Source organism: Nomascus leucogenys, chromosome 16, assembly GCF_006542625.1.
Source record: "Nomascus leucogenys isolate Asia chromosome 16, Asia_NLE_v1, whole genome shotgun sequence".
Classification (NCBI taxonomy): Eukaryota; Metazoa; Chordata; class Mammalia; order Primates; family Hylobatidae; genus Nomascus; species Nomascus leucogenys.
In genome coordinates, this window is record NC_044396.1 from 77,989,963 (window position 1) to 78,062,051 (window position 72,089).

At 38.4% G+C, this 72,089-nt stretch overlaps 1 long non-coding RNA gene and 1 pseudogene across 1 annotated transcript; both read right to left on the reverse strand.

Moving 5' to 3' along the window:
• Positions 1-9,259: 9,259 nt before the first annotated feature.
• On the reverse strand, positions 9,260-37,596 carry LOC115830663. Its single transcript, XR_004026212.1, has 4 exons — positions 37,309-37,596; positions 32,396-32,620; positions 22,802-22,896; positions 9,260-9,284 (listed from the first exon to the last, which is right to left on the reverse strand). It is a non-coding gene; the product is annotated as an uncharacterized LOC115830663 (long non-coding RNA).
• A 635-nt stretch (positions 37,597-38,231) lies between these two features.
• LOC100586990 lies at positions 38,232-42,868 on the reverse strand (annotated as a pseudogene).
• Between the last annotated feature and the right edge of the window lie 29,221 nt (positions 42,869-72,089).

The window sequence follows — 72,089 nt, forward strand, 5'->3', positions numbered from 1 at the left end:
CTCCATCTAATCAAAGGCCTTTTCTGCTCCAGTCTTAATGTATATATTCTTTCTATATACTCTCCTTATAACTTTCACCAAAATGGTGATCTCTAAAATTGCTCTGGATGTCTATTTCCGTGAAGAGAAAACTGAAAATATTTAGTTCTATCAGCAGATCTGGTTGTCATCAGCTTCTGTCAATCACAGAGAGCTTTAATGAGGGGAATGAAAGTTAGTCTAAATGTATGTAAAGAAGGCATATAAGTCTCATTTTTCAGAAATCTGCATTCCTTCAGCTAATAGAGTGTTAAGCCAAATGCCATCTGGATTAGGACTGGCACATGAGATAGTTGATCATGAACATGTTTTAAGAATTAACCTTACGGCAGATGTGGAGAGTTGACTCGTGAGGGAGTCAAGTGTGGGTGAATATCTTCCTTGTGTGGAGAACCAAAATGATATGGGCATCCTTTAGGGTCAATAAGCATAGGAAGATATTCCTGGGTAGCTTGTAGGTTTTATGTTCCCATAATAGCAGAGAATCCACTCAGTGGCTGACTTTCAGATGATTCATGGTCTCTCTATTATACAGAAGACTCTTACCAAATATCCCACCATGGCACTGTGGAATTGTCTGTCCTTTCCCTAAATGCTCAGCTTTATTAGGACTGTCAGATTTAGGTGCCATAGCCTAAGAGAAGCACGAATCAGTTGGAATATATCCAGCAGAAAACATTCATATGATGAATGTGAACATCATTTTAAAGAACAATTGAGAAGCTGTGAAGTTTTAAGCTAAAGTAGCAGTGACCCAGAAATGCAAACACAAGCACAATAAATCAAATATGCAAACATCTATTTCTGCAAAAGGGGGTTACTCTTGTTCTGTCCAGCTCCAGAGAGAAGGAAAATGACCAGAGGTGGAAGTGACAAGGGGGAAAATTACAGCTTATCTTGATATGGAAGAACATTAGAATTGAGCAGTAGAAGCAGTTACTTCACAAACCCCCTGTTTTCAGAAGTGTTCAAGAACACTATGTTAAGAGTGTGAAAGTCCAGCAGACAAGCCCCATCAGTAGCAGGAGTCAACAGACCTGGGAATTTGGGAGCAAACTGAGCAATTTTTCTTTGAAAGAGGACCCATGAGTTAGAAGAGAAAGGCCTTGACCTTATGCCAAAGAGAATACTTTGAGGACTCCCATTTTCCCTGTTTTGGGCCCTGAAATCCTTGCATTAGTCATTTTTCTAGTTAGCAAGTCTTTGAAGGCCTCAAAGACAGATGTGATAGTAGTCCTTTATCCAGGGACTGAGACCAATCCCTGCTTAGTCCAACAGTTAGGACTTAGGAGAGGGGACTCTGGTAGATTTGGCCCAAATTAACAAGCATGGCCAGGGCTGATATGAAGCCTGGGGAGGAGGAGATTCTGAAACTAAGAGCTGTGGGTGCCAAGTACCCACAGCTTGGACCTAGTTGTCATTCCTGCCATCTGGAAACTCACCTTTAAGAAGAGGTGCTTATGTCTATTAGACTTTCATCACAGTATGTCTGGAAGTTTAGCTTAAAGAAATGATGACTCAGAAGTGGGAATGGACATATGAGAAAGGCCCATCGGGTAGAAGAAGGGTTAGACTCTCTCCACCCAGCACTAGAGGAAGGAAAATCACCAAGGGTGGATATGTTGAGGGGATGAGGTTTCAGTATAATCAATAGCTGGGGGGACTTTAGAACTACTGAACAGTGGAAATAGCTGCTTTACAATAAGTCCTGTCTGTAGAGATGTTTAGGGACAGATTGTCACTTCAGGGAGGAGGAGCTGTCATTCATTCATCATTTGTCCTTACTGAAGTAAGAATTGAGATTAAATAAACTCTAATGATGTGTAGGAATTTGGATAAAATGTATTTTCCTGAAATTTTGTGAAACTACAAAACACTTTATTCAACATTCCTGGATGCACTAAAAATAATAGTTCTCCTCCACATGTATCTGATAATTCTGATTGAATTGTCTGTGCCAGAAGACACTATTATCTCAGCTGAGGGCAGAGACTATGTATTTATTTTTCTCTGAATCGCTAGCCCATAGGACACTGCCTACTATAGAGTAGGTATACAACAAACATTTGTTGAGTGAATGTCAAATTAATTTTGTTAATTCTATTGCTCGAACATGGACAGAGTCCCCTCTGTGTGTAAGGTATGCCTACTCAAAATATATTGATAGCTAACATTTATGAAATTCTTGTTATTGGCTAGGTGCCAGGATTTCATACACTGTCTCATTCAATCCCTACAACCAATCCTCTTAAAAAGATCAAGTAGATGCTCTCACTACACCCTTTTTACTAATAAGGAAACTGAGGCATGCAGAGGCCAAGTAGCTCCCCCGTGGTTACACAGAGAGTAACTAGATGATACAAGATTTAAATTTAGGTTGTGTGACTACAAAGCCAACACAATTCATTATTACAGTATAGTCTCAGTAAAGGAGTGATCATTAATAGTGTAAAATATTTTTAAAATATAGCTAACAATTATTGCATGCTTTCTATATGCCTGGTCCTAAGCATTTGACCATTTATTCCTCACATTAGCCTCATAAAGTAGGTACTATTATTGTGCCCATTTTACAGATAACAAATACAGTCTAAGATTTTTGGATCTGGGCTTATCAGACTGTCAAACTTATCCTCCGAATGTTATGTGATCTTCTTCCATTTTTAGGGGTACTGAAGGAACAAGTATCCCCCAAAACGGAAGAAGAACAAGACACTGAAGGAGAAAGAACATTTTGGGGGATACTGAAGGAACAAGTCATGACTCCTCTTCTGTGAAGTGTGTATGTTACTTTAAGAAAATTATATTCGGATTTGACCTGGCACTGGATCTCGGCTCATCCAACACTCTATTAGGATAGTACCATTCCAAATGTTCTTTATGCATGCCTTCTGGATATCAATTAGTTATGAGTTCACAGGCAGGTTAGAGGTGACAAGGAAACTCACAAAGAACTAAAACATTAGGATCAAATGGAGATGGGTTCTGGGTGAGGCTCACTATTGTATTAGCTATGGGAATACTAATAAAGTCCCATATTTGGAGGCCACTTAACCTCTGCATAGCCTAGTTTCACCGTCTATAAAATGGAGTAGTGGGAGTAATTATACCTCTTTCTTCTTATCCATTTTCTCATTAAAACTTGTAACTAACTTTTTAAATGGGAAGAATCAGGTGTATTATAAGACAAATGGAATTAGGTGGAGAAAAATTCGTGCAAGCCTCATTTTATGATGTAGCCTTTGCTTTATGAAACTAAGTCTACCTCAAAAGCGCATTGGAGCCTCAGAATCCCACAAAATATGGCCCCTGACTCAGAGCTGGAAGAACTCAACCAGATACACGGGCAGACTTAGGTTGTCTTGGGCCTAGAACTTACACAAATTTTGGACTCTCTTTAGGTAAAAGAATACAAAATTAGACACAAATGAGATTTTGTCATAAATCTTTAATGTGGATTAAATTAAGTCACATAAGAGATAATTCACTTCTTTTAAAATATCTTCACCTAATCAAAATCAATCATACTTCTGAAATAATTCCAGATCTCACACATTAAGTTGAAATCAAAAGCTGTGGATCATGTTATAATATAACAAGCTTGGCTTTGTGGAAAGAGGCATAGCTTCCCTCTCCCCCCATTGGTTTTATATATTTGAGGTCAAAAGCCTTCTTCTGAGAAAAAGAGAAAAGGGTTGATAAGTGCAAGAGTGCATGTGTGCCTGCAACAGCAATTTGGTGTGGGGAGTTCTCGAGGACAGCAAGGATGTGAGCCATAGCAGGAAATCAGGAGGAAGCTAGGTGTTCACCACATTAACCTTATGCATCACCTGGGCAAGTCACTCATTAAGAAAACAGTCTGCCTCTCTTGGCCTGGGAATCCCTCCTGAGTGCTTCTAGGCTGTGAGTGTCAAATTGTTCTTTAGAGATGCTGAGCAGAAGAGGATTTTCCATTTCATCTTTTGGCCTTCCCTTCTCCCTCTCTCAATGAGGACTTGTGCTGCCTCCTGCTGGAGTGTTGTAGGGAAGATTAATTAGCTAATATTGGTTAAGGGCCTTTGATGATGACTGCTAAGTGTTTGCACCGTGTAATTGCCATTTTTTCCAAGGAAATGCCCATATAGTTACTAATTAGGCATTGTTGAAGCACCTCATGTCCCATTATTTTACAGTTGTCTTGTAATTAACTGGCATCAGTTCCATTTCAAATGACATTTATTGTCCATTTCCCTGGTTTAATTTTTGGAAATTTTATGGGAAGCCTGGGCATTGTTTCTTATTCACTGCAACTTGAATAATTAACAAGGTAAATATGGCTTTGGGTGGTGATATTGTCAACAACAAGAGTACTTTAGAGATTTTAATTAAGAATGCTACTGCTGTACTTTATGTGAAAGTTTATTATGGTGCCTAAGCACTCTAAGCGCTCCTTCATTGTGGATTGTGGCTCATGTCTGAGTGTTTGTGCCCGTGTGTGTGTGCGCGCGCTTGTATGAATGTGTAATTTTTATGACAAATGATGCAATATGAGATATGAAAACAAAGTCCTCCTTTGGCTTACCCTTCTCAAAGGCACAAACTGGAGAAGCTGATTAATTACTATTTTGCCATTTTCTTACTATAACCTAGAGACTTGAATTAACTCAAATCAAACATCACTTGTTAAACATCTACTATAGTATCAGTTTTGGACTAGATGTGTTTCACGATTTCTTTAATCTTTACAACAAGCCAATGAGGTCTCTCACAATGACAAGGTGAAGATTCAGAGAGGTTAAGCAAGATGTCCAGAGCCACATGGGTAGTAATAGAAGATAGAGCTCAAATTCAAGTCAGCTACACTCTGAAGGCTGGGCCCTTTCCACGCTATCTCTCAAGCAAAATTACTGAGCTTTCTACTTGGAAGTGAGTCTTGGTCACTCCAAAGGCCAAGTCTTGCCTTCTCCAGGAAGTCTTGAACGATCATTTATGTAAGTCCATCTTCTCACCTGTACTCTGATATTACTTTCTATGGCTTCTCATAGTTTGACTTTTATTTAAGCTGTGTGCCGGTGGCAAGGACAATATAATGTGACACTTAGAAAAGCATGGACTTTGGAGACAACTGGAATGTATTCCTTATTCTACCTTTTCCTGTCTGAGTCATTTTGGACAAAATTCAGCACAGCTTAAGATTCACGTTGTTGATGTGAAGACGAAAGGAGAGCATGTGTGGAAAGTTCTCAGAATGTGTCGTGGTACATGGGAAGCACACAATATATGGTGGCTGGTTAGATGGATAAAAACAACATAAATGGGCCGGGCAATGTGGCTCACGCCTGTAATTCCAGCACTTTGGGAGGCTGAGGTGGGCAGATCATGAGGTCAGGAGATCAAGACCATCCTAGATAACATGGTGAAACCCCATCTCTACTAAAAATACAAAACATTAGCCGGGCATGATGGTGGGCGCCTGTAGTCCAGCTACTCGGGAGGCTGAGGCAGGAGAATGGTGTGAACCCGGGAGGCGGAGCTTGCAGTCAGCTGAGATTGTGCCACTGCACTCCAGCCTGGGCGACAGAACAAGACTACGTCTCAAAGAAAAAAGAAAATTGTAGTGTTGATAAAGAAAACTAATCTCCACTCATTAAATTAATATTTTGGTGCTGTTTTAGAACCTCTGTCTGGGTACATTTTTTCATTTAACTGCACTCCAGCCTTGGCAACAGAGCAAGACTCTGTCTAAAAAAAAACCGTAAATGAAGGAATGAATGGCAGTGAACTTTGTTCATTTATAGGATCACCTCTCCAAAATTGCACTCTGTGTCAGTTCAAAATGTAATTTTAAAAATATAAAAATGAATCTCATAAAGACTTGAGAAAGACAAGTATATCTGACTGAGTTCCAGGCTGCCCCACTGTAGTAGAAAAACCTGACGCAGTCACACTGATTATAATGTTGTATACAACTTCTTAAAAATAATGGCCACTGAGACCAGAATATGTTGATTATTAATGAGCTGAAATATGGGGTCTATTGTGTTGTGAGTTCCTCCAGCCTATTTCATGAATGAAATAGAATGATGGAGACCAACAGGAGACCTGGACTTGAAATCACAGGATTCTTATCAGAATTTCAATTTCAATTCCACCATGTGTAATTATCTATGTGACCTCTATACGCAATAAGCAGTAAATTTCACGGAACTACCAAGACTCCAGGAAGTGGACTCTGAATTGGAAATTTATTTGTGTAAAGTTTATTGGGGTTTTTTTCTGGAGCAGGACCTGTCAGGGGGTCAGAGAAGCAGGATTGGGTCATACTGGTTACAGGTGACTTCCCAGGCATTTCTGGAGGGCTGAATTGAAGAAGGAATGCCAAAACTTTGAAGCCTTGCAGACTGTCCCCAGGAGAAGGATGTAGCATTAGACAGAGCAGCTCTCTTTGGCCAAGAGAGGACATTTCCTGAGAAGAAACTTGGCTGTGAGATGTCAACAACCCATAATTCCAGCAGCCATGGGCATGAGTTTCTCATTTCTGGAATCTGAGTGGAGCACTACAGCATCCACTACAGTGGTGAAAGAAGGATTCGAACTCAGGAAACCTGACCCCTTATGATGTCATTATAATTTCTTTCCTTGCAACTCAAATGACTATTATCATTTTCACTTTACAGTTCAAAATATAGAACCTCAGAGTTAAGTAACTTGCCTGACATGCCAGAAATTGTGGGTCCCAAGATATACAACTAAAGCCCATGCGCATTCCCTAGGACCATATCGGCCTACTTTAATAGCAAATGAAAAGTCACTCAATAGACTGCTAAATTGTTCAACATGTAATCGTTTGCTAAATATCAGAAGATGCAAGGGGATTATGTGTGTATGTACTTGCACGTAATGTTTTAGAACAGGCAGATATTAGGTGTTTCCCCCTGGATGGTGGAAACACTCAGGACTTCAGAGGAGTAGCAGCAGAAAACCGTTACAACACACTTCATATCAAGCAGATTTTGTGAGTCAAGTAATTGCTTGTAAACATAACACCATGCAATAAAACCTGATATATATTATCTGGACTTCACAAAATAATTCCATATTATTTCTGTGAGTTTTTTTTGTGTGTATCTCTTTCTTTTTTAGACGGAGTCTCACTCTGTCACCCAGGCTAGAGTGCAGTGGCGTGATCTCGGCTCACTGCAAGCTCTGCCTCCTGGGTTCAGGCCATTCTCCTGCCTCAGCCTCCCGAGTAGCTGGGACTACAGGTGCCTGCAACCACGCCCGGCTAATTTTTTGTATTTTTAGTAGAGACGGGGTTTCACTGTGTTAGCCAGGACGGTCTTGATCTCCTGACCTCATGATCTGCCCGCCTTGGCCTCCCAAAGTGCTGGGATTACAGGTGTGAGCCACTGCACCCGGCCTTTTGTGTATCTCTAATGTTATGATGTACTCACTAGGAATATGAAGGTAAATGGAGCTTATAGATTGGTGACAGAGTTGTGTTGGATTTGGACTTCAATACTGCAAGAGGTTTCTGCAGATGTGGTCACCCAGAGAATATCATAAACAGACAGAGAATAGTCTTAAAACTCAGCCCACTCCTTCATCCCAAATCTGAGATAAAAGGAAGGGAAGGAGGGAAGGGATTTACTGAAAGCAAAAACTTATTTGCTTCAGCCTGGAAAATGTCCTACAACCTATGGAGCTGTACTAATGTGTGAGTGGAACTCAACGTCAGCGTAAATCCCTGCAGGGTTAGTTGGCATAATCGTCAACCTACCCACTCACAGGATGCCAGCTTCTGGGCCACAGGAGCTCATGGAGGCACAGTAGCACCATGAAACTTGTCTTCATAACAGGACTGGTCCACGCATCCACTTCTTCCTCCTCATAGACCACATCTGCTGTGGGAAGTTAGGGCTTCACCCTGAGGTTCTGTATTTTCAACGTAAAGTGAAAATGATAATAGTCATTGAGTCTAACCATCTCCATTTTCTTAATATTTGCTCTCATCAGCCTGGGCCGCCGCAGGATCTGTGTGTCTACCTAAAGGCACAAACAGTTCTCTCAGGCCTCTCCCAAGTAAAATGTGAGAGCAGAGTCCAGCAGGACACTGGATTTGCAAGTAGAATGACATGGACACGAGTCATGATTCCATCACTTTGTTACCAGTAGGCTACTCAGCTTCTCTGAGGTTTGATTTCTTTATCTGCAAAATGAGTTTGGATGAGGGATAATAATAATCATTCACAATTGTGAGGAGCAAATGAGAATATTTGTGTTTTTTAGAAGGAATTATATAAAAGTTCCATACAAATAATGATGTTGAGCTGGAGTGCTGTGCGGATGCATTTAGCTTGGGAAGAAGAAGATAAGCCTTTACTTGGAGGAAAAGGCAGAATCACAGCAGTTGGATTTGTTCTGAAATGAATACAAGACACCTTTGTAAGCCAGACTGACAAATTAGTCTGCCCTACTCCTCATGTGCTGGCTGTCAACTTGCACCCCACTGCATCCTGTGCCCCATGTTCAAATGCAATCAAGGTCAGAGCAAACAGTCACCCATTGCAATTCTAGAAACCTGTTTTCTCCTATCCATTGCACATCTCAACCCATCACATTAGAATAACAGTCAGATGCAATTAGCCCCAGACTATTTAATTACCCAACGGGTTTCCATATGTCATTAAGCATTGTCCTTGTGAGATCACAAGGGTGCTGCACACACAAAATGGTCATTTCCTCTGCTTTGCACTTTCAGCAAATAAGACTTGAAGTCAGGTTGTCATGATAGTCTTGATTTAACATATCCAATTCCAGTAATTTAGAACTTTCCTTGGATCTGAAAATGCTCAGGACCCATCATTGAGTGTCTATTTTGATTTCCCTGGAGGTTGAGAAGGAGATGCCTTTCCAGGCTTCTGAGAAAACACATCCTTCTTGGATCTTCACTTCCTTGCACAGGCTATTCTTCTTGCTATCAATGTGTTTCCTTCTTATCTTAGTTGGCAAATTCAGAACCCAGGCTTCAAATTAACCTCAGGTGGAACTCACCTGTGAGTAAAGGTTTTCCTGAAGTTTGCAAAAGCAGAGAGAGTCACAGTCATGCCCCTTGTTCAAAACACTTCTAAGCACATCAGCTCCAAATTCCAATTCTGCAGTTATTTGTTTAACTGTGTCCCTTTCCTGTAGACTGTGAAGTCCTTGAAGAATGGCACTGTATTTTGTTCATCTTTTTGATTCGGAACACTTAGTGTGGAATGAGCCTGAAATTATAAATTGAATAGATGAATATACATAAACATAAAATAGATACTGTTTTCAAATGTTTATTTTCAACAGAAATATTGAACTCATTGTCTTTTGGTGAGTTGAGTTTCATTTTTTGAACACCATGCAAAATTATGCTGCCTATTTTTCAAGGAATAAAACAATGGAAAATTATACCAGAAAGATGAGATTTCTTCACTTCCTCCTTTCTCCACTGCGGGTAAGTTTATTTTTATTTTTTTTATTTCCACTTTAGCTATGGGCTGCTATAACATGCATAATTATTTAGTGGACTACTGGATTTAATGATAAGGTCTGTCTGATACACAGGATGATGTCTTGGAACTGTCACAGCTGAGTTGGGAGAAAGATATAGCTCAAGATGAATGGCTGAATTCAGATTAAATCATCACTCTTTGGGCATCTACTAAAGATTGGATATGGTGCTGAAAACATCACCTTCATTATCTTAATAGTCAATTGACATTAGCACTCCCGTAGTGCCAGTGTAGAAAGGGAGGCTCATAGAAGTGATTTAATTTGCTAGAGATGACCCAGCTATTAAGCATATGCTGAGTCCAGATATCTAGTTTCACACAGACTGGAAATGGGCTGGGATTCAGAGAGGACATGGGAGTGCTTAGCTAGTGGATGTGTCTCCAAGATAGCCAAGTCCCTGCCAACCCCGAGGCTCTGTGATTTGCGTGGCTTGGTGAGGACCTCTACTGGCTAAACTTCCTGGGATGATAAAATGCAGTGGGGCTGGACATTGGGGGGAAGAAGGGCAAAGGATCTGAGTTTGAGTATTGGTCTAGTCACTTATTGGATGCATTGGGTGTTTCTTGCTTCATGCCACTGTTTTGCCTATGTCCTTCCATGGCTCCCCAGTGCTCTTTGAACAGAGCTCATGAATCCGTCAGTTGCTGCATGGCCTGCCTCTCCTTCTCACTCCAGCCTCAACTTATTTCATACCCTGCTCCCTGCCTTGGGGCTGGTCATACCCGGAGGCTTCAGAGCCTGCTCTCTCTTGCCTTTGCAAGTGCTGTTTATTCTGCCTAGAATTCTCTTCTCATCTCTCTTGTGCCACTTAAAAAAAAAGGCTTTTCATCTTTCAGCTCTCAACCCAAGCACCTGTTTCTCAAGGCAAGCCCTTCTGCTGCCCCAGGGCCAGCTCAGCTTCCATTATGAGTCCCTGATACTGATCTGTCTTCCTTTCCTTCAGAGCCCCTCACTTGTTTTGCAGGTAACATTCACTAATGGATTAGGTAATTCATACTGGTCTTTCCTTTTAGACCGGAATCTCCATAAAAGCAGGGACAGCGTAGCATGGCTGGCACAGATCATGTTATCTACTCACAGACAGCTACTATCTAAACATTTGCTTGCCCTCTCTGAATCCCAGATAGTCTCCACTCTCTGGGAAACTAGATTATGGTAGCTGGCAAATCAAAATTTGTGATTCAATTTCAAAAAACTGTTTGCCATGTCTTCAGAGTACGAACTCAGTTCGAATCTACAAACTCTAATGGGTCAGATGACTAAGAGTGAATGAATGGAGAAGGAAGGAGTAGACACAACTGGGCTTATCATTGCTTAGCTGTCTGCAAGGCTTGAGCTGCAGAGTGCTTGCTATTTTGTAAGTTTTTGACCTCTGAAGGAGAATTCCAGAGCTGGTCTACTTATCTAATTACGAGCCCATGTTCACAGTAAAATCAATTCTTCATGTAGTATGGGGTTGAGGGATCGGTAAAAGCATTGACTTTGCAACCAGACTGCCTGGATTCTACCACTTATTTGCTCTGTGAATTTAAGTGACTTACTTAACCCGTCTCTGACTTAGTTTTGCCATCTGTAAAGTGGGGGCTATTACAGTATTTATGTTGTATGGTTGCTGTGAAGATTAAATAATTTATATTTATTTTACAAAGTGTTTATAATAGTTCCTGACATATAATGCATGCTATATAAGTAATTTCTATTATTTATTCTTTTGGAGATGGGACATACTATGCCTTTTCAAGTGCCAGCCCCTATAACCACTTCCTTCCCAGGCATCCTCCCATTTCCCCCAGTAGCTGTAGCTGTTTCTGCCTCCCTTCTAATCTGAGTTGCTAAAATTTGAGTGTGTCTTATGTGTTGGCTTATGACAATATTGGTTGTTTCTTCCCTCTGTATTTTCCATTGCAAAGGCTTAGTTCTCCACTAGTAGGAAATAGTCCTGTTGTCTCAATCATACTTGGGCTCTGCCCCAAGAAAATTTGATTCTCCAGATGCAATCAGGCAACAGGAACAATGTTGGGGAGGTGAGAGAGCTTGAGGAAGGTGGCTTTTGCTGGTGGGAGTCAATACAGCTCAGCTCCCCTGCGCTAAGTGGAGCTGCAAGTTCCAATGTGAGTCTGTGTGCTCACTCACTCTCCCCTGGCTCATCTCTCAGTGGGCTCCTTGGCTGGCAAGCTGGCATTACACAAACAGGAATGCTAATGAAATGCCTTTCCAAGATGGGTGCCAGGCAATTTAAACACACAACTAGTTATTAAGGTTCTCTAATGGCATAAGAGAGTTGAGACTAAAGTCTGAGCTGGCCAAGGCAGAGAATGTTGTCTGGTATGGAGGACAGAATCCAGGCTGTACCAAGTAAGACGTTGGTGACCTTAGGGAAAGTCCCTTCCTCTCTGTGGCCCACCCCATGTGTTAAAGGAGAAAGTTCATTCACCCATTCAACACATATTTATTGAGCTTCTACTGTGTTGTAGGCACTGCTGGAGAGATGAACTCTCAGATGTATTATATTGAAGTCATTTTGTGAAATACATGACTGAAAGCTCAAATATGGTGAACTTGGGGACAGGAGCAGATGGACTGCATTATCTTAATCTGTGTAATCAACACATGGCAGAAAGCGTGGTGGATAAGATGAGCTCTGGAAATATTTGGTGTTCTTTTAAAAATTCTGCTTTTGGCTTTCTTACTTTCTAAAATGTTCGTATACTATTTAATCGATGTAGTTTTTCATATTGATTATTTTCTTCCTTCTATTTACTTTGGGTTTACTTTGCATTTCTTTTTCCAACCTTTGAAGGTGGAAACATGAACCGCTCTTAGTCTTTTATTTTTATAAAGTTGTAAAATTTCCTCTAGCACTGCCTTAGTTATGAATAATTTTTTTATTTGCTGGGTTTTTACTATGATTGTTTCAAATACTTTAATGTCCTTTGTGATTTCTTTTTCAACCTATGTGCTGTTTGGAAGTGTGTTGTTTAATTTCTAAATATTTGCATATTTTATGTTTTTAGTTGTTGAATTCTAATGTATTTCCTTTGTACTCAGAAATACAGATGGTAAGCACTGTGGTATTTCCTGTGAGCTCTAGAAGAGACGGGCTCTATGTATGTACAGCCCAGCTTTGGGCCAAGGATCAACTCAGATTTCCCCATACGGCATTCTGAGGACTCTTGTCTGAATAGTACCCTTCTCTTTGTTAATTTGCCCTGCAAATTCCAGTTTGCATTCGCAGCTCTCAACTTTAATCTCTGCCACCCCAGCTCAGCAACACTGCTGTGCTCTCCTTGGGCTCCATCTCCTTGTGACACGCAGATCCCTGAAGGTTCCCTACGGCAGAAAGTTGAGAAAACATTGAGCTCACCACATGTGTTTGCTTTTTTTGATAGCATTATAGTCCTCCTCCAAAAAATGCTTCACTGTTGTGTTCCATTTCATAGTTGTTTACCTTTGTGAAGGGAGGAAGAACAGTCTAGGTAACACCCATACTCTGTTGCAGCCAAACCCAAAATATTACTTTTTAATTTAATCTTATTTAAGTTGCTAATATCGACATAACAAAGTGGGTTCTGAAAGTTTAGGTTTTAAAATGCATATTTTTTAATTTTCAAAATGTGCTTATTTTGTTTTTACCAGGGCCATCTTTTTAGGTTTTTAATTTAACTTTTCTTTGCATTACTAATTGTGATTTATTTCTGTTTACACATTTTGAAGAAAAAAATTATGAAATCATCTTTTTCTCCATTTATGAGCTTCCATCATTTTGAGCAACTAAGTTGTGCCTGCAATTGCTATATAAAACCTCTTTCTAACAATATCTGAACAGTGCTTTTTACTTGATGCTTTTTAAAGATAACATAAAGAACTAGTTACAAATGACTAATTTAATACATAAGATCAACTGTGAATGACTTACTAATTGGTTTGCTTAAGAACAATGTTATCATCTCACAGTAAAATGATATCCTGATAAAGCTGTAACAGGTCAATGCCTCCTATCTCAGCCCACTCAGGTGACAGTGAGTCCTTTAGTAATGTATTCTGGGTAATATTGCTGTCTTGTGCTTGCTTAGATGTTCTTACTAATTCATTTCTGATTTTACACATTTTGCTGAATCTCTTCTGTGGTTCATGCTTGCCCATGCCAGGTGTGCCAAATAATTCTGTTTCAGATAAGTCACTACCTTGTATCTGTGTGGAAAGTGTAACTCCAGAGACTTCTCAAATTCTTTGTTTGTAATTCCTTATAGAACACCAATTACGAACAGCTTTCATTTATTGCACTTTTAAAAAAGCTATTTATGTTTCTATTGCCTATTGCGTTCATCCATACAAATGCTGAAATTTGAAGGATTTTTTTTTCCTCCTTCAAAGTATACTCTGCAAAATTACTTTGCTTAAGCTCTTTGTTATCTGAGAATGGCTTCTCTCTATGGCAAGGAGAGGGGGTTAGGCTGCTTGGGTTTGGATGAAAAAATAATGCAAGTTTATGCTCTCTAAAAAAGCCTGTTTCACTTGGTCAAAAGTTATTGATGCTATGCTTAATTCCTGTGTCATATTGTAAAATAATTCCTAGATGTAATCATCTTAGGTTTTGCCTTTACTTATTTAATACTCATTTAAGATGGCAAACATGATTTAGTAACATTTATATTTTGGTTATTTGAAAGCTTTTTTTCTTACTTATTGATTCTTTCATATATTTCTAATAGATAAGACTGCTAGCTCAGTGAATTCTGGTAGATGAGGTATTATTCTATCTTCTACTCACTTGTATTGATTCATCCAGCAGATAGAATTTAAAATCACAAATGCTACTATTTTAGGGAAAAGAATCATGCTTCATACTCTGGAGGATACAAAATAAATTGCCAGTGCTCAAGTTGCTTAAAACATAGCTAAAGGTCAGGCAAAATTACATGCAAAATTAAATGACAACTCACATTTTCTAACTGGAAAAAATTAATGAAATTTTGTAAAAAATAAGTGGTTGGGCAAATAATGTGGACAGTTCATAGAAGAAACTGAGGATTGGAGTGGCTAAAATAGCTTTTTATAGAGACTGTGTTGTCAATTGTATAACCTTTGTATACTTATTATACAAAGAAAAAAACCCTTGCTGCTTAAACCCTGTGATTGTGTTTCTGCGCAAAGGTTTAGAAGGCTCTTTGTTCTTTGAAATACAACAGGCCATGCTATCTAAGTTACCATCATATCTCCATCCTATTTAATTCATAACATCTCATCCCTCTGCTCTCTTTGTTCCAGTAGAGAGCCTCATGCTTTCTAGAGCCCCAACTTTCCACTTTCATTGTTGCCTCCTCACTCACAAGGCTGTCCAAGGTTCTCTTGAGGCCAACGATGGGTTCAGCTCCATATTCTAATTCCAAACAAGGTTACAGGCCACCATGGACTTCTATGTCCAGGTCATAAGTGCTGGGATAGGCTCCAGCCACCCATGCCCCTGAACTGAAATAATGGGGTAAATCATTATCTTATTTGAAAGACTATATATATGTAAGATTTTTCATATATGTGAAAGATTATATATATGAAATATTTTTCGTATACATTATATATACACAAAATATATATGAGAGAGAGAGAGAGAGAGCACACTCACATTTGTTTCAATGTTTACCATTAGAAGTGCTTTGGTTTTTATTTAGAAGTTTGGTGATGTTTCTGTGACCAAAAATATGCTGTAGGAACTTTGTTTGTATCAATGAACCTATTTTGTTATAAATCCTTTCACTTAAAGTCACAGTTTTCAAGAACCTGTGGATGATATTGAGGACTTGTTGTATTTCCAATTTGTCCTCATTTCATCCACATTATTACCCCATGGAGTAGATACAGTAATTTTTATTTATATTTCATATATAAGACTCGGTTATTGAATAGGGGAAGGTATAACCCAAGACTTCTGACTTGGATTCCAAGGCTCTTTCTTTCACCCTCTACCTCAATTGGAGGTCTAAAAATTGGAAAACAAGACAAAGAGAATATAAAAGATAGTGTAAGACTTTTCTTACATCAAAAAAAGAGTCAGAAACAAAACCTTCATTTTCCAATGTGAAGGAAGTATTTTTGTGTGTGTTTTTGTTTTGTTTCCCCATGGTTTTGAGTTTTCCAACTTTCTCACTTTCCCTCCTGGGCTAAAATCCCATAAATTTCCTTCAACTGATTTCCAGCTCAATTATGCAAACTCAAGAGACTTGTGTAGCTTGAATGCGTTTGAAGATAACCCTTAATTAGTGATGCTTGGGTGAAATCCTCAGGCATTGGTATCTCATTCGTTTTACTGGGGCTCTGGTATTTTACTTAAAGGATCAGCAGTGTGTAATAACAAGGTGAATTATGTGGTCATGACCTGAAACTCATTATGATCATCATATAACTTTTGATTCTTTCCCCTCCCTTTGCCAAAGTCCTTGGAATAGGGGAATAACTTAGAATGTAAAACTACTGTGCCTCCAGATCTTTTTGACACAAATTCACTCCACAAATATTACCTATGCATGATCATGAAGCAATGATACTTCTTTTCTTCTGTCTAGGATGTGGTTATAAGGCACTTTGTCCACTAAAGTAGGACATGGATGACTGGAGGTGTCAGAAACAGGAATGGTACCTGTCCAAGGAAGGAGGGAAAGCTGGGGTGGACAGATGGCTGGTATACCTGGGATCTGATAGGGAAGGGCTAGACAGGTGGCTGGTACAGCTGGGATCGGAGTTCAGTAGAAGTGCACAGGGATCTACTCAGAGGAAATGATTGAAAAGCCTGTGGGTTAACAGCATCAGGGTCAACTGTCCACAAATCATGAAGCCCCAGTTTCTGAGCTGAGTTGAAGAGCAGAGAGGAAAAGAAGTTAGGAAGGGCTAAAAAAAACAGGACAGTTTTAAAGGAGTTACATGACTGAAACAAGAATTTGAAACAAGCTCAAGGAACATGTCAGAGATTCAATTAACTGGAGTAGAGAATGAGATCCTGGCAGAACCAGTAGCAAATATTTCTTTATTCTGTATCCATGTATTAGACAAAACCTGCTTGTATCACATCACACGTAAGAGTAAGTTTATCCATTAAATTCACAAAGGCTTTTTGAGCACTTATCATGTTTGTAGTAGGTGATGGGAATTCAGTAGGTGAAACAGAAAGGCATCCTGCTGTCAGGCAGTTTATATCCTAATGGAGGGTGAGCGACAATAAACATAATAAATAGTTGAAGTTAAATAGAGACGACATTTAGTATGTAAAAGGTATTGTGTAATGTGAAAAATGGGTGTAGGATAAACAGCATTGAGAGTGCTAGGTGTTCAATCAAAATGAATGCAGACTTAGGTAAATGGAAACTTTACTTAAACAGCAGGGAGAATGCCTCCATCTCAGAAATCTCAAGTGTCTCAAAATCGAAAGGCAGAGGACATATCTTTTGGAGAGAGAGAGAGGTAAAACTGACAGGGAAGTTCGTAGGGGCAAAAGGCAAGAGGGCAGGGTAAGAAGGTGGCAAAATCAGTTGCTTCAGCAGAGAAATGTTTTTCTTTGTGGTCGGCTGATTCTCGGAATGAGTGTTGAGAAGGATATTCTGCACCTGAGGTGCTTAGTGCTTATTTAAAATTGAGGGCAAGTCAAAATGTAGGGGCCTGTAGGGAGGGGAGAAGTCTGGCTGAAGTTTGGTCAAGCCAACGTTAATGGGCAATGGTGAGCCCTTGATCACCAAGGAGACTGTTTATGTGCCATATTCAGTAGAGTGGTCCAGGAAGAGCTCATTGAGAAGGTGACATAATAGCAGAGTTGAAGTAAGTGAGAGAGCAAAGTCTAGAAAGCTGCGAGGAAGCAAAACATGCTGATATCAAGAGAAAAGCATTCTAGGCAGAGGGAAAGGCAAGCACTGAGGTGAGAGTGCAGCTGTTGTGTTTGAAGAATAGGATTTTCCAGAGACTTCCCTGATAATATCTTCTATCCCACATGCTCCTTTGCTATGTGACCTTGCCATGTTACCATGAGCAAGTGGAGTTTATTACTCCATGCCCTCAAATCCTGGCAGGCCTGGTAACTGCTTTAACCAGTAGAATATGGTAGAAGTGTTGATGGGCCTCTTCCAAGCATAGTCTTTCTTTAACTGGCTTGACACTTCTACTTCCTGCCTCCTATAGCACTTGCTCTTGGGACTCTGACCCTCAGAACACTGAATGCCATAACTTCTGTGCTATGAGAAGCCCAAGGCATGTGGAAAGGCCATGGCCAGAGGCATGTAGGTGCTCTTGTCCATAATCCCAGCTCAGCTCTCAGCATCACCTGTCAGTCACTGCAGTGAGCAAGCTACCGTGGATGTCAGCCCATGGATCCTTCAGATGACTTCAGACTCAGCTGACATTGGACTGTAACCACACAAGAAGCCTTAAAGCACAAATGCCCAGTTGAAGTCAGTTAATCCACAGACCCAATAGAGAACATAACAAATTGTTTTAAGCCACTTAATTCTGGGTGGCTTGTTATGGAGCAATAGATAACTAAAATAAATAAAAAAGAGAACATGGTAGCTAGAGGAATGTGAGCAAGAGGGAAATTAGCAGGAGATGAAGTCAGAGAGGATTTGGGAAGTTCAATAGGATATTTTCTTGTAACAACTTTGAGTTTTGCTTTGGGTGAAAGAGAGAGATGTTCTGGGGTTGTGAAAGAGGAGTGACATGATCTGACTTCCATTCTAAAAGGAGCCCTCTGGCTGCCATGTGGGGAATAAACTGTGCATACTTTGGTAACAATTCAGGTAAACAACGGTTCTATTTTAGGTTGGATAGGTAGACAGGTGGGAGATGAGAAGGTGTTGCTGTCTGTAAATATTTTGAAAGTAGAGCACAACAGTGTTTCCTCATAGATTGAGATATAAGAGATGAGATTGCCAATAATGTTTGAGATACTAGAAAAGGATGTTTCCATTTTGAACTGAGATGGAGAATACTGCTGGAGGGCAGGCTCAAGGAAGAAGACTAGGGATATATTCGTTAGAAACACTGTTGGCCATCTCAGTGGAAACATCAAGTAGGCAATAGGATACCATAGCTTTGGGGCTGGTGAAGGTGTCAAGGTTGAAGATGTACATATGGGAGTCAGCAACATGTGGGATTTTTAAAGTCGTGAACTAATGAGATCCCCTAGGGAGTGAATGTAGTTAAGAGAAGAGAAGAAGACTGACTGACTACTAACGCATTGCAGATAAAGCAACTGGGAGAAGACAAAAAGTTAGCAAATTAGACTGAGAAGAAACAGTCAGTGACATAGGAGAAAAACCAAGACAAGGAATATGCTGGAAATCTAGCAAAGAGAGCATTTTTTAGTAGGAAGAAGTTATCAGCTGGATCAAAAGCATTTAGGACAAGTAAGAAGAGAACTGAGAACTGACCTCTGTATTCAGCAATGTGTGGTCTTAGCAGAATCACCTAATTTCCTCTTTCTGTTTCTCCTCATACACAACACAATATTTACTGAGCATTTACTATATGTCAGGTACTTCCTAGGCTTTGGGGAGAGTAAACCAAATAAAATCTTCCCTCAAGGAGTTTACAACCATTCAATCGATTAAACAGTATTTACTGCACAATTACTATGTGTAAGACACTGCACTAAATACTATGAGAGATATAAATGTGGGGTAAGACATGTGTTTAACCTAATTGGAAACTTTAGACAGAAACACACAGACTTGTAAATTGCAGTACAAACAAAGCCAACAAGAAATGTCAAAATGAAGTATAAAGTTTCAATAAATGGCAGCATATAAGACTAAATGCCTTGTGATGAAAGGATAAGTAGTCTAAATTGCAAAAATGTAGAAAAGCTTCATGAAAAGGCACACAAATAAAAAAGTGCAGGGTTGGGGAGCCTATGATATAGACATTGGAGGTCAACAAATGAGCAACTCTGAGAAGACCAGAAAATGAATATAAAAAGTTAGTGCAACGACATGGGTGAACCTGAAGGAGGTTTTGCTAAGTGAAATAAACCAGTCACAGAAGGAAAGATACAGTATGATTTGACTTACACAAATATCTAAAATAATCTCATAGAAGTAGAGAGTGGAAAGGTGGCTTCCAGGGACTGGGAGAAGGATGAAATGGGGAGTTACTGTTCGATATGCATAAAGTTTCAATTATGCAAGAAAAACATGTTCTAGAGATCAGCTGTACAACATCGTGCCTATGGTTAACGATATTGTACACTTACAAATTTGTTCAAAGGACAGGTCTTATGGTAAAAGTTCTTACTGCAATAGATAACAAAAATTTAATAATTATTAATTTCTTAAAAAGTAAGTGGAGATACATCAAGAATGGATGGGGCCACTTGTATGACTTTGGAATTTGGCCTTTTCTGTGCTATGGCAAGGGTGGAGTTTGAGGGATGAAGAGGTTTTTAGACCATTGGATATATCATAAGGTTTCTATTTTAGGATAATTCAATCTAGTGGTGGAAGTTAGGATGGTGTGTGGGTGGGGGATGACAGGACTGAGAAATAATACTGCTGACATGGATTGCCACTTAGAATAATATAGGTATTTTAAAGCCTTTTCAGTCTCATGGAGGCTTTCCCTCTCCACTGATGTGTGTGTTCTTGTACATTTAGGGTGGGATGTGTGTGTGTTTAGAAAACATCTCTTTCTGAATGCATTAATTTGTAGGTACTCAGTTTTTGCTGCCAGAAATGGAATCCATTCATTTCACACTCTATCTGTCACTAGTATTTAAGAATTTAACTGCAACGCTTGGGGTTTCCTTAGATTCTACAACAAAAAGGGCTTAATTTGTTTTAGGATTTGCTTGTATCCTATTTTCTGCAGCACTGAATTTCATATTAGCCATATACTCTCGCCCATAGACAAGGTCCACGTGAAGGAATTCTGGAGAGACAACTGCCTGGCAGCAAAATGGACTGTGCCCTAATTTTACAAAAACTTCTTCTTAGAGGTTATAGAGGTGAGGAAAAAGAAAAAAAACTGTATGTGTTGCTAGCATGAGGTTGGTCTAAATGTGAAGTAGCCTTGACATCTGGCAATTTGCAGAGATTTTGTACATTATAGGTCCTGTCGTTCAAGGCTGGTCATAGGACCAGTGGACCAAGAAACAGGGATGTGGTTTGGGGAGCGAGGTAGATTCTCTTTAAGAGCAGTCAACTGTTATCAATTTTATGAAAAGATCAACATCTAAGAGTAAGGCCAGGACAGTGCATCTAAGAGTTAACCATGTCTTTTCTCAGAAAACGTGACAAAAAAACAAGTCTGGGAAAGTACTTTTTTGTTCTCTTTGTGGTTTGGAGCTAAGAAGTATAAATGGGTGGAGGTACGCTTGAGGTTTACATCTTCTTTTGTTTTTGCATAAAGATTTTAGTTCTTTATACTCTTGGGCACCTTTTGCTTACATACATCCCATTGGATGTCAGCTTTGCCCTGCATGGACAGCAAACCACAGCACATAAAAAGTGCCACCAAAACGAAGTGAGACTAATGTCACAGATACCACTAATTCCCCAAAGTCTAAAAGGGATGCTTACATTTTCCTTGTCCTTTAGTCTAAAATGTAGCTTTAGCCCAGAAATTAAAGGGATAAGTTATCTTGTCATGTCTATGAATAACAGAATGAAGTCCACAACAAAGTTTTGAAAAACTGTATAGATACAAAAAAAAATAATAATAATAACCTCAGGACTGTTGGTACAAATGGGCAAACTACTGGTCAGCCAGCAGCTGTATTTCCTAATGTTACACTTTGCCTACAGTTCTAACTTGTAACTACTAAACAGGAAGGTATTTTTTCCTTTCTCTCAGCTCACCCACCTCCTGTAATTTCTCTTACATTGATAGTAAGCAATTACAATCCCTGCAAAAATAAAATGATAGGCCCGTAAAATGTATGTTTCCACAACAGAAGGAAGAATCCCTAGTTTCCCCAAGACCAAATATAATTTTATTCAAAGCTTCTCAAACTACCTGTGGGAAAAGGATAATTTTATTTTTTTAAATTTCTAATGCTGATTCTTTCATAAAATAGAATAAAAATCAATTACTATAAAATTAAAAAGGCATAAAATGCAGCTTTTTTATCATCAGATTCAACAGACATGAAATTTCTTTGCCAAATGTCTATAAAAGTTTCTAAAGACTTATTCTCAATTTCAGTATTCATCTTGTCAGAGATAAACATTTGCAGACCTGCATTAGCCTGTTGATGGCCTTGGAATATCACCTTTCTACAGTTAAATATTCTGAGTGAATATTGTGATTAATCTTTTTTTGAATGCACATTAATTGAAATCTTTCTTTGTATGTATGTATGTATCTATCTATCTGTCTATCTATTCATCCATCCACCTGTTTATCATCTATCTATGATTTACCTATCCATCCATCATCATCTATCTTTACTATGTATATTATTCCTTCCCTAGTTTGAGGTCATATGCTTAAATGCTATTTTATTCTATTTTCTTTTCTAAATTTGTTTAACTTGTGGCTACAAAAACATCTCTCACTAATGGATCCCAAACCAATTGCAAGAAAGCTGGGAAGAATATGTGCGTCGTGTGTGTGTGTGTGTGTGTGTGTGTGTGTGATGTTGGTTATGCCTGTAACAATTTACTGTAACGTGTTGAGAACTTGTGGGAGAGTAGTCACTTGGTCCTGGTTAGTGAATGTTCTTTTTATGTTTTCTGACTGCAGATTTTTAAGTAAATGATAAAAGTCACATTAAAAAGTGAATCTGTTTATATTTTAGGCTTCATTTCCTTTATTTCTTAATATTAATCTTAAGGGTAATGTTTTGATGGCAGAAATGTTTTTGGATATTCTTTGGTTATACCTCAAGGTTTTCACAATGAATAGCTTAACTGACCAATCTTTTTTATTTTTTTTCAGATGCTTTACTGCTCTTGATTTTTTCGTCATAGTGTTCATTTTTTTAAATTATGTTCCGCTTAGTTTGAATCTTAAATTATTTATTCCTTCTCATTTTTAAAGATGAAGGACTTAGTTAGCAATCTTTTTCAGTCCCTATGTCTTAATTCTGTTTTCTATGACCTGCAGAGACCAAAATTAGCATATCTGGGGCTTACCACTCCTTGTAATTGCTTTGTTTATCCTAGATTTGTGCTGATTTTCATCTAAACCTTTGTCTTCTGAAAGTCTAAAAGGCAAAATCTGAAGCCATTCATCTTCTTGTGTCTTTAATATTACTTACCTTCCTCCTGGACTCATGTTAAGATTATCCTTACATTTGGAGGGGAGGGAAAAATATTTTTCCATCTACCCTCTTCTAGATTCTCAGTTGAAGGTCTGCAACGAAAGATAGATTAATGAGCAAAAGACTAACAGAAGTTTACTAATGTGTATATCTCATATGTATATGAGAGAAACTCAGGGATGAGTAACTTAAAGGTTTGGTTAGAACTCGGACTTATATAGCAAAGGAACAATACATTTTTAAAGAAGTGACAAGACAGAGGAAAGGGACCTTTAACCTCTAGAAATAGTAAATTGTGGAAATGCAAATATATGAAAAACTAGTGGTAGACGAAGTCTAGTTGGTAAAGTTTATTATGCAGATCCCTCTGGTACCATCCCATCTCCAGGATGACAAAGATCTAAAGTTGTCTCTGGTGATTAACTTTCATCCTTCCTGGTACAGAGGTGAAGAGGAGCACTTTTGCAAATTTACTTCCTAATTTTAGGAAAATAGGTGGAGGGCAGAGAGCTTTGTATTTTTTTTTTTTGGGGGGGGGTATCTATTTCTTCACATTTTTTTACTCAAAATCCTTATTATGCCAAAGTGGCATTTTTGCTACCCATGAAATTTAAGGTCATAAAACTTGAAAATTAGAGGAAAATTTTTCTCTTCCAATGTTGCTTCTAAGAAAAAATCAATGGCAAATTAAAATTAATGTCCACATGAGATTTCATATCTGGGATTTTAAAAGTAATGTGCAGTGAAAAATCACATCTCTAATTACACAAAAATAAATACAGATCATGGAATAAAAACAAGAGCTAAAGAGTAAAGAGAAAAATGAGATAAAAACACACATGAAAATCTATTCTGAAACAGCACCTGGATTTGAGAAGAAAATTAAGTTGCTTTCTTGTATAGCATGGCAATTAAGAGCATGACTCTGGGGCCAGATACCTATGTTCAAATCTATCTGACACCATTAATGTAATTGTGATTGGGGTCAAATAACCTCCTTAAGTCTGAAATAAGTGGGGATAAAAATAATACCTTTCTCATGGTATCATGAGGAATAAATGATTTAATACGTTTAAAGCATTTAGAAAAGTGGCCAAGGAACTCTAGGTATAAAGATGAATGTGACATACTTTATGTTCTTTGAGAGCTATCAGTAACTCTTATAAGCAAAATGTAAAATAGTGAAAGTTAAATGCGCCAAGATGGATAAATGATGGACAGATAGATGAGCATAGCAGTGTGGACATTAGAGCATCTATTCAATAAATAAAGAAGCTGAGACCCAAAGAGTTTGTGATCTCTCGGCTAACAAGATCACAGGCTGAGAATACAACTTCTTTTGCCATCTCCAAGGAGAGAACCAAGGAGGGAGGCTTTTTTTCCTCTGTGCAGTGTAAGTTCAGTTTCTTTACTTACTAGATATATGGTCTTGGGAAGTTGTTCAGCTGCCCTGAGCCTTAATTTCTGTATCTATGAAACAGAGATGATAATAGTATTTGCCTCTGAAAACTGCTGTGAGTATGAAATGAGATGATATGTATAAAGGGCTGTGCAGAGTGCCTGGCTTACAGCAAGCATTCAATAGATTTTAACCTCTATTAATAGTAACATAAATATTTTATTTCATCTCAATGCCATTTGTGGAGAGTAGATTAGATACCTGGAGATACATAGTCAAGATTAGTACTATTCTTGTATCCAATTTTTGCTTCTGAGGAGAGAATACAAGACAGAAATAATCAGAAATAATAAATACATGAGATAAATACTATAATTACAAGGCAAAGTCTTCCCAGAAGAAGTAATTAATTGCGAAACGAAGTGACATGAGTTTTCCTCCTTTCTCTTTAAGCTCCCACAAGAGGCTATAAAATGCCTCAAAATACTCCAACATATGTGCTTCAGAAAAAAAGAGAAGAAAAAACCTCTGGACAATGCAGTCTATATAAAGTCCCTTGGGCAATTCCTGGCACCCAGAAGGTGTTCAATACAGGTTGAATTGCCTCTTTATGTAAATGTTTCTATGCCTTCTCCACAAATACCCAATGTCCCCAAAGCAGGTTTGTCAACCTTGAGGTCTGAGTAATGCCAAAAAGAAAAAAAAAACCTGTCCTTTGTAGGGGGAAGTTATGGCGTTCATTTGCACACAGTTTGGATGAATAATAAAGCATCTAGAAATATGTGCTCTTAAGGGCTAGTTTTAAAATGTAATATGGTTAAGCCTCTGAAAGCTGTTGGGTTTTTTTTGAAAGATGATTGTGGCCTGAATGATAATGAGTGTCACTGACAACCACATAAGTTAGAGAACTCTTGGAAGCAAGACTTATGATGAGAAAAATCACAATTAGTTCTACTGTGCAGAGATGCTATTCTGTAAGCTGTTCAGTTGCTAATTCAACGTGAGTTCCCTGAAGGCCTGGGGATGCACAGCAACCTGTGTCCAGCACTGGAGGCAGCCCGTGAAGTGTGGAGTAGAACCCTGTTCAGGTGCTCAGGTTCCCATAAAAAGACAACACATACACCCACAGGTCAACCAAATTACATTGTCCAAGGTCAATAAAAATTCTGTAATGAGGAATTGCAATGCAGAATGCGATTCAGGCCAGATGAGAGGCATAAGCAGTAACTTCTTTGAATTATGGGGACAAGAAGGCACTGAGGAATGCAAGGACCAGGGAAGGTTTTATGGAGGAGGTGAGATCTTGAGCTGAAACTCAGTGGATGCTCAGCAGCAGGAGATGCATGAAAGAGCTGAGTTGCCAGGACCATGAGAAGGGGTTGCTGCTATATAAGGGGAGCAGGCCAAATAATGTTCTGCACTTGGGAAACCTACTGGGGCATCTCTTAGAATTATCATGCTATGGCTTGATAAAATGTGGTAACTAGGGGCCTAGACTCCTCAGGGATGATGGTTTCAGTAGCCCCTCCAGGAAGGTCACCTACACTGACAGAGGCACTAGCCAAAGCTTCACGGGAAATCTAAAACAGTGTCAGAGAAGAGGGATGATGACCATCACTTATGGCCTCAGGTCTAAATGCTACAACAGATTACTTTATTCCACTAACTTTTCTGTTTATAAATTTTCTCCTAGAAATTGTGACTAACAAGAAAATGTAAGAATCTGTGACAGATGAGACAAACTTCATGTGCCCACCCAGAGTATTTCAGGGCAATGTTTTCAGTGCCCGATTGTCTATTGGGAATAGAATAACCCAGCTCCTTTAAGTCATGACCACCCTTAGGGTATATTTTATACTTCAGAGCCTTCTGCAGAACAGGCTGCAGTTGGAGCTTCCTGAGAAATCACACATCTGCTTGGCTTCTTCCCTTCCCTCTCCTGCTTCCTGCCTGCCTTCTTATAAGAGAACATCCTTAATACATCATTTATACTGGGATCCCTGCATCAGGATCTGCTTCTGGACCTACAAGAAACATGCATTGGATGTGGATGGAGCGAAAGTTTAAAGGACAGAATCAGCATGTTTAATTCGCTTGAGGTAACTGTTCTTATTTAGGTAGAAAAGGAGTGAATGGACATTCTGAGAACGAGTTTGGAAACCCAGTTATCGGATGGTGTTTTTCAGAAATTTAATGAAGCTAAATAAATTCATAATTTTTTTTTGCCTGCCTGTCAGCCGAGACAGCTTATTACACATGTAACTGCTTAGATTCAGCTGAAATATAATAGAGTCTATGTTCTTTGTACTACAAGAACCCATGACTTTCTACCTAGGGGCTCCCTCTGCCATGATAGTATGCTTGACCTGATGTTAGGTGGGCTGAAATGCAGGGAATTAATATCCTCAGGGCAGCTGTCAACTAATAGCTAATGGAAATTGTTATATTAAATATTTCATATTTCTTACTGCTCAGGTGAGTCATCTCTGAGGCTGTTCTGCTCCATCTCCTGGAGACTGAGACCTTGTTTCCTACAATGACATTCCCCTTTAACTTATTTTTCTTGCCTCCCCCATTCTCCAGCCCCCTACTGATGTTTCTTGGGATCCCATTCCAAATCTATTTGCAATAATCCCGTGTCAGGGTCTTCCTCTGGGGGAATCCAAATTAAACCATGAAGTTTCCACCTCAGACCTTTCCTAGTCCCCTGAGTGCCCTCTACTGAGAAGCAGTGTCTATAAGAGGCAGTTTACCTATATGACACTACCCTGCAGTTTTGGAGTATGCTTCTTCCGAAGTTATTCTTCACTTTGTAACTCATATTTATGAACACGGTTAGTAAGGATACATACTTTTTTTTAAAAATTGTGACAATGATCTTAACAATCTTGAGTGATATTGCAGACAATACGTTTGGGATAAAAAAAAAAACCAAAACTCATATTAAGGAAATCATAACCATCCCAGAAGTAGTGTACAGCTGTTCTGCAAGTCACCAATTCAGGCAGTATCTATCAAGCCTTGGGCATGCATAGGGTACTGTGTGGGAGCCAATATAGTTGTGAGTGTGGATGTGACTTTGAGGAATACATCCCATAGTCATGAAAGCCAAGAGGATGTTCACATTCGTTAATTAAAAAGGAATGAAACTGATTTCAGTATGGGGCTTGCTCAGAAGGTGTCCCAAGAATTAGCTTTTAAGGAGGAATTCTCTCCTGGGTTTGAGTTAAAAAAGTCAATCCTGAAATAAGTGAATATACAAACCCCCAGAGTGGCTGGTTACCATGTTCTAACATTCATTAGGTTTCATGAGATGTAACACAATTGATTAACATAAATCATTCTATTTCATATTCTATCTCTTAGAGTCTTCAGTTTTTGCTAATTGCTTTGTGTGAGTTTGTCTTGTTTCTACAAGATTTGAGATGTGTTCTGTAAATCCAGTGTATTATACAATTTTAAACACATATGGTGACTTCACCTACTTTTTAATTTCACAAGAGTTTATTAAGTACTTAGAGTGCTCCAGGCACTGCCTTCTGAGAACAGATGCCCACTCACTACTGCAACTGTATGTCTCCCCTTGCCATGAAAAAGCATCAGAGAACACATGGTCTGGACCTGCAGGGAGCTCCTGGTCTAGCTGCAGAGACAGAAAAAGAAGAACTTGCTAAACAGTGTGGTAGGTGTTGTGACTGGAAAGGGTAGGGAATAGAGGAATTTCAGCCAGACTCAGCTTCAAGGTGGTGGGGAAGGCTGGGGGCTGAAGTTGGGGCCTGGGATAAATCCAGAAGAGATATCCTCTAAATTCTTATATATATACATTGGGACTTAGCCAGTTGGAGGGAGGGCGTTGGAGGTGGAAGGAAAGGCACAAGCAGAGTCCTAGACATGGAGAAGTGCAGGGGGTGTAGGAAAGCAGCTGGAGGTTCCACACAACTGGAATGTAGAGTTGGCTAAGGGCTGGCAAAAAAAGGGGGTGACCTGGAACATGAAGGATTTGAATGTTGTGCTATGCAGCATAGGCTTTCCTTGAAGGGCAATAGGGAGAGACAGAAAAATTTTGAACACATTGGTAACAAAATCAGATTTTCACTTTTGTTCATTCTGGCTTCTCTGTGGAAACTAAATTGTGAGAAAAAAGAGTGGAAGGAAGGCGGCCATTTTGGAAGGTAGTACACTAGCCTCGGAGGGATGAGGTGACACACTGATTGAGTCAGCATGAGTGCAAATAGAGAGGTGTAGAAATGGGTATTCACAGGGCAAGAAAGGCTATGTGTAAGAAAGGTGGGGTGGGGACAGGCAGGCACGGGAAGGAAGTGCATCACATGCAAGTAAGTGAGCTAGGCTGCAAGGAGGTGTGCCTCAGCCTCTCAGTCTTACTTGGGGTAGGGGTGGGGGCGGGAACAGCCACAGCCTCCTTCCTGTTTCTGGTTTTTCTGTTTGATGTTATCTCTGTGTGAAACTCTTCTAGAAGATCTTTGGTTAAGCGTGACAAGGCCTACCACAAACTATCCCCTTTCATCTGCTGACAAAACCTGCTGACAACGCAAAAAAATCTACATCCTGTTCTTTGTCTCATAGCTGATAAGCTGAGATAATATCTCTGCTCTCTGAAGCTTACTAAGAAGAACCACAACCACTACTGAGAAAAACATTTCCAAATGTTTTGGAAAGTTAACAAACTGTGACATCTGCAGTTTGCAACTGACCACAGTGTTAAACCACATCATTTGCATTTGTTTACCCCTCCCTATAAAAGCCAAACTGCCTAAGAGGCTGAGCCATTCCCATCATCTTCAGATAAGGGTGGTTTTCCTATTGCAATAGACTAAATAAAAGCAATCTTTCAACTTGTCTGTTTCTTTTGACAGGATTGGTGCCATGACTCAAAATGGGACCATGCCTTCAGATCTCCATCTGCTCCACCCAGGTAATAAGGACACTTGGAGCCTTTGTGCTCCATTTGTGACTGGTAATACGGGGACCTAAAGGTGAGCTCTATTCCTAATTCAATGTTCCAGATTCTTGTCTGTTGGTAGCATGGTAGGAATTTAATTTTCATTGAGTATGCAGTTGATCTCTAGTGCTGGATTTGTGTGTATGTGTGTGTGTGTGTGGTCACTTGGTAATCTCTGTAAATGAATTACATGGTTTGCAGATATTGTGTCTCTGTTAGGTCAGAAAGATGCCAGAAAATTGGGTTTGTTATTTTTGTTTGTTTGTCTATTTTTTTTCTCTATTTTGAACTCAATCAAGAATTTCTACCCAGTCGAATGAAAAGAGCCCTTTTTATAGAAACGAGTTATGTATTTCTGGTCTATGGCTGAGATTTTAGAATTAAAATGATAAGTTCTCTAGATCTGTATGTATGTGTCTGTGGGTATGTAATATTTTCCTGCCTCCAGATGGTATTACTAAATTAGATTATCAAAATTTTTAAAGGTACTATTTTCTGATTGACTTAGAACTCACTAAGGTCTTATATAAAAATACTCAACAATTTCTGGAAATTAAGATAATTGCATTTCTACTTTTAATAGGCTTGTAGATACTAGCTCAAATATTCTAAGAATTTAAGTTACATAATTTAGGTAAATTTTGGCAAATGAGAGTAGCTTTATTTTGTTGGTTTAATTAAAACAGTTATGTCTTCTGAGTTCTCAGTATTAGGTATTACACAAGCATACATTTTAATCTACTTAGGCACATTCTTCCTCAGTTTATACAGGATTCTTGGTTTAATAATCTATCATCATTTTAGTTACTATATGTTTATAATTATAAAAATATAAGTTTGCAGTTAGTTAAATTGAATCACTGTTTTGACAAATGTTAATTACATTTTATAGTGTGTCATCCTGGCTCAAGACCAAGATCTTTTGATAACATAAAACTTTAGACTGATGCTAAATTTGGTTAATTAATGGGCATTCATTAGATACCTAGATTAACTGTCATAAAATACTGAAGCATTAATTACTAAGTATAATTTTCTGCTTATAGACTTTTTGCTTATTTTTATATAATACGGAGAGTCTATATATTTGGGTGTGTTAATGAGCATGTTTTTTTTTTTTTTTGCTACAGTGAGTTGTATTATAGGGATGTTTATTACTGCAAAAATTATGAGATGTATATTCATAAGATCTGTTAGTCTGCTACGAAACAGTGTGTATGAAAATAGTTCACAATTACCCACTGAAAAAGACTCTTCCCTTGACCAAACTTGAGTTAGGCTCCTTGGAGCATTCTTCCTAAGTAGACTTTGACCTTGGCCTGCCCAGCCCAGTTTTAGCAAAGATTCCTGCTTAGAGAATTTATCAAGAATTTACTAATTCTTGATATTAGACTACTGGATATTTGATCAAGTTTCTCACTCTCCACTCTGGATATCTTAGTTTTAGAAAGTAGTTTTATTATTAATAGCTTTATTAACAGTTTTATTATTAAAAATAATTTTATTAAGCCAGTTTAGCAAGAATCCCTCTACCTTTGATATCTAGTTAAGTTCTTAGTAAATTTCTATCTTCTTACCACCTTGCTCTACTCCTTGGCTATAAATCCACAACTGTCTTTGCTGTATTAGAAGTTGAGCTCAGTTCCATACAGAAACCTCTCTCCCCTACTGCAGCAGTTTGAATAAAATCTAACTGGCAGTTTTAATACATATCCAGTAACTTTTATACTACCTCCAAGGTTTGTCTATGCAATAGGAGTTACTGTAGTTAAAAATAATCAAGGCCGGGCACGGTGGCTCACGCCTGTAATCCCAGCACTTTGGGAGGCTGAGGTGGGCGGATCACAAGGTCAGGAGTTTGAGACCAGCCTGACCAACATGGTGAAACCCCGTCTCTACTAAAAATACAAAAATTAACCAAGCATGGTGGTGCACACCTGTAATCCCAGCTACTCAGGAGACTGAGGCAGGAGAACTGCTTGAACCTGGGAGGCGGAGGTTGCAGTGAGCCGAAATTACGCCACTGCACTCAGCCTGGGCGATAGAGCAAGACTCTGTCTCAAAAAAAAAAAAAAAAAAAGTTATAATCAATATATGTCAATGAGATGAATGAGATTCTAGTAGACAGTGACTGTGGCAGAAAGGAACATTTTGAGTGCAAGGTATGCAGGATATTTTTTTGTTAAGGAAAACAGGAGTAATTTTTTTTCTGAAGTAAAATGAGTAGTTATTCCAGGATGAGAAAGGGGAAAGTGTAGGGCAAAACCCTACAAAACCCTAACTAGGTAGAGAAAGCTGTAGAAGGTTCATGGACAGGAAGTTTTATTTCTTGTAGTCACAGCTGGCTAAAGTTTAATGGGTTTATTTACAAAATGTTTAATATAAGCATTAGTATCAAATATGCAGATGCAAAACTAGAATTTGTTTTATGCTCTATTAAAATAATTTCTTTGGATTAGCATATTATCTTAATAAGAGCTCGTATAATTTTCTTTACCTTCTGAGTAATCTGCTTAGAAGATAAACATTCAGAATCTCATCAGAATAAATTTCTGTGCTTTGTGCTGACTTTTTTTGAGTCCTTGATTATTTAAGAGAACAGTCTTCATATAAAAGAGATGAAGTTCTTTGCAATTACGTTACCTCCTATATCTATTCTAAAATTATTTTTCATCATTTGATTAAATAGATAACCAAGTACTATTTCTCAGTAATCTATTATCCTACTTAATTAAGTATCCAAATTTCCTGACAATGTTTTATATTTTACCTTCTGAAAATCAAATCCTAAATGGTATCTTTTGCACTGTCAAGGAAAAAAACATGTACAAATCTGAAGTTAAGTGAGGAAATCTTTACTAAGGGAGAATCTTTCTTACAATAGAAAGATGCTCAAGATCTAAGCCAGGAAAGTCTCAGGCATGGGATGAGCAAACACAGCTTTTATATGCAGAGACCTTGGGAGAGATGCTTGTGGAAAATGGAAGGGGGTTTGATGCTAAGAGTTGGGGTGTGTGTGGAGGGGTGGGGTGGGGGACTGTGGGGAGGTGAGGGATGATGCTGAAACTTACTGGGCTACATCAAATATTGGTAGCAGAGAAGTTAAGGCAGGAAGATTGGTTTATGGTTAGGCACATGGGGTGGGATTCTGGGTCTAAGACAGAGCAAACAAATTAGAATGCTGGAGGAGGTTCATACAGATTTGAGAACCTAGTAGTTTAGGCAAACCAACCTAAGGTTGTGTTAAGGACAGAGTTTAATCGCCCTATCAGTCCTCCACTCTTGTTCAAGAAAGGCTCAGAAAAGGTGTCCTTGAACAGAGAGACAAGGAGAATCTCAAGTAGGAGATGGCTGAGTAACTGTGTTGTTCCTGGAGGACTAGTTAAACCATCTGTTTGGCATGCTGGCAAAGGTCAGTTGTTTTACTGTCCTTCAGATCAGGCATCTTAAAAGTGGGCTGCCTAAAAGGAAAAAAGAGAAATGTTAATATAGAAGGAGATATTAAAGTGAGAAAAGACAGAAGTTGAACCCAAGGGTATCCATTTCAGGGGGTTTCAAGGGGTTAGTGGATGAGCCCTTTTGATCATGTAGCATTGCTCTTTGAGCATTTTGATGCTCTTGGTAATGTTGCCCAGAGCCTGGATTACCTCTTCTATCAGAACATGCGTGATCTGGGCATTTCCCCATTGTTTTTTTGTGGTCCAGTCAGGGCTTGTCCAGAGAAAAAGAGAACCATGAATAGTCTGCTAGCAATGATGGGTCTTTATAGGTTTATAACAAGTCATCAGACTTGAGCTTGCAGTAATTCTTCAGAGCCTGGGGGCCAGCCACAAGGCAACTTAGGGTCTCAGTTGTGATCTGGATAGTAAGGTTTTCTCAGTGACTATCAGTAACAAAAAAGGAGAAAAATTGGAACATTAGTTTAGGGGTTTGTGGCTAGATATTGAGGGAAATTGAAAGATTTGAAAATTTAGTAAAAGTGGACAATTTGTGCAAGATAACAGATTCAAGTACAATTTATTAGTAGTTACAAAAACTGGCTTTCCCATAGTGTGAGAGAAAGTCAATTAAATCTCTACCGGAGAAGAGAGAGTTTGCATAACTGTCAGTTACCTGCAGTTTACAAAGAGGCACTACATAGCTCAAACACAAATTAACAGGATCAGAATCTGATAGTCCAGAAAGATGTGCTATGATTTCCCATGGAAACACAAATTTTCTTTCTACAGTTACTCCTCCTCTTTTGATCAAAGACCATCTCAAAGAAAGATTATTCTTGATCACAAATTAAGGTTGGTCTCATGAGATTCGGCCTGGTTATTTGCATAGGTGCAGCAAGAGTGGCAATTTACATATAGATCATATTATATTTGCTTTGCTGGAAGTTTTCATAAAAGAATGTCAAATTAGACTTTTCAAAGCCTCTTGAGGATAAGAAGCCAAGCCAACAACTCACATCAGATTTCACATGCAGTACCTATCGATTTGGCAGGCGTTCCTTTCATCTTGAGATCCCACAAATATCCTAAGATTCCAGAGCCTGCTGGGAAGTGACATTCCTTGCTCACCTGCAAAGCTGAGAACCCTGTAAAGCCAGGTTTCAAGCCAGTTTTCACAAGAGGAGCTTTGTAAGCATTGGCCCTCTAAGGTCAACCTTAGTTCCTTAAAAGTGTCTGGTCATATCTGCTTAAATAAGTGTCACTCTCAAATATGACATTTAGGCAAAGCCTTGGTTGTATTACCAATGTTTTTGTTCCCTGTTAACAAAGAGGACAGACTCTTATGGAATCTATGCAAATAACCATATTGCCATGAAAATAAGAAGACTCAAGGAGAATTTCCAAAGTTTGAATGAGTGAGTCAAGGAAGAAAAGTTTCATTTCTGTTTACAAGAAATTAGCATAGTCTATGAAATTGTTATGAGTGATGAATAGCTTAAAAAAAAGAGGAGGGGTTTTCTTATGTACAGAAAATAGAATATTAGGCTAGGCGTGGTGGCTCACGTCTGTTATTCCAGCACTTTGGGAGGCCAAGGCGGGCAGATCACGAGGTCAAGAGATAGAGACCATCCTGGCCAACATGGCAAAAACCCGTCACTACAAAAAATACAAAAATAGCCAGGTGTGGTGGCACTCCCCTGTAATCCCAGCTACTCGGGAGGCTGAGACAGGAGAACTGCTTGAACCTGGGAGGCAGAGGTTGCAGTGAGCTGAGATCATGCCATTGCACTCCAGCCTGGGCAATAAGAGCAAAAATCTGTCTAGAGAAAAAAAAAGAAAATAGTACATTAAAGGAATAGCCCTATTCCAAAAAAGTCCCATAATTATCCATCATCAATTCATTCACTCCTGTGTAATTAGTTCTTGTCCCACTTGATCCCAGATTAGTAGGCCTATGAACCCATCTCTTTTTCAACTAGAGTTCTGGGATTCCTAACTCAGTTCACTGTTTTGGTCCCAAAGTTACTTAACGTAATTAGAAACTTTTACACAAGAGCACCTAGCATAATCCTTTTCCACGTACCTCTGAGTCAGTCCTTTTTTGTTGGAACAAAGTCCTCCATAGATAACAAAAGACTTAAAATTGCTGTGGTTAACGTATTTTTGATAATTTTTGAAAGTAAAAGATCTGATGAAAGGTTGCTATAAAAATAATACATTGACAGAAAAATTTAATTGTCGTTATGGCACTTAAAGTTGCTACAAAAAGTTTCAGAGAAAATATGTGTAAACATAATAATTAATTTTATTTTCAAAAAAGGGTGGATATTACATCAAATTTATGAAAGTGGATGGGCATAGTTTTTATAGAGAAAACATTTTCAGATATAACATGATTGACTGGGCGCAGTGGCTCATGCCTGTAATCCCAGCACTTTGGGAGGCTGAGGCAGGTGGATCACAAGCATAAGGTCAGGAGTTGGAGACCAGCCTGGCCAACGTGGTAAAACCCCGTCTCTACTAAAAATACAAAAATTAGCCAGATGTGATGGCAGTCACCTGTAGTCCCAGCTACTCGGGAGGCTGAGGCAGGAGAATCTCTTGAACCTGGGAGGCAGAGGTTGTAGTGAGCCGAAATCGTGCCGCTGCACTCCAGCCTGGGCGACAGAGTGAGACTCCGTCTCAAAAAAATAAAAATAATAAAAAAAAAACATGATAATCATGAGACATAATATTGTCATGACTATATCGAACATATAGTTAGAATATACCAAGAATATATTTAGATTATCAAGCAAAGAGATTCGGTATATTTGTGTAGGTTTAGGAAAAAAATACTCAAGTAGAACAAAAACGTATTCTTACCATGTGGACAACTCAGAAGACATAGCTATATTTATTAAATCAATTATATTAAACTACTCTCAATGGCCAAAGGTTTATCTAAATTAGGTGAACTTGAATTTTTTTAACATTTTGTTAAGCTTTTATAAAAATACTTTTTTCACATTGATATTAAAAATTTGATTTTCCTAATTTCAAGGAAGTTCAAGAATACTTAACTTATGTAGGCTCTCATTCATCTCTAAGACAATCCAAAAGGAGCTTATTTAAGGTGTTTTATAATTTAATGTGGTAATACCATCTGGAGGTAGGAAAATATTACACAAACAAAATATATGTGCACATGCACACACATACATAAACATATAGGCAGACATAGCCAACTTACAGCTTTAATTTTTAAATTTTAGCCATGACTTAGGCATAATCACAGAAATGCAAAACTCACTGATTCATATAAAAAAACAGTATTGACTGGGCAAGGTGGCTCATGCCTGTAATCTCAGCACTTTGGGAGGCCAAGGCGGTCAGATCATGAAGTCAGAAGATCAAGACCATCCTGGCCAACATGGTGAAACACAGTGTCTACTAAAAATACAAAAATTAGCTGAGCATGGTGGCATGCGCTTGTAATCCCAGCTACTTTGGAGGCTGAGGCAGGAGAATCGCTTGAACCTGGGAGGTAGAGATTGCAGTGAGCCGAGATTGCGCCACTGTACACCAGCCTAGCGACAGAGCGAGACTCCATCTCAGAAAACAAACAAACAAACAATCATCGTTGCCTCACCTTTATATTTTTACAAGGATAATATTTTTGGTAGATGAGGCAAGTTGAAGTAACCTGTTCAATATGAGAACTGAAGCATCTTCACCAATATTTGTGTAGGAGACCCATAAGCTACCCTTGGCTCTGGTGTATAATTCTAGGGAAGCTGTGGACTCAATTTCAAGGGAGGCATGGAGGAGAGACCAAGCGGTCATCTGGTGTCTCCAGAGCCCACCTGAGTGGATAAAACATTCAGCCTGTTTCCAGTGAGCCTTTTTAGCCTCAGGCTGTTGCTCTTAGTGCCCCTGGGCTTCTCTAGAGCCTCCCATGAAGGGACAGGACTTAAAGCTCAAGGGATTATAAGGAATTGAGGGGCCAGAATGGGAGAGGAAAGATCTGGCAGGAGTGGATGGAAAGGTGGAGGAGATAGAGGGTTAAAAGAGGAAGATCCAAGGATTAAAGGAAGCTGAAGGGAACATGGAAGATGGTAGAAAAGAGAGATTGGGGGATAGGTGATGAGAAGACACAGGTCACAGATTGGGGAAGGAAGGCTGTCTTTGAAAGAAGCAATGGTCGCTGAAAAGTTTTTGAGAGAGAGCATTTTTTTTTTCTGCCACTTTGTACCAAATGCCCACCACCACCAACAAAGCATCTATTGCTTGGATGAGATCTTGGTGGCACAGGATTCAATTGCCCTTTGCAGAATGAGGCAATTTAGACAAATTATACATTCTCCAAAGAAGCCATTGAAATTTAAGTTGAAAAATATTGCCTTTTTTTTTTTTTGAAGAAAGTGGGTGGAATTATTACCATAGTAACACAGAGCACACCCCACAGTTGAGAGGTCTGGAGAACAACAGCCAAATTGACGGTTTCTCATGATAATGGAAGGGACACCTGCCGGTGCTAGAGGCCTTGGGATTTCAACTTAGGTATGATTCTCGGGAGAGAATGAGGGGCTTCACCACACTCAGAAAAGGCAGAAGGGAAAGATAGAAAAACAGAAGAAAATGACAAAAATGAGAGAAATATAAGTCAACTTCTCACTGTGCTACAATAGACAGATGTCTGGAACACTGGATTAGAAATCATAACTTACCACTGTGGATCCTGATTTCCCCAGCCAAGGAGAGGCACAAGGAGTCCAATAAGGCAGCACTGGGTGAAGAAAGCAGGAGCCAGGGGCAATGGGCGTTTTGTCCAAGTCATGGCATCATTATTGTCAAAGAAAAGAAGTTTAATATAGACATTAGTCTAGAAAAACTTTCTTAAGAAGGGGAGTATTGCAATAGGAGTGGGGCAACAGCATAACAGAAAGATGCTCAAATCCTAAGTCAGAGAAGGGATGAGTGAGCAAAGCTTTTAAGATACCTGTGGAAAGTTGAGGGGAAATCAATAAAACCCTGCGAAAATCTGGGGGTGGGAGGGAATTCTTAAAACTTAACAAACATCCTGAAACATTATATGAATAGGAGAACTGAGACAGGAAATGTTAGTTTGTGGTCAGGCACATGGGGCTGGGTCTGCACCCAAAATGAAGCAAACAAGTTAAAGTGAGAAATTCACATAAAGCAGAGGGCCTGTTAGTCCTCTGCCAAACAGCCAAAAGTTGTTTCAGCTAACAGTCAAGCACAGTCTTCTCAGCCTCCTCAGTGCCCAAAATCGCCTTTGAGATTTCCCAGAGGACCTCTGGAAAGTTGCAAAGATGTGTTCTTTCACCGTGGGAGAAGACAAGAGTTGGAAATCGTTAGGATTATTTGATATGTTATCATTGACAAGATGTCTAGGAAGCATTGTCCAATCAGAAGAGATGCTCATGTTTGCACAGGTTAAATTTGTATGGGTAAAATGTCATTAACATAAACATGTTTAAAACTGTATTCTACATAAGAAGTTTCTAGAGAATTGTGAATGTGTGTGTTTTTTTTTCTTTACATTTTTAAGATTACAGTGTTAAATGTTTAGCTAGCAGAGTAACAGATGTGTTACTGGCACTCAGACCTCATCCTAGGGAATGTTTACTGGGAATTCCCAAATAAACCACAAGCCAAATAACTTCCAGCATTTTCCATCTTTGTACTTCCTTCATTTCCATCTTTGCCCAAGTCATCTGGTTTTTCATGGACCACCATTGTGTGGCCAATGATGGAGTGGCCTCCTGAGAGCGAGATCATAGAATCTTGGATAGACACATCGTTGCACCATCTTTGCCAGTAGTCACTTTGCCCAGGTGTTCAACATGCCTCTCTTGATCCTTTGGTCCACCATGTTTTGGGGATAGAGGATTAAAGTGAGGACCTGCACTGGTACAGCCTTGTATGTTATTTGCAAACTGATGAACATGGAATCTGCTGGCCTTCAGGCAATCCTGTAATGTGTCCCAACACCACAACTGGTCCGTTTTCCTTCTGCTTGAAATGGATAATTCTCTGTACCAGGCCTTCGCCCTTCAACATGCACTGATGGGGCCACGCTCCTGTCTGGGTTCTGAGGATTGCCAGGGAAACAGGAGATGCTATAAGAGATGACAACGCAAACCCCAGAATTGTTCATGTTTTCACTGCCCATGATATATTTCTATTTATCGGAGTCCTGGTGTCGCTTTGCTTGATGTTAGATAAAAGCAGTATAGTGTTATCAGTCATAAATAATTATATTTTCAAACTTTAACTTTGTTGCAACTTTACTTCTTTTATTTGGAACCAGTATATGATAGGCTGGTAGTTCTACGTTAAGGATTCAGTTCACTTATCTATGCATTTTTATGAATACTCTAATGTTTAGAATCTACTTCAGATGTACTGACTCTATTTACTTCATAACTTAGATATATTTTTAGTAAATTCTAATGAAGTGCTAGGTATTTGTGGCATCTAATGGCTCAGGATTTTTATGTTATATATGAAAATGTTTTCTTTGTAAGGTGATATATAAGCATTTCTATAAATTGGATGTAATATAGCCTCTTTGAAAATATTGCCAATACCTTGTATTTATAGATATTTTCTCTAAAATGTTTTTCGGATTGAATTTATTTTGTTTTGTACAACAGAAACAACCAGATGTGTTTGTCAATTGCATTATTCTTATAATGAACTCTATTCAATTATTCACTTTTGAAAATTATCAATAATATGTACATGATAGCCATTTTTAGACTTTTGTCATCTACTGATAGTTTTGTTTGTTCTGTTTTACATTGATGTTTCCATAAAATCCAATTATAGGCTAAGGTGTTCTATCTTCAGCAAAAAAGAACAATCTTAGACTCTGGTAGAAAAGGATCATACCATATACTCTGGGGAACAGATTTCTGATGGCATTGTTTAAATGACTATGAAATCATACCATTGGACTGATTCAAGAGTTGCAGACGTCTAGTTGAGAAGCAGATGCACTCATTAAACAATACAAGATCAGGTGGAAGAAGAGTTAATTTTATACAACTGAATGAGCAGATGATTATGATTTTTATTTGAAATATTGTTAATGTTTTATTGCTCTATTTTCTGGAAATAAGAATTTCTTTTCTTTTTCTCTTAAGCTATCACTCAAACAATTTTATAGACTATGCTAATTTCTTGTAAACAGAAATGAAACTTCTTTCTTTTCTTCCCTGACTCACCCATTCAAAATTTGGAAATTCTCCTTGAGTCTTGTTATCTTCATGGCAATATAGTTATTTGCATAGATACCATAGAGTCTGTCCTCCTTGTTAACAGGACATGAACAAAAACATTGGTAATACAACCAAGGTTTTGCCTGGATGTCATATTTGAGAATGACGCTTATTTGATCGGATATGACCAGTCACATTTAAGGAACTAAAGTTGACCTTATGGAGCCAATGCTTACAAAGCTCCTCTTGTGAAAACTGGCTTGAAACCTGGCTTTGCAAGGGTTCACAGCTTTGTAGGTGAGCAAGGAATGTCACTTCCCAGCAGGCTGTGGAATCTTAGGATATTTGTGGGATCTCAAGATGAAAGGAACGCCTGCCAAATCAATAGGTACTGCATGTGAAATCTGATGTGAGTTGTTGGCTTGGCTTCTTATCCTCTAGAGGCTTTGAAAAGTCCAATTTGACATTCTTTTATGAAAACTTCCAGCAAAGCAAATATAATATGATCTACATGTAAATTGCCACTCTTGCTGCACCTATGCAAATAACCAGGCCAAATCTCATGAGACCAACCTTAATTTGTGATCAAGAATAATCTTTCTTTGAGATTGTCTTTGATCAAAAGAGGAGGAGTAACTGTAGAAAGAAATTTGTATTTCCATGGAAATCATAGCACATCCTTCTGGATTATCAGATTCTGATTCTGTTAATTTGTGTTTGTTTGAGCTATGTAGTGCCTCTTAGTAAACTGCTGGTAACTGATCAATATGCAAACTTTGTAGCCAAGCTTTCTCTATCACTGTGGAAAATCAGTTTGGTACTTATCTGCACAGATTGTTAACCTTGCACAGATTGTCAACCTTTACCAGATTTTCAATTATTCCAGTTTCCTTCAGCATCTGGCTACAAACTAACAGCCTTAAAAACGATTCTATTTTTATTTGTTCCTCTAGACTTGTAGTCACTGGGAACTAAAATCTCACTGCCTGGATCCTTATTGGGACTCTAGGTTGCCCTGTTGCTGGTCTTTACCCCCTAGGATTTGAAGAATCACTGCAAGTTCAAGTTTGAGGATTTGTTATAAGCCTAGAAGAACTTACTATCATTCCAGCTAAACATTCATGGTCCAACTATCTCTTTGGATAAGCCACTCTTTGGACTACTCAGAAATTTTGGCAAAATGCTCCAGTGATGCACGCCCTTATTGGGGAAGTAACGAACACTGTGGACAGCATTACCAATATGATCAACATCTTATCTTCGAAAACTCAGTGAGTGGTGGGAGAGTGAATATACAATTGCCAAACCATATCTAAAAATACAACTTTGACCACAACTTCTGTAACAACCAGTCTATGAAGCCGAACCCCAACCTCTTCAACATCAGTAAGGACTTGGTCAATAATTGCCAGATTCCATAATTTTTGCTTGTATTTCTAACTTAGAAGCAATCATAGGAAGCCAAATATGCACTCCTAACAAATCACATAGGATGATCTACTTCTAGTTAGCCTGTTTCTAATTTCCCCATGCCAACAGCCACCAATTAGGCATACCTAATCCCTTCCCTTTTCCCACTGTACAGCTTTCCCATCACTTTACCTGCATTTGAGTCTCTGCCAAACATAATTGATGATTGGTGACTCTTTTGTTTAGCAAACTCTGAATAAATAACATCTGTTTGTTCTCATTTGAGTGACTTTTATTTATTTCCACAGTTTTCTTGGAAATTACCTCAAGATAAAATCTGCTCTGCCTATCACCTCAGACCCTAGCCTTCAACTGGGGCAGAACCCCTTGTGCCTTATTGTTTGCCACTTATCAAGTCCACAGTGATGTTGCTGAGTCAGCACCAGGTCTGCACTCCGCTCTATTTGTGGTGAGTTCTTTGGCTATTTATTCCATGTTTGACACCCTGGTTTCATTATTCCTTACCATTTGTTTGGCATTGTTGGCAAAACCAAGCCCTTCTTTTCATCCCTTATTTGCGCTCATTTGTGTTACTCTTTTGTGTTATGCTCTCTAAAGTGTAGTTTGTCATAAGGAGAATCACAGGGTAGAACACTGGCATGAGTCTTTTAAGACTGTTGTTAGTGCCAGCTTCAGAGACCAGTGGGTTTTAGTTCCTAACTCCACTACCATCTTGTCATCAATTCTGCCTAACGTCATTTGCATCACTGTTGTAGATCTTTGCTTGGCATTTCTTGAGTGTGCCTGTAGACCAGGATATACCCTTTTGCCTTCCTCTGGCTAGAACAACAATATACCTAGACATCCATGCTTCTGAGGTTCACTGAACCCCCCTCCTATTTTCCTCAGGTCCACAATCAAAATTTACATGATTCATAAGTTTATTTTACAATATGTAGATGATCTCTTTGTTTAGTAAACAAGGAGGCCTATAAAAAGGGTTCCACTTAATTGCTCTCAGCCCTAGCAGAAAAAGAACCTAATATTTAGAAATACTATAAATTTTCCAGAACACAGCCTGTTATTTGTGGCATGACCCATTTAAGGAGGAAAAAGCATTATCTCCTTTTAGACTACGAAAACTTTTTCTAGACCCTTTTAACGGTGGCAACAGAGAGCTCCTCTAGATATGACTAGATATGGCAGACAATGGGGACCAAATTTTTTCTGTGATTGCAATATCTCTTTATAACTTGGCTAAGTCCCAGTCTCTGATCTGGGAGCTCAAACATGAGCAGGACTTCCGTAATCTGAAGAAAGCTCTTCAACAGCCTCCTTCCTTAGTCATCCCTAACTATTATACAAAAAGCCATCCCATTAATTTGTGCATGAGTGTTATGGACATGCCCTTAGGGTTTTAGCTCAGTTTCATGAGATTCGTGAAAAACCTGTTGCTCACCATAGCCTCAATTTTGACTCAGTTGTGGTGGCTTATCCTTCTTGACTTAAGACAACAGGTAACAGCTACAAAACTTTTCAGTGCTTGTACTGAACTAATTCTAGGCTCTCTGCTTGACCTCATGATTCCTCATGCAGCACAGACATTACTATTGACTGAGTATACATAACACTTTTTGGCCAACTTACTAGCATCTAATACTCTATCTATCTTCCTGTCACATTACTATTGATACCTGCAACACACTGAGTCCTACCACTGTCCTGCTCCACCTGAAATAAGTGCAACATCATGATTGTCTAATTTCAGTTAGGGAAATTTATTTTCCTCACTCAGATATATTAAAGATCCCACTGGGAAACCTGATCTAATATTTGTTGGTGAATCATATCTCAAAACTGAAACTAGAAGTTAGTAAACAGGATGTGCCATCAATAATTTAAGAAGATAGGTTTTAGAATGTAGTACTCTACTAGAATTTAAATCATCCCATATTGCAGAACTTCTTGCACTTAGTAGTGTTTGTCAACTAGCTAAATTCCAGAGAGAAAGTAAATAGATAGATGGATAGGTGGATAGATAGCAGATATGCTTTTGGAGTAGTACATGACTTTGGTATGCTTTCATGACAAGGGGGTTTCTTATCTCTGCTTGGACCCTTCTAAAAATGGACAATAAGTGAAGAAACTTTTAGATGCACTCCTACTACCTACAGAGATGACTATAAATGTTGGAACTTATGGAAAGAGAGGCCACTTAAAGGAAATACTCAAGCAGATCATTATGCTCAACAAGCTAAACCCTCAAAGGATAAATCTCTGGTGAAACTGTGAAAAAGAAGAGTGGAAAAATTCCGGTTGCACTCTTCATTGATATAATCTCTGAAACGCTCAAGGTGGTTGCTTATGGCACCAGATCATTTCAAGTGGATATTAACTAAATTTCTTCATGAAACTACTCATCATGGAATATAAAAATCAGTTAGTATTTTTAATGACCATTAGTGAGAAAACTTTAAAAAGAAGCTGAGGCTATTTTCAGGTTATGTGTCACCTGTCAACCACACAATCCTGGAAAAAATTATAAAGATTAAACATGGCCAGGACCCAATGTCTCACTTTGAATATCTTCAAATGAATTTTATCCAGCTTACAGCCTCTGTGAGATTTACATTTGTTTTAGTTTTGTATATCCATTTTCAGGAGAGGCTATAGCATGTCCTTGCTGAAAAGTTATAACCCTTACAGACACCAAAAAAGCTGCTTGATTTTGTGTTTTCAAGCGGGGACATCGCAAATTTTATATCAAGTGATTGAGCACTCCCTTAACAAAAACCATTGTAAAAGAACTCTGTAAAACAGTATTTCTTACCGGTCTTTACCACCCACAATCTTCTAGAAAGGTTGAATAGACAAACTACATTTTAAAATTAAAATTAGCAAAGCTTTTTAAAACCTTTAAGCTCCCTAGGCCAAAGATACTCCCCCTAGCTCTCACGGCCATACAGCCCACTTGCTCAGAAGCACATTGGTTATCTTCCTATGAATTGGTAACTGGAAGGCCTATGCATTTAGGGATTTTACCTCTGTTGCTAGACTTCCCTACTGCATGGTGGCATGGCAAAATATTGTAAGTGGCTCATATACTATACTCTGTCCTATCCAAAGGATTAAGGATACCTTTCTCTGTCCTATCCAAAGGATTAAGGATACCTTTGCCCAACATTTTCCTAAAGTACCTTTTTTTCTGATCTTCAAACAGGATATTTCATCTATTGGAAGAGGCATCAGCGAAAAACTTCTCTTGTCTTCATTGGAAGAGACCTTGTCAGGTATTGTCAACAACAAAAAAAGTAGTGAGTCAGTGTTTGGTGATTCAGATTTTTATACAATTGGAAGGCTACTCTAATAGGGGACTTCAACATGAGGATGCTCGGTGATCCTGTAGACACAGCTGATCTTTGAAAGCTATGATTGACCCAAGACCTTTGGAACAAGCATTTGACTTCAGACAGTGGACAGATTCTGCTCAAGATGCTGGAACCAAGACCTCTTTCTAATTTCTGTTTTGCTTATCTACTTGTTCATAATCATTTTTGTTCATATTTTCTATAGACCCTTGCTTGTCATCTACTCATAACAGACCTTTTCTCTTTTCTTTCCTCTTTATTATAATTGTTAGGTCACAACATACTTATCCTAATGCTGTTCTTAGTTTATCCCAAACAGTAGCCACTGCTCTTAGTCATACTGACTGCTAGATATTTTATTCATCACCTGATCCTATTATAAAAGCCTCTGGGAAATTCCTGTTCTATCAAATGAGACCATAAGGAATTATAGTTGATAGTTTTCTACTTGCACCTACATGGAAAAACGATCTTAAACAAATCAGCCTGTGACTTTACTAATATCTACCTTTCCTAGAAAAAAAAAACTCAACTTTTATAATCTATTGATCAGATACTATGTAATTCTAATTTTAAATTCAACAACTTTCTGAGGGCAGTGGGCTAAATACTTGCCATCTGAAAGAGACGAATACAAATCCAAGTATGTAACCTCTCTGGTTAGCTGGTAATTTCACACCAGTGCTGCATGTATCAAAAGATTTTTTTTTTCACCAACCTCTTGCAATCCACTCGACTTGTCGCCCTCAGGGTGTGACTCCTGGCTATTTGCTTTAATTCAATCTTTTACATTAACATTTCTCTCTTTCATTTCAGGAATGCTTGGTTAAGACACCTGCACTTCAGGATTCTAAAACAATTGACCTTTGCTAACACTTCTCATCAGATGGTTGAATTTATTTTTCAGGAGGAACACCTACAAAAGCCCTGGAGAGACTGTTTATTAGATCCTGCTTCATCCCACTCAGAAGGTTTATATTTGTCTTTTACTTGCTCAGCAATCTATTATATTTGTTCATCTTGGACAAAAGGAGTTCATCTTGTCATCCTGACACTGTGGAACTTTACCTGAGCTCTGTGTTCCTGGAAAACAGTGACACTGATGATTAAGAAATCCCTCCATCGTTTGTGTTCCTGAGAGACTTGCTTCAGTGAAAACATCCTGCTTCATATGGCTTAGATAAGTCTTCCCATCTACTTTTTCTCATGACTCCAGTAAGATTCATGTGTACAGGTGTCTGTGGACAACTGATTTTTGATGAAGGTGCCAAGATAATTCAAGGGGGAAAGTAGTCTTTTAAGCAAATAGTTCTGGGGAAACTGAATAGCCATAAGCAAAATAATTAAGTTGAATTCTTACTTTATGGTATCTTTTTGAAAAACTCAAAATGGATTAAAGATCTAAATATAAGAACTCAAACTATAAATAAAACTTAGAAGAAAATATAGGAGTAAATTTTCATGACCTTAGATGTGACAGTAGATTTTTAGATATGACACCCAAAAGCACAAGCAACAAAATAAAAATCTAGCAATTGAGCTTTGTCAAAATTAAAAACTTCTGGGCTTCAAAGAATATTATCAAGAAAGTCAAAAGACAATCAATAGACTATAAAGATACTTGCAAGACATATATCTGATAAGGAATTTGTATGTAGAATACATAAGGAACTCCTCAAATCAATAATAAAAAAGACAACCTAATTTTAAAAGTGATAAATAATTTAAAGACACATTCTTTCAAGAGAGATAAATAAATGGCCAATAAACATGTAAAAAGATGCTTGGCATCACTAGTCATCAAGTAAATACAAATCCAAACCACAATGAGATAAAAGTAGCATACCCACAAGGACAATTAGAATCAAAACATCAGATAATAATATGAGCTGAAAAGAAGGTGGAGAAATTTGAATCCTCATGGACTGTTGCTGGAAATGTAAAATAGTGCAGGAACTTTGGAAAACCATCTGGCAGTTTCCTCAAATGATAAGACATAGATTTACCATAAGACTCAGAAATTTCCCACTTATGTATATAGTCAGGAGAAATAAAAACACAAAATGTACACACAAATGTTTACAGCTCCAATATTCAATACTCATAAAAGCCAAAAGTTGAAATCAACCCACATGCCTACCAACTGATGAGTGAATAAACAAAATGTGATATATTTATATAGTAGAATATTATTTGTCCATAAAAAATCAGGTAGTGATACATGCTATAAGGTGAATGAACCTTGATTACATTATGTTAAGTGAAGATGCCAATCACAAAAGGCCATATATTTTATGACCTATTTATATAAAATGTCCAGAATAAGCAACCTATAGATTTCGTCATCTATAGGTATAGAAAGTAGGTTAATAATTGCGTAGAGATGGGAAGGATTCAAGGGGTAGGGTGGGAAATGATAGCTAAACAGTAATTTTTTTGAGGTAAAAAAATTTCTAACACTGTGATGATAGATTCAAAATATGTGAATATACTAAAAGCCACAATATTATATACTTTAAATGCATGAATTATATGTGAATTGTAGCTCAATAAACTTGTTAAAAAAAAACCAAACAAATGACCCATGTTTGCAGGTGTTAAGCTTTTTGATTGCCTGCTTTCTGAATATAGTAAATTGTGAACCGTTTTCAAGCTATCTTTGTCCTTTTTAATTCAAACTGCCAGTATTTTCACTGACGAAAATTCTCTTAAAAACTCTGTGAATTTTCCATGAATCTGATAGGAGACTTTCTCTATGCCTCAAAAAACATATCCATAATTATGTTTTAAGTAAAGCCTCCATCTACTTCTGTTGCCTGTGAAAATGCAAAGGTCATTAAAAGTCCTTTTTGTCTGAGAGGGTCTACCAGGCACAATCTTCAATGTCTGAAGTCTTAATAAAGGCTTTTATAGTTATCCATTGCTACATAACGAATCATTTCAAAGCTTAGTGAATTAAAACAATCGTTATTTTAAAAAAATTCTGATCATTTTGTGGGTCAATTAGGAGAGTCTTGTACAGATTTTGCCTGGATTCATTCATGTGATTCATTATAGCTGGAGATTTGACTAGACTGGAAGGTACAAGATGATCTTTCTGGCCACTGATTCTGTTCTTTGGCTGGGATAACATGGTTTTTCTCCACATGGCCTCTCATCTTTCAGTAGGTGAATTAAGATTATTTTCATGGCTGACTCAGGGAAGTGTTCCAAGAGAACAAAATCAGAAAATGCAAAGCCTCTTAAACCTAACCTCAAAAGTTGCATTTTCAAGGGAGGTGGCCAAGATGGCCGACTAGAAGCAGCAGCGATCAGAAGCTCCCATCAAAAAGAACCATAAGAGCACACGAATTCTTTATTAGCAATTGAGGTATCCAGGTTCTGTCATCAGAACTGACTAGGTGGCTAGTGTGACCCATGGAGAGGAAGGAAGAGCAGTGTGGTGCAGCAGCCCACCTGAGAGCCACATGGGACAGGGGAGCCCCCACCCCCCAGCCAAGGGAGGCAGCGAGTGAGCATGCTACTCAGCCTGGGAAAACGTGCTTTTTCCATGGAACTGTGCAACCCGTGGATTGGAAGATCCCACTCGTGAGCCCACACCACCCGGGACTAGGGCCCCAACCATGAAGCCCTGCAGATTCTCAACAGCCACTGAGATAGAATCTGCTTAAGCATTACAAGCTCCCATGGGGAGGGGTGACCAGCACCACAGCTGCAGGTGCCTACTGCCTTAGCTGTTTGAGCTCCCTGGGGAACGGGTGACGGCCAACACTGGGACTGAAAGCCACCTAACACACTAAGCTCCCAGGGTGGGGGAAGGGCGGCAGCCATCTCTATAGCGCCAGTCTGCACTTTTCCCCTGCTGGAGCCAGGGAAGCTGGATGGCTTGGTCCCAAGAGGTATCCCCAACAGCCCAACACATCAGCTGTGGCATACTGCAGACAGAGTGCCTCTTCAAACTTGACCTTGACCCATCTCTCCTCACTGGGTGGGGCCTCCCTGCAGGAACTCAAACAACTCCAGCCAGGGGCTCAGGATCTCCCTGGGCCTGAGCCCCTAGGGGGAGGGGTGGCTATGGTCTCTGCGGACTAGCAGACTTAGTTTTTCCTCCTGCTAGTTATGAGGAATCCAGGCAACCCAGATGAATGGGTTTATCCCCAGTAAAGCACATCCTCTCCACCAAGGGATAGCAAAGTGCTTCATTAAACAGGTCCTGCTCCCTGTGCCACTCAACTGGGTGAGACCCTCCAACAGGGGTTGTCAGACACCCTATACAGAAGCATTCCTACTGGCATCAGATTGGTGCCCTTTGAGGTCAGAGATCCCAGAGGATGGAGCACGCATCCATCTGTACTGTTCTCCAGCCTCCTCAAGTGACGTTTCCAGGAGCGGGAATGAATGAGATGAATAGAGCCTGAAGTGAACCCCCAGCAAACTCCTGCAGTCCTACAGAAGAGGGACATGACAGTTGCAAGAGAAACAAACAGAAAGCAATAACAACAGCATCAACAACAAAAGTCCCCACAAAAACCCCATCCAAAGGTCAGCAGCCTCAAAGATTGATATAGACAAATTCATGAAGATGAGAAAGAATCATCTAAAAAACACTGAAAACCCAAAAGGCCAGAAACCCCTTTTTCCTCCAAAGTATCACAAAGTCTTTCCAGCAAGGGAGCAGAACTGGACGGAGGAAGAGATGGACAAATTGACAGAAGTATGAGATGGATGAATTGACAGCCATGAAAATAGCAAACTCCACTGAGCTAAAGGAGCATGTTCTAACCCAATGCAAAGCAGCTAAGAACCTTGATAAAAGGTTACAGGAACTGCTAACTAGAATAACCAGTTTACAGAGGAACATAAATGACCTGATGGAGCTGAAAAACACAGCAGAAGAACTTCATGAAGCATACGCAAGTATCAATACCCAAATTGACCAATGAGAAAAAGGGATATCAGAGTTGGAAGACCATCTTGCTGAAATAAGGCATGCAGACAAGATTAGAGAAAAAAGAATGAAAAAGAATGAACAAAACTGCTAAGAAATATGGGACTATTTAAAAAGATTGAACCTATGATTGACTGGAGTACCTGAAAGAGATGGCAAGAATGGAACCAAGCTGGAAAGCACACTTCAAGATGTTATCCAGAACTTCCCCAACCTAGCAAGACAGGCCAATATTCAAATTCAGGAAACACAGAGAACACCACTGAGGTACTCCACGAGAGGATCAACCCCAAGACACATAATCATCAGATTCTCCAAGGTCAAAATGAAAGAAAAAATATTAAGGGCAGCTAGAGAGAAAGGCCAGGTCACCTACAAAGGAAAGCCCATCAGACTAACAGTGGACCTCTCAGGAGAAACCTATAAGTCAGCCAAAAGAGAGGCGGGGCCAATATTTAACATTCTTAAAGAAAAGGGTTTTCAACCCGAATTTCATATCCAGCCAAACTAAGCTTCATAAGTGAAGGGGAAATAAAATCCTTCCCAGTCAAGCAAATACCGAGAGATTTCATCACCACCAAGCCTGCCTTACAAGAGCTCCTGAAGGAAGCACTAAATATGGAAAGGAAAAATCAGTACCAGCCACTGCAAAAACACACCAAAATATAAAGACCAATGACACGATGAAGAAACTGCATCAACTAGTGTGCAAAACAACCAGATAGCATCATGATGAGAGGATCAAATTAACACATAACAATATTAACTTTAAATGTAAATGGGCTAAATACCCCAATTAAAGGACACAGACTGGCAAGTTGGATAGAGTCAAGACCCATTGGTGTGCCATATTTAGGAGACCCATCTCATGTGCAAAGACACACACAGGCTCAAAATAAAGGAATGGTGGAAAATGTACCAAGCAAATGGAAAGAAAAAAACAAACAGGGGTTGCAATCCTAGTTTCTGACAAAACAGACTTTATACCAACAAAGATCAAAAAAGACAAGAAGGTCATTACATATTGGTAAAAGGATCAATTCAACAAGAAGAGCTAACTATCCTAAATATATATGCACTCAATACAGGAGCACCCAGATTAATAAAACAAGTTCTTAGAGACCTACGAAGAGACTTAGATTCCCACATAATAATAGTGGGAGACTTTAACACCCCACTGTCAATATTAGACAGATCAATGAGACAGAAAATTCACAAGGATATTCAAGACTTGAACTCAGCTCTGGATCAAATGGACCTAATAGACATCTGCAGAACTCTCCACCCCAAACCAACAGAATATACATTCTTCTCAGTGCCACATGACGCTTATTCTAAAATCAACCACATAATTGGAAGTAAAACACTCCTTAGCAAATGCAAAAAACTGAAATCATAACAAACACTCTCTGAGACCACAGTACAATCAAATTAGAACTCAGGATTAAGAAACTCATTGAAAACCACACAGCTACATGGAAATTGAACAATCTGCTCCTGAATGACTCCTGGGTAAATAATGAAATTAAGGCAGAAATCAAGAAGTTCTTTGACACCAATGAGAACAAAGAGATGTACCAGAATTTCTGGGACACTGCTAAAGCAGTGTTAAGAGGGAAATTTATAGCACTAAATGATCACACCAGAAAGCTAGAAAGACCTCAAATCAACACCCTAAAATCACAATTAAAAGAGGTGGAGAAGCAAGAGCAAACAAATCCAAAAACTCTCGGGAGACAACAAATAACTAAGATCAGAGCAGAACTGAAGAAGATAGAGACAAAAAAAAAAAAAAAAAAAGAAAAAGAAAGAAAACCCTTCAAAAACTCAATGAATTCAGGAGCTGTCTTTTTTTTAAATTAACAAAATAGATAGACAGCTAGCTAGACTAGTAAGGAAGAAAAGAGAGAAGAATCAAATAGACACAATAAAAAATCATAAAGAGGTAATACCACTGATGGAAGAATAGCATAAAAACCTCTATGCAAATAAACTAGAAAATCTAGAAGAAATGGATAAATTACTGGAGACATACACCCTCCCAAGACTAAACCAGGAAGAAGTCGAATCCCTGAATAGACCAATAACAAATTCTGAAATTGAGACAATTAAGAGCCTACCAACCAAAAACAGCCCAGAACCAGATGGATTCACAGCCAAAATCTACCAGAGATAGGTACCAGGAGCTGGTACCATTCCTTCTGAAACAATTTCAAATGACCATAAAGGAAGGACTCCTCCCTAACTCATTTTATAAGGCCAGCATCATCCTGATACCAAAACCGGGCACACACAGCAACAACAAAAACTTCAGGCCAATATCCCTGATGAATATCAATACAAAAATCCTCAGTAAAATACTGGCAAACTGAACCCAGCAGCACATCAAAAATTTTATCCACCGTGATCAAGTTGGCTTTATCTCTGGGATGCAAGTCTGGTTCAACATAAGCAAATACAATAAACCTAATCCATCAATGACGAAATAGAACCAATGACGAAAACCATATGATCATCTCAATAGATGCAGAAAAGGCCTTCAATAAAATTCAACATCCCTTCATGTTAAAAATTCTCAATAAACCAGGTATTGATGGAACATATCTCAAAATAATAAGAGCTGTTTATGACAAACCCACAGCCAATATCATACTGAATGGGCAAAAGCTGGAAGTACTCCCTTTGAAAAATGGCACAAGACAAGATGCCCTCTCTCACCACTCCTATTCAACATAGTATTGGAAGTTCTGGCCAGACAAATTGTCTCTGTTTGCAGATGACGTGATTCTATATTTAGAGAACCCCAATGTCTGAGCTCAAAAACTCCTTAAGCTAATAAGCAACTTCAGCAAAGTCTCAGGATAGAAATCTGTGTGAAAAAATCATAATCATTGTTATACACCAACAATAGATGAGCAAAGCCACATCATGAATGAACTCCCATTCACAATTGCTACAAAGAGAATAAAATACATAGGAATACAGCTAACAAGGGGTGTGAAGGACCTCCTCAAAAAGAACTACAAACCACTGCTCAAGGAAATAAGAGATGACATAATCAAATGGAAAAACATTCCATCCTTATGGATAGGAAAAATCAATATTGTAAAAATGGCCATACTGCCCAAAGTGATTTATAGATTCAATGCTATTCCCATCAAACTACCGTTGACATTCTTCAAAGAATTAGAGAAAACCACTTTAAATTTCATATGGAACCAAAAAAGAGCCTGTATAGCTAAGACAATAATAAGCAAAAAGAACAAAGCTGGAGGCATCATGCTACCTGACTTCAACCTATACAAGGCTACAGTTATCAAAACAGCATGGTACTGTTACCAAAACAGACATATAGATCAATGGAACAGAACAGAAACCTCAGAAATAACACCACACATCTAAAACCATCTAATCTTTGACAAACCAGGCAAAAACCAGCAATGGGGAAAGGATCCCTATTTAATAAATGGTGCTAGGAAAACTGGCTAGCCATATGCAGAAAACAAACTGGACGCTTCTCTTACATTTTATGCAAAAATTAAGTCAAAATAGATTAAAGATTAAAATGTAAAACCTGAACCATAAAAACCCTAGAAGAAAACCTAGGCAATGTCATTCAGGACATATGCATGGGCAAAGACTTCATGACAAAAATGCCAAAAGCAATTGCAACAAAAGCCAAAACTGACAAATGGGATCTAATTAAACTAGAGAGCATCTGCACAGCAAAAGAAACTATCATCAGAGTGAACAGGCAACCTACAGAATGGGAGAAAATTTTTGCAATCTACCCATCTGACAGAGGTCTAATATCCAGAATCTACAAGTAACTTGAAGAAATTTACAAGAAAAAAACAACTGCATCAAAAAGTGGGCAAAGGATATGAACAGACACTTCTCAGAAAAGACATTTATGCAGCCAACAAACATGAAAAAAAGCTCAACATCACTGATCATTAGAGAAATGCAAACCGAAATCACAATGAAACACCATTTCACGCCAGTAAGAAGGGTGATTATTAAAAAATCAAGAAATGATAGATGCTGGCGAAATAGGAGAAATAGGAACACTTTTACACTGTTGGTGGGAATGCAAATTAATTCAGTCATTGTAGAAGATAATATGGTGATTCCTCAAGGATCTAGAATCAGAAATACTATTTGACCTAGCAATCCAATTACTGGGTATACCCAAAGGAATACAAATCATTCTACTATAAAGACACATGCACACGTATGTTTATTGCAGCACTATTTTACCATAGCAAAGACATAGAACCAACCCAAATGCCCATCAATGATAGGCTGGATAAAGAAAACGTGGTACATATATACCATGGAATACTGTACAGCCATAAAAAGGAATGAGATCATGTCCTTTGCAGGGACATGGATGAAGCTAGAAGCCATCATCTTCAGCAAACTAACACAAGAACAGAAAACCAAACACTGCATGTTCTCACTCATAAGAGGGAGTTGAATAATGAGAATACATAGACACAGGGAGGGGAACAACACACACCAGGGCCCGTTAGGGGTAGGTGGTGAGGGGAGGGAGAGCATTAGGACAAATAGCTAATGCATGTGGGGCTTAAAACCTAGATGATGGGTTGATAGGTGCAGCAAACCACCATGGCACACGTATACCTATGTAACAAACATACACGTTCTACACTTGTATCCCGGAACTTAAAATAAAAATTAAAAAAAAAAGTTGAATTGTCATTTTTGCCACATTCTATTAATCAAAGCAAGTTATAAAGCTAGCCCAGATTAAAGAGAATGGAGAAAGAACCCCAGAACTGATAACAGTAATGGCAAAGTCACATTACAGTGTAGCGGTGTCTACTGGAATAGGAAAACTAAGGAAATTTTTAAAAGTCTAACACAATCTTATCAGGAATTCGAATTTTATCTTTTAATGATTGAGACATCTCTAAAAGGTATTAAACAGGGGAATTATGTGGTCAAGTTTATATTTTAGAAAGATAACTATGAAGGTAGTATGGAAGATGAACTGAAGAAAGAAAAGTTTGAAGTTAGGTAAAATGTATTTAAAAGACTAATAAAATAGTCTATAGATTTAGAGATGACAGGCTTGAACAAAGATTGGGGAGATATCTTATGGATTTTTCCATCTGACTCAGTGTCTAGTAGGTTTCAAAATTATATATAACATGATAACTCACTATAGTATGACTCTATGTGTGTAATAAGTTATATATCACATTTTGCTAAAACATGATATAAATATTTATCAAGTGAAAGTAAGGAAATCATAATCATAACCATAGGATTTGGCTGGAATAATGATTACCTTAGGCCAAAGTTGTAAGCTACTTTAAAGTTCTGCATTTTCTATATTGTTGTGGGCTCATACTTGCTAATTACATTGACAAAAGAAACAGAGAGAGAGAGAAAGAAGAAAGATAGCTGTAGACCAAAGATGAGCACATAGCATAAGACAAAGCTTGCTCTGAATCTCTGATCCATGAATGAAAAAGATAATAGTAGTCTGTTGTGTGACTATCTGGTGAGATTGATTCGTATGCAGCATTTCCCACATTTGCTTGCTCTTGAATCATTTGTCCACAGATACGCTTTGGGTAGTGCTGAAGAACATTTCATTGACAGATAAGAACATTTGAGTTATGAGATGTAAAACAAACTTGTCCTTCTTTCTGATTCCATACTTAATATTTTTCTTTCTTTTGTTTGTTTCAGTCGTTTTAAAAATAATATTATCAATTAGTAAGAATTCAATTTAGTAAGGACTGGATACCTTACAAGGTCCTTAATACTACTAACAAAAAATCATAAAAGCCATATTCTAGCATCTAAAGGTGAGCTGTCTAATATGGTGTCTACAAGCCACCCAGCACTATTAAGCACTTGAAATGTGGGCCGGGAGCGGTGGCTCAAGCCTGTAATCCTAGCACTTTGGGAGGCCGAGGTGGGTGGATCACGAGGTCAGGAGTTCGAGACCATCCTGGCCAATATAGTGAAACCCTGTCTCTACTAAAAATACAAAAAAATTAGCAGGGCATGGTGGCGGGCGCCTGTAGTCCCAGCTACTCAGGAGGCTGAGGCAGGAGAATGGCGTGAACCCGGGAGGCGGAGCTTGCAGTGAGCCGAGATGGTGCCACTGCACTCCAGCCTGGGAGACAGAGCCAGACTCTGTCTCAAAAAAAAAAAAAAAAAGAAATGTAGATAGCGTGACCAAGAAACTAAATTTTAATTTTAATTATTTTCCATTAAATGTAACTTTATTGCTTTGGTAGAAGTATATTTCACTTAAACTATTGTAAACCTAGCAATAGTGCTATTGTGATGTGCAATAAGCATAGAATGCTCACTGGATTTTGAAGACAGTATGAAAAAAATAATAAAATATCTCATTAACAATTTTTATATTTATTAGATGTAGAAGTAATAATTTTTGATGTATTAGGACAAATAAAATATTAAAACTAATCTCATCTGTTCTTACTATTTTTAATGTGGCTGCTAGAAAATTTCAAGTTCCATATTTGGCTCATATTTATTTCTATTTGACAGCACTACTCTAGAATACTTTTATTTCTTGGTTAAAATACAAAGCTCAAACTTTGAAGTACTGTACCTGCTGTGTGATCATCAGAAAGAAGAAAATCATCTATGGCTTTCCGACTTTTAAATTGTTATTGGCCATTGACTCTTCCCAACATGTGAGGTCACAGCCCTGGAATGTGAGGTCTGTTCACACCACTGCAAGTGAGGCTAAAGTATGGCAGGCCAAAGAGGTGCCCTTTCTTTGTAACAGTATAATCCAGATAGATCGGACTCATGACCGATCAGAGGCCTCTGCTTGACTTGTTTCAATGTTGAAACTACTCATTTCTTGTTTGGCTAAAAAATGATGGAGATTATACAGTAATGAAACTTTATCAGTTTTTTCCAGAGAAGAGCATTCTCCTCTAGGGCCACAAAAATGCTTGCGCAGATAGGCCAATTATGAGAAAAGCATGAAGGATAGAAGCGAAGAATATAACTGAAAAACGCGAGAGCTCAAAAAGCAGCCAAACCCTTCATAAGGGTGTAATGTGTCTGCAGCTCAACCTGCTCAGAGAGGAGCTCTGAGCCCTCAAAGACATGAAGGAATGGCAGGAGAAACAGTCTGGAAAGGAGTGTGTGTATGTGTGTGTACACATAACATGCATAATTTTAAAAGATTGTACCTTCCAAACAGAAACCCACACTGAGATGCACACAGTAAATGTATGCATTTCTCCATCTAACAAGCATTTACCCAACATCTGACTCAAGCTGATGGATTGGAAATAGATGGATAGGAAAAAGAGGAATCAAGAATAAATGCTAGTTTCTGGCCTGATCCACCTGGTGGTGCTATTTACTGAGATGCAAAAGATTTGTATCCGAGTAGGGTTCACTTGGGTTTCTTTGAGTTACAGAGACAGAATGAAGGGAGGAGCTATTGTGTCCATGTTAGTTTTGAGAACCCTATAATATGTACAAACTGAGGCAATGTAGAGTCCTGGTCCCACCCTGGACCAAAATATATAAAAATTTCTTGAGTGGTGTTCTGGCTTTGGTATTTTTTTTTTTTTTAATTCCTCAAATGACCCTGTGGTGCAACCAGACACAACTGGAACAGTTTGAGTCAGGTGTTGGGTAAATGTTTGTTAGATGGAGAAATGTATGCATTTACTGTGTGCGTCTCAGTGTGGTTCTTGTTTGGAAGATACAATCTTTTAAAATTATACATGTTATGTGTACACACACACACATACACACACTCCTTTCTGGAGCTAGAATATGGCTGAACACATAACCAGATTTTGAAGGGAAAGAAGATCCATTCCATTTGGACCAGTGAGAAAGAGGAAATGAGAATGGGTAAACAGATTTAGGAATCCTACGTGCTAGCCTCAGCTCTGTAACCTTGGAGAAGTGCCTTTCCCATTGTAGCCTTAGTTTCCTTACCCCTGAGATGAAGAGATTGGACTGTATGAGTGATCTATTGGTCAACTGCTTCCTAAATGACTAGAGGTCCTCAGTCTTTGGCAATATACTCTGAGTGGCCACTGGTTAAAATACAGGAGTTAGACCCCAACACCTCCATTTCCTAACACTGACTCTGGACAAGTCATGTAACCTCTCTTATGACTGATTTTCTTAGAAGAAGTGCCTCACAATACCTACCAACTTGAATCATTATAAATATTAAACAAATTAACATCTATAAAGTACTTAGCACAATGACTTTCATCTGAAAGTTGCTCCTTAAAAGTAAACATTATGTTTTTTACATTTTCTTGTTTATTTATTTATTTTTATTTTTCCTTAAGTTATTGGGGTACAGGTGGTATTTGGTTACATAAGTTCTTTAGTGGTGATTTGTGAGATTTTGGTGCACCGATCACCCAAGCAGTATACACTGCACCCTATTTGTAGTCTTTTATCCCTCACTCCCCTCCCATCCTTCCCCACAAGTCCCCAAAGACCATTGTATCATTCTTATGGTTTTTCGTCCTCGTAGCTTAGCTCCTACATATCAGTGAGAACAAACGATGTTTGGTTTTCCATCCCTGAGTTACTTCATTTAGAATAATAGTCTCCAATCTCATCCAGGTTGCTGCAAATGCTGTTAATTCTTTCCTTTTTATGCTGAATAGTATTCTATCGTGTATATATACCACAATTTCTATATCCACTCATTGACTGATGGGCATTTGGGCTGGTTCCACAATTTTGCAGTTGCGAATTCTGCTCCTATAAACATGTGTGTGAGTATCTTTTTCAAAAAATGACTTTTTTTCCTTTGGATAGATACCCAGTGGTGGGGTAACTCGATCTAATGGTGGTTCTACTTTTAGTTCTTTAAGGAATCTCCACACTATTTTCCATAGTGGCTGTACTAGTTTACATTCCCACCAGCAGTGTAGAAGTTCTCCCTGATCACCGCATTCATGCCAACATCTACTGTTTTTTAATTTGTTGATTATGATCATTCTTGCAGGCGTAAGATGGTATCCCGTTGTGGTTTTAATTTGCATTTCCCTGATCATTAGTAATGTTGAGCATTTTTTCATATATTTGTTGTCCATTCGTATATCTTCTTTTGAGAATTATGTATTCATGTCCTTAGCCCACTTGTTGATGGGATTGTTTGTTTTTTTCTTACTGATTTGTTTGAGTTCATTGTAGATTCTGGATATCAGTCCTTTGTCAGATGTATATATTGTGAAGATTTTCTCCCATGTGGGTTGTCTGTTTACTTTGCTGACTGTTCCTTTTGGAAAAGCTCTCTAGTTAGGTCACAATAATTTATCTTTGTTTTTATTGCTTTTGCTTTTGGGTTCTTGGTCATGTAATCCTTGCCTAAGCCAATGTCTAGAAGGGGTTTTCCAGTGTTATCTTCTAGAATTTTTATAGTTTCAGGTCTTAAATTTAAGTCCTTAATTCATCTTGAGTTGGTTTTTGTAGAAGTGAGACATGAGGGTCCACTTTCATTCTTCTACATGTGGCTAGCCAATTATCCCAGCACCATTTTTTGAAGAGGGTGTCCTTTTCCTACTTTATGTTTTCGTTTGCTTTGGCAAAGATCAGTTGGCTGTATTTGGGTTTATTTCTGGGTTCTCTATTCTGTTCCATTGGTCTATGTGCCATTTTAATACTAGTACCATGTTATTTTGGTGACTGTGGCCTTACAGTATAGTTTGAAATCAGGTAGTGTGATGCCTCCAGATTTGTTCTTTTTGCCTAGTATTGCTTTAGCTATGCAGGCTCTTTCTTGGTTCCATATGAATTTCAGAATTGTGTGTGTGTGTGTGTGTGTGTGTGTGTGTGTGTGTGTGTGTGTGTGTTTTAATTCTGTGAAGAATGATGGTGGTGTTCTGATGTGGATTGCATTGAATATATAGATTGCTTTTGGCAGTATGGTCATTGTCACAATATTGATTCTACCCATCCATGAGCATGAGATGTGTTTCCATTTATTTGTGTCATCGATTATTTCTTTCAGCAGTGTTTTGTAGTTTTCCTTGTAGAGGTCTTTTGCCTCCTTGTTTAGGTATATTCCCAAGTATTGTATTATTTTTTGAAGCTATTATAAAAAGGGTTGAGTTCTTGATTTGATTCTCTGCTTGTTTGCTACTAGTATATAGAAGAGCTACTGATTTGTATACATTAATCTTGGATCCAGAAACTTTGCTGAATTCTTTTATCAGTTCTAGGAACTTTCTGGAGGAGTCTTTAGGGTTTTCAAGGTAAATGATCATATTGTCAGCAAACAGCGACAGTTTGACTTCCTCTTTACTGATTTGGATGCCCTTTATTTCTTTCTCTTGTCTGATTGCTCTGGCTAGGACTTCCAGTACTATATTGAAGAGGAGTGATGAGAGTGGGCATCCTTGCCTTGTTCCAGTACTCAGAGGGAATGCTTTCAACTTTTCCTCATTCAGTATTATGTTGGCTGTGGGTTTGTCATAGATGGCTTTTATTACATTGAAGTATGTCCTTTGTATGCTGATTTTGCTGAGAAAAGATAAAATTGATAGACCAATAATAGCAAGATGAACCAAGAAAAGAAAGGAGAAAATCCAGATAACCTTTTACATTTTCTATTTTATCTTATTGAGCCAGAGTTCCAGGGAAATCAATAAAGAGCACGTGGAAGTTATATTTAGTTGATTTTACATGTCTGTTTAATTTCTCTGTAGGCTTTCATGGCCGTATTTTTCCCTCATGCTTACAAAAACATTCACAATCATCAGAGTTAAATAGCATTCATTTTTTCACCCTCAGAATCTGTAATATTTCACATGAATAGTGGAATTATCCCTGAGAGCTTTCCAAAGCATTTTTAACACAATCTTTATTGATTAAAGGGTAAAATACACCCCCTGTAAGAATATATTATTTCATTTGGAGAATACAACAGCAGTAATTGTTTTTATTCACTTGTAACAATTTCACCATCCCAAAGTTTACCTGCAAAGGCATATTTCAGTCTGGAAGTCCCACTGCCAGACAGCTTGTTTGCACATTTTGAAAGGAGGTATACAAGGAGGGAGTGGACATTTATTCTGATAAGCAATGTGCTATGCTTTTTAAATTAATTTTAATAGCCATGCAGCATTTTAAATACATAAATTTTTTTTCATCCTTTGAAAACCAATTGTAGGAATATCCGGGTGCATGAAGATTCTTCAGCTTCTTGTTAGATCCACAGATATTTATTTTGTACATTTTTGTATGTCTAAAATATTTCAGAATGCCTTTTGTTTTGGCAACAATTTCTACTGCATGACCTCAGCCTTGCAAAGAACTATTTTGCTGCTTGGTGCTACATGCAACCCATCTTGTGTCTTATTTTAGTTTTTCACACATATTTATGTTGAGTGATTAAACACTAAGTTGGTTGCATTTTTAAACAAATTTTTTCTGTGTTCTTGCCCAAAGATTCAATTCCCAAGTCAAGAAAAGTTAAGAAGAAAAGAGAGTTTTGTTAATGTGAGTATAGAAACTTATCAATAAATCTTTAGATCAATAGTCTATGGAAGGCTTCTTGCTTTTATGAGAAAAGGAGGAACTAAGAAAAAACACCCTTGGATTTTTTCCCCCTCTAAGTGTTATTTTTCCTCTTGCCTACTTTGTTCCCTCCTGCAAATGGATACGTTGTTTCCTTTTCACTTTTAATTTCTTGACTTAATTCCTTACTTCCCTTTCCAACCATTTAAAATTGCCTTCAGATGGGATATTCCAGTTTTCAGTGACTGAACAGGAGGATTGTAATCAATCCATAGCTGGTGAGAGCTGAAAGACATCTTAGAGATCATCTAATCTTAGAGATCTCAAACTTGATCATGCATCAGTACTATCCTGAGAGGTTGTTACACTGTTGGGTCCCATGGGTCCCATGCTCAGAGTTTCTGATTCAGTAGGCTGGACACGAGACCTGATAATTTGCATTTCTAGTACTTTCCTAGGTGAGACTGATGCTGCTAGGCATGCTTGGAGAAACTCTGATCAGTGATTCAGGAGATCAGTGCTCTTTTGTTATTGAAGACTGCTTACAAAGCACTTTCAATGGGTCAGATAATAAAGTCATTTAATTATCATAGCAATGCTATAATTTGACACCATCCTTATTCCCATTTTATTGTTGAGGAAACTGAGAGAGATAAAATAATTTGCTCAAGATCACAAGGCCGGCGAGCAGCAGAGCTTTGGTTTAAATCCAGCAGACAACCTCCAAATTTGAGCTGTCACCCCTATCTGCTGACTTCCTGCTGAGTTTCAATAGCACAAACAGGATGTGAGTGTGGGAGGGTGTGGAGGGAACAGACAAGAGAGTAATTCATTTAAACTTGGGGGTCCTAAGAAAGTGGTAGAAAAGAATTTGAGGGTGTTGAAAGCATTTTCACTAGGTCGTAAAGAAAACATAAATTTTGACACGCTGTGACGGCAGGAAGAATATTTCAGGCTCTGGAAGAAAACCATACAATAAAACAAGATGAAGAAAAGTGCATGAAATATTATGAGAGTGAGGAGTCTGGCTTGATTGAGCCATAGTTTGCCTAGATACGTTGAGCGAGAAATGAAGCTAGAACATATTGGGATATGAAAGGAAAATATCTTCAGCCCCCAAAATCACTAAGCTAAAAGGAAAATTCAAGCTGGGAATTGCTTAGGGGAAATCTGCCTCCCATTCTATTCAAAGTCATCCCTCTACTAACAGATAAATGCATATCTGATGCCTCCTCTGGAAAGGCTAATCAGAAACTCAAAATAATGTAACCATTTGTCTGTCACTTACCTGTGACCTGGAAGCCCCTTCCCTGCTTCCAGTTTTCCTGCCTTTTTGGACCAAACCAGTGTTCATTTTACATATGTTGATTGATGTCTCATGTCTCCCTAGAATGTATAAAACCAACTGTGTTCTGACCACCTTGGACACATGTCATCAGGACCTCCTGAGGCTGTGTCATGAGTGTGCATCCTCAACCTTGGCAAAATAAACTTTCCAAATTAAGTGAGACCTGTCTCAAATTTTCCAGGTTCACAGAGAGAATAGATCAAAAGGGACTTGACTACCTGCCAAGATTAGTTTGAATTTTCCCTGTGATAAGAGATGAAGAGGAGTCACTGAGGTGTTTTAAGTATGAATGGAGCAAAGCTTACTATCATTTTGGCATCAATGTGGACAATGGATGGAGGAGGAGGATATTAGTCAGAAGACTGCACAAGATTCCAATTAAGGGATGATGACAGCCTTGGACTCAGGTAACAAGAGAAAGAATGGAGCTGAGAGGGGTTGGGTTTGAGAATTATTAAGGAGGTTGAATCTAAAATTTTTAAACGTTGATCAAATAGAAGCAGATGATACAGAAAGAAGGAAAAAGAGGCGAAACTAAGGCAGACAAACCTTTATTGGTTTGGACATTTGTTTTAGGCACTATAACAAGCGTTACTAACAAAAGGACAAATAAAATTGCAGGTTTAGAGTCTGCCCAGAAGGCAGGGAAGACTCCAAGGCAGCGTCAGCAATAACTCCTTCATTTAAACCCACACTGGCAAGGTTCTGATCCAGAGTGTAATTCTCCATGCTGAAGGTTGGTTGGAGGAAACAGCTTTGGATTCAGGATCATTTCCCATCAGGAAAAATGGAGTAAACTAACCACAGTCAGCATGTCCCACAGAAGACAAATGCCTCTACAGCCACCACACTTTGAGCTGGTAAATAGACCTGACATTTAGGCATCTATTGCTCCTTGTGCACTAATAAGTCTAACTCGAGGCTCAGAAATCATTAGCAGAGTGAGTGCTTTTAATGCACTCTAGGAGAAAAATATGGTTTAAAAAATATATTACCTGCAGTTAAGCATTAAAACCAATGCTAATGTTAAAATTTATGGGAAAAGTGCTTGAGGAAAGCCTGAGCCATTATAAAAGCTAGACAGAATTTCTATTTTAGAAAAAAAGTTAGATCATTTTTTAAAGTGTCCACTCTAGAGTTTATTAAGACCTCATAATAGATTTTATCTCATACTCAGGTTTTCCTGCCCCGCCCCCCAGTCCTTACTTCCCCATGGTGGTTAAAGACTAGGCTGAGAACAGACAATGAGGCCACGCTATGACCTGGTGAATGCATCCACTAGCTCTTTTTCTGCAGACGCTGCTGCTGGCCAAAGCGGAGAAGTGTCTCCCCAATCATTTAACAAACTAAGGGCAGTCAACCCTAATACATCCATTAAATCCGTTCATTTATTCAATTATTCACTTAACAAACGTTTCAATTCAATATTTATACTTATTCAACACTTAGCTAGGTTAGCCATGTAATATATTGTCCACAGCAGAATAAATAATAAATAATAAATAAATAATAATAATAGATAAATATATAATAAATAAGAATAAATAATAAATTATTATTTATAAGAATAAATAATAAATTATTATTTATAAGAATAAATAATAAATTATTATTTATAAGAATAAATAATAAATTATTATTTATAAGAATAAATAATAAATTATTATTTATAAGAATAAATAATAAATTATTATTTATAAGAATAAATAAATTATTTATAATAAATAAATTATTATTTATAAGAATAAATAAATTATTTATAATAAATAAATTATTATTTATAATAAATAAATTATTATTTATAAGAATAAATAATAAATTATTATTTATAAGAATAAATAATAAATTATTATTTATAAGAATAAATAATAAATTATTATAAGAATAAATAATAATTTATTATAAGAATAAATAATAAATTATTATAAGAATAAATAATAATTTATTATTTATAATTATAAATAATAATTTATTATTTATAAGAATAAATAATAAATTATTATTTATAAGAATAAATAATAATTTATTATTTATAAGAATAAATAATAATTTATTATTTATAAGAATAAATAATAATTTATTATTTATAAGAATAAATAATAATTTATTATTTATAAGAATAAATAATAAATAAATTATTTATTCTTTTCAGAGACAAAGGGAACATTATTAACAATTGCTTTCATTACTTATTGCTGTGGAAAAGGACTCCAAAACTTAGTGGCTTAAAGCAGGCATTATTATTATCACCTATGATTCTCTGTGTTGACCAGGCTTTGCTCAACTGGGTGGTTCTCACTTGTGGTCTTTTGTGTGGTTGTTGACTGAGAGTGGTATCATCTGAAGACTCACCTGGACTAGATGTCCATAATGACCCTCTCATATGGCAGGAAGTTGGTGTTGGCTATCAACTGGGAGCTTAGCTGAGTTGCTGACCTAAGCACTTATGTGTGACCTCTTTGTATGGCTTGGATTAACCACAGCATGGCACTGGGTTCTCAGGAAGGACATCCATACCAACAAGCATTATCTAAGAGGCACAGGTGGAAATCCCAAGTCCTCCAAAAGTGATGCTTGGAACCGGCACAGTGTCACATCCACAAAATTCTATTGATCAAAGGACAGCCTGGAGTCCATGGGATGAATAGACAGACTATGCTTCTTGATGGGAGAATGGTACTTTCACACAAGAGGAAAAGAGTTGGTGGTGGTCCTCTCAGAGGGTAGCTACCTCAATAATTACATTAGGAAAAAAACATATAACCCGGGATTACCCCAGGGACTGCCATCCAACCTCACTCTCAGTCTCCTTTTCTGTAAAATACGGGTAATAATAAGGTAATTTTCATTGACCTGCAGTAAGGATTGAATGAAGTAATCCTGGTGAAACCTGAGAACCTGTGTCTGGCACAGAGTGGCGGGTGCTGGATGAGCTCTTGACTGTTTTGTGGTCCCATGTTGATTGTACTATTCATTCTCTTCATCGCCATTGCTCAGATTGGGCCCTCATTGTCTCTCAGCTGATAGTTATAAAAGTGGTTGGACCAGACTTTGTTTCTATTTTCTATTCTTGTCCATCTGCCCTTCAGATGATCAGCAGTACGTCTTACTCGGCCCTGTTCCTACCATGCCCCTCCTCTCCTTTCATGACTCCAGCATGTCCTAACAGGGGTGCAAAGCACAAACTAGCTTTCCTGGCATTGTAAGCCTGTGCTCCAAACAAACTGGCCAAGCTATTCTTGCTATAAATGGGCCCTTCTCTGCTGCCTGCTTAGTTCCAGGCTGCTTTTTCTTCCAAGAATGCCCTTTACCAAGTCCTGCATGCCTAGCTCCCCATCCTTCAAGGCTTGTCTAAAAGCTGACCATACTCTCTCATTTGCCTCTTCATCTCATCCATACATGTTGTAAGGCACTGGGGAAATTCTACCTTGCATTATAATGACTGGAATGCATGGATGCTTCAGGACTGGAGGGAGAGAAGGAGAAAAAGGAGAGAGAATGAAGTAGAATATTTTTAAAATGTTAACTATTTTTTTTCCAATTCTGTCATCATTTGGTTCTCTTTAATCTAAGCTATTCATTAAGTGCCTCCGATAAAGGATATGGCAGCAGTCAGATGGTTTTGAGATTCAAGATCTTAAAACTTAGTGGCCAATAAATAAAAATCTAAGGCATAGAGAATAAAACTGGAATATGTGAAGACAAGAGAAAGGCTTCTATAATGAGACCAGATAATAATTTCCCCAGGCTTTGTTGACGGGAAGGAGGGAGTAGAATGTGCAAAGGGTGAGGGGAATGTGTGGCCCCAACTGAAGGACCAGAACTGAGCAGACTTTCTTGGAGAAGTAGAATCAGCAGCCCAAGATAGTTCAGCTTCTCATGAGTGTGTGCTGTTCTTGTTGCATCTTGAGGGGCTACACTGATGATGCCATCATTAGTGTCCATAGCACAGCCAGAGATTGCCCATGAACTGTTCGGCAGGAGTGGTTCCCATGTCTACCTTAACCCTTTGTTTCGTCCTTGCCTTATTTACCATGTGGAACAACCACCCTCACTGCCTTCGTCCTTCACCCACAAGAGAGAAGGTAGGTCCTGGTTATCAACAGGTGGAGAATGTATGGAAGGAAAAGTCCCTGAATCTGTGATATGGTCAGAACAGAGCAGATACAATCTGAGAAATCTCAAGCTCAAACAGGGGCCAATCTCAGCCCTGCACCATTGTCATTGTCATAAATAATAATCCATAGATACTTATGGAATATAAGGTCATCTCTGAAGGCACATGCAGTGTTAACTGAAATTCTGCACAAGAGGTGTGTTTCTTCTCTACAGGGTGGGCATAGTGGCTCATGCCTCTAATCCAGGCACTTTGGGACGCTGAGGCAGGAGGATTGTTTGAGACCAGGAGTTTGAGACCAACCTGGGCAACATAGTAACACCTGTCTCTACAAAAAAAAATTTTTTTTTAAATTAGTCGGATGTTTGGTGCATGCTTATAGTCTTAGCTACTCAGGAGGCTGAGGCAGGAGGATCACTTGAGCCCAGGAGTTTGAAGTTACAGTGAGTTATAATTGTGCCACTTCACTCTAGCCTGGGCAACACAGAAATATCCTGTCTCTAATATAAATATATATCCTGTGTGTGTGTCTGTGTGTGCGTGCACACGTGTGTTTGTGTGTATTCACGAAAATTTATTTTATGTTTTGGGTTATTATCCAGTACTACTTTATTTATTTTGTTGTTGACATGGTTTCAGTTTTGGCTGTTGGGAGCTTTTTCAGTTGACTCCTGGGTCTCTTTGATATACACCCATCGTTTTTGTTTTGAGCACTTCCTTTCTTTCTGGCAATGTGCTCCCTACTCATCTTGTATATTCTCTCCCTCGATCCCAGAATGAGCCATTTCTTTAAGGTGCCCTGGTCCCTTTTATTGAAGAATGACATTAAAAGGACAAATATTGGTACCAAGTGGACTTTGTCTTTTTATTCAGGAAGGGGAACTCTTTCCAGAAGACTTTATTTCTTTCTCATAAGCTGACCCAGAAAATCAAGTATTTGGTTCTTTTTACCCCTGTGATTGAGGAAAGCATTGTTGTGAATAGATGTTAAGTGAACCAACCTACGAGATTTGCCCCTATTGGAGAGGCAACTACTTCATGTGTAATCACCACTCCTGTTCAACATAGTGCTGGAAGTTCTGGCCAGGGCAATCAGGCAGGAGAAGGAAATAAAGGGTATTCAATTAGGAAAAGAGGAAGTCAAATTGTCCCTGTTTGCAGATGACATGATTGTATATCTAGAAAACCCCATTGTCTCAGCCTAAAATCTCCTTAAGCTGATTAGCAACTTCAGCAAAGTCTCAGGATACCAAATCAATGTACAAAAATCACAAGCATTCTTGTACACCAATCACAGACAAACAGAGAGCCAAATCATGAGTGAACTCCCATTCACAATTGCTTCAAAGAGAATAAAATACCTAGGAATCCAACTTACAAGGGATGTGAAGGACCTCTTCAAGGAGAACTACAAACCACTGCTCAATGAAATAAAAGAGGATACAAACAAATGGAAGAACATTCCATGCTCATGGGTTGGAAGAATCAATATCGTGAAAATGGCCATACTGCCCAAAGTAATTTATAGATTCAATGCCATCCCCATCAAGCTACCAATGACTTTCTTCACAGAATTGGAAAAAACTATTTTAAAGTTCATATGGAACCAAAAAAGAGCCTGCATCACCAAGTCAGTCCTAAGCCAAAAGAACAAAGCTGGAGGCATTACACTACCTGACTTCAAACTATACTACAAGGCTACAGTAACCAAAACAGCATGGTACTGGTACCACAACAGAGACATAGATCAATGGAACAGAACAGAGCCCTCAGAAATGATGCCGCATATCTATAACTATCTGATCTTTGACAAACCTGACAAAAACAAGAAATGGGGAAAGGATTCCCTATTTAATAAATGGTGCTGGGAAAACTGGCTAGCCATATGTAGAAAGCTGAAACTGGATCCCTTCCTTACACCTTATACAAAAATTAATTCAAGATGGATTAAAGACTTACATTTTAGACCTAAAACCATAAAAATGCTAGAAGAAAGCCTAGGCAATACCACTCAGGACATAGGCGTGGGCAAGGACTTCATGTCTAAAACACCAAAAGCAATGGCAACAAAAGCCAAAATTGACAAATGGGATCTAATTAAACTAAAGAGCTTCTGCACAGCAAAAGAAACTACCATCAGAGTGAACAGGCAACCTACAGAATGGGAGAACATTTTTGCAACCTACTCATCTGACAAAGCGCTAATATCCAGAATCTACAATGAACTCAAACAAATTTACAAGAAAAAAACAAACAACCCCATCAAAAAGTGGGCAAAGGACATGAACAGACACTTCTCAAAAGAAGACATTTATGCAGCCAAAAACGCATGCAAAAATGCTCATCATCACTGGCCATCAGAGAAATGCAAATCAAAACCACAATGAGATACCATCTCACACCAATTAGAATGGCCATCATTAAAAAGTCAGGAAACAACAGGTGCTGGAGAGGATGTGGAGAAACAGGAACACTTTTACACTGTTGGTGGGACTGTAAACTAGTTCCACCATTGTGGAAGTCAGTGTGGCGATTCCTCAGGGATCTAGAACTAGAAATATCATTTGACCCAGCCATCCCATTACTGGGTATATACCCAAAGGACTATAAATCATGCTGCTATAAAGACACATGCACACGTATGTTTGTTGCGACCCTATTCACAATAGCAAAGACTTGGAACCAACCAAAATGTCCAACAACAATAGACTGGATTAAGAAAAGGTGGCACATATACACCATGGAGTACTATGCAGCCATAAAAACTGATGAGTTCATGTCCTTTGTAGGGACATGGATGAAACTGGAAAACATCATTCTCAGTAAACTATCGCAAGGACAAAAAACCAAACACCACATGTTCTCACTCATAGGTGGGAATTGAACAATGAGAACTCATGGACACAGGAAGGGGAACATCACACTCCGGGGACTGTTTTGGGTTGGGGGAAGGGGGGAGGGACAGCATTAGGAGATATACCTAACGCTAAATGACGAGTTAATGGGTGCAGCAAACCAACATGGCACATGGATACATATGTAACAAACCTGCACATTGTGCACATGTACCCTAAAACCTAAAGTATAATAATAAAAATAAATAAATAAAAAATTAAAAAAGGGTTTTCAAACCAAATCACAATAAACACTTCCACTGCTTACTTGGAAATTTGGGAACCTCCATTATTGTAAAATTTTATGTTGTTCTTTCATCTCTGTAAGTACAGACTACTAATGAACTATATATATATGTAGATTTTAGCCATTGATAATAATAATGATGATGATATCTAATGTCTGTGAAGTGTTTATGATATGCAAGGGACTGTATTAAGTATTTTGCAGGCATTATCAGATTTGATCCTCAAAAATCCTTATGAGATATGCACTGTTATTATCCCCAGATGTGGTCACCGAGGCCTAGTCACATTAGCGACTTGTCTAAGGCTAATACCTAGCAAGTAGTGAAGCTGAAATTTGTATCCAAGCAAGCTTTCACAAGACTCTCAGCCTCAATTTCTCTGTTATTGCCTTCGTCATTTATAAGGGAAGATATTGCATACGAGGGCATTGCATCTGCAGAATCTGTTGAAAGTCACATTGTCAGATGCTCATGTAAACACATAAGAGCTGGTATGTGCCCTGCAAATTATGCGATGTTGATGTTTTTAGACTGAGTGCTGTGGGATGAGTCATGTCCTGGCCTCCAAATTCATACACTGAAGCCTTAACACCCAGTATTTTAGAACGTGATTTTATTTGGAGATAGGGACTTTAAAGAGATAATTCAGTCAAAATGAGGCCTTTAGGGTGGACCCTAATGAAATTTGGCTGCTGTCCCTATAAAAAGAGAAAATGTGGACACATAAAAAGACACGAGGGGTGCACAAGCACAGAGAAAAGACAAGGTGAGGGCACGGCCATCTGCAAGCCAAAGAGAGAAGCCTTGGAAGAAACTAAATTCGTGAACATTTTGATCTTGGACTTCTAGTTTCTAGAACAGTGTGAAAATAAATTTATGTTGTTTAAGCCACCAGACTATGGCATTTCGTTATGGCAGCCTTAGTAGGCTAATATACCAATCATGCCACAAGTGATTTCCCCTAGTCAGATTCAGCCAGATGCTGTTCACGTGTGAGTCATATACTCAGAGTGGTTTGTTTATGAGAGCTATGAAAACTCCAGCTTAACTCCAGGAAAAGATGAGATAGCAATTCATAAACAGCATAAACTGATTGGAAAAGCCAAGTACCCATTGGTTAGTAGCAGAAAAAATAAGGTTATGTCCATCACAAAAATGGCTGTAAGGAGCAAATCATGTGACAAGGGAATAATATTTGAATTAGGCTATATTAAAAAATGAAAAAAAAAATAGATGCCAGAGGAATACAACTTATTTCAAGTGAGGCTTTTACTTAGGTCCTAGTAGAGCTGCCCCTGATTTTGTATTGTGGGTTTCGGGACTAACTGAGAGGAAAACCCATGGGGCACCCACATTCTCTATATTTTTGGAGGTCCATCGTCACACTGTAATGTGCTGATGTGAGAGAACATGCTCCTGATTTAACAGCCTGAGTTTGAATCCTGGCTTGACTGGACCTGCCACTTTGGGCAAGATATCCTCTCCACACCTCAGTTTTCCCATCTGTAAAACAGGGTGATAATTGTTCTCACCTTGGAGGATTTTGTATTATGAGAGAGAATATGTTGTTAAGTGCTTGGAACAGTAGTTAATACGAATTAGTTTTATTATAAATTTTATTTATAAAATATCTGAATCATTCCTCTCTAATTTATTTATAATAAACATTTTATGATAAATTAGCTTCCTAGGTAAGTGACACTGCAGTCTTTACATGAATCTCTTCCATTAGAATATGCTGAACATGACTTTATTTAGCCTTTGCTTGAAGATGCCATCATCATCATGAATATCACAATCTCTAGTTTTAAATATGCAGTTCAGTCCCTTCTGACCCAACAGGGCATGACCTCCAAGTGCCTTTCTAACTTCATTGATTTTCTCCACCTATTGACACCCCATGATTCTGAGAGTCTAAATTGCTTTGTGTGTGTGTGTGTGTGGCTCCTATCTCTACGCAATCCTCTGTCATCTTCACAGAATTTTGTGTAAACCTTCTTCTCTGCTTCAAATATTCTACCTTCTGCCAACCTTCTCCTGATTGTACTTCTTTGTACTCATCACTGAAGATTCATCTTGGCCGGGCACGGTGGCTCATGCCTGTAATCCCAGCACTTTGGGAGGCCAAAGTGGGCGGATCACTAGGTCAGGAGATCGAGACCATCCTGGCCAACATGGTGAAACCCCGACTCTACTAAAAATACAAAAAAAAAATTAACTAGGTGTGGTGACACATGCCTTTAATCTCAGCTACTCGGGAGGCTAAGGCAGGAGAATCGCTTGAACCAGGGAGTTGGAGGTTGCAGTGAGCCGAGATTGCACCACAACACTCTAACCTGGTGAAAGAGTGAGACTTCATCTCAAAAACAAACAAACAAACAAACAAAAAAGA